Source organism: Tubulanus polymorphus, chromosome 4 (assembly GCF_964204645.1).
Source record: "Tubulanus polymorphus chromosome 4, tnTubPoly1.2, whole genome shotgun sequence".
In the NCBI taxonomy this organism is placed as follows: Eukaryota; Metazoa; Nemertea; class Palaeonemertea; order Tubulaniformes; family Tubulanidae; genus Tubulanus; species Tubulanus polymorphus.
In genome coordinates, this window is record NC_134028.1 from 8895531 (window position 1) to 8967619 (window position 72089).

A 72089-nucleotide genomic window follows, 5' to 3' on the forward strand; every position below is an offset into this window, starting at 1 on the left:
TTGCAATAAACAGCCTGCCGCTAAAAACCATGCCCACCTAAATGTGTCCATTGAAAACTACTTCTGCAAAAGTGTACGTATATGATTTGTCAAAAACGGACGACATGTCAAAAAGGACAGTCGACACGAGCTCTCATTTTTGTTCAATGTCATAACACAATTTTTGATTGGTCACATACATGGCAATCTACTGTCGGTTCACCCTGTCCCATTATTAGGCCCCCGGACTGATGCACTTCAGGACTAGTAGACCCCCGGATTAGTACGCTCCCCTTTCATTACTAGCTAGCCTTAACCTTGCCTGTGTAAAACGCATAACCTTACCCTTACCCTAACCAGAGGCCTCTGGACCCTCTAGAACATAACCTCCCGGATCGTCTAGAGACCCTAGCCCTGGCTAAAAAGGCCCCATTTCCTTTATCGAAACGTCGAAATATTGGAGTTAGAAAAGATCGATCTCCATTAAAAAAACACATATTGGCAGCAAGATTGTTAGTTGGTTGTACGTACGATTGCGATTACATTTGTACCGGTACGCATTCAAAATACCATATAGAGTTTTTGCTAGGTATGACCTACGAGCAATTATCAAACTGCTCGTAGGTATGACGTTCTATAGTATAGGCCGACCGACCCGTTCGCCGAACTAACCGGGCGAACTAAATCCTGCACCTGAAATCGTGCGAAATTCTCGAAGCAACACAAGTCTGCGGCCACATCATAGTGAATAACGATGCGGTAGAGAAAATACCAGACGATCCGCCTTTAAATTGAGGACGATGACGATTAGGCTGCAATGCAGTAAACGGATCAACCGCCCAGGTATATATCTCTGGGTCCAATTCCACAGTTATATAAAACCCAAGCGCCGAACCTTTATGGAATGAATATGGAACTGGGTCCTGTATACTGGGTAACAATATGAAACTGGAATGTACCAGTGGTGTGGTGGAAAAAAACACGAAAAAATACCATCGTTAACTTACTTATCATGTTGGCGATGCTCAACGTTGTAGATGATCAATTAAAACGGCACCTGCAATGATTTAAAAACGTAAATATAAACATAAATTGAAAAAAATATTGACATAATCATATTAAATCGAATTATCGAAAAAGATTCGAACTCAAAAATCAACTTCAGTTGATGATCAATCCTTCGAACCCAGCGCACATACTCACGACGTGTTTGGCAGAAATGACTTCAAATGTGTTCATCCCCATCCGATTGCCTTAATTTAAATGATGCCAGCCACATCGATAACTAACTACCCTCCAGATCTCAACGAATATTCTGTTTGTTCAGGCGCTGTGTGTGAAATTTGAATCGTCACTCAGCCACTTAACAGAAATATTTCAACAATTCAAAAGCAGCTGGCAAAACTTGAAATGAACAGAAATCATATTTTTTTCCGATTTAGATGTCCAAGATTCGAGCCTAGTACGAATAGTGACAGTACACCCTCGGAAGGAGCTCGTGCATCAACCAACAAACGATGGTATAAGAATTGATTGTGACTAATGGGAAGACTGTAAAATCATCATAATCGATCAAAGGTATTTTTACTGGTTGTGGTGGGGCATACAGTATTCACTTCGTCGTCCATCCGCCAAGGCCACATGAAACAACTTTGTAATTTCATGTCCGGGCTCTAACTCATACGCGGTTATTCAACTTCGCAAATTTGATGGAATACGTTTATCTTAAGTCCGTGGTAACTAATTAGATTTCGGGTCCTGTAACTCAAAGATCAAGGTCACTCGAATCTGTTTCATATTTTTCATTCCTAGTCTTTGTATCGTAGACAGTTGAAGGTGACTTGGTGACGTTTGATGGATGGATTAAAGATCAAGGTCACAGAAAGCCATTTTCATCTCTGGGCTTTAATTCATAAGTGTTTTATATGGTGGCTGATAAGGGCCATAGCGAAAAATTTCTGGTATGCAAATCGGGGCGCCAGAACGTCAGAACGCCAAAACGAAAAAAAAACGTCCAATTTTCTCTGAAAGTTCGTTTTGGCGCGCTAAAACAAAGAAAATTCCGTTTTGGCGCCCCCACCAAAACAACGAAAAACGTCGAAATTTCTCTAAAAATCCGTTTTGGCCCCCCAAAACAAAGAATATTCCGTTTTGGCGCTCCCGCCAAAACGAACTTTCATCCACGTAAAATAATTCTATATATGCAAATTACACACAGGATCAACGCGCCAAATTAAAAAATAATTTCACTGTGGTTGAATGCTTGTTAGGGGCGCCAAAACGGAAATAACTGCGCAAAACGAAATAATCTTTGTTTTGGCGCGCTAGAACGAACTTTCAGAGAAAATTCAGAAAAAATACGTTTTTTTTCGTTTTAGCGTTCTGGCGTTCCGGCGCCCTCATTTACATCAGCCACCATAGTTTTAAGATAACTTGGTGGAATTTTATGGATGGGTTACCCTAGAGCTAACCAATTAGATTTTAGATGCTGGATCAAGGTTAGCGGGAGGTTTTTTAATTTCCATTTCCAGGCTAATAAATGGTTAAAGATAATTTGGTGTGATATGATTGATGGGCTTCCTAGAGGGGACAATGGATAACTGATAAGATTTAGGTCCAGTCGGTCAAAGGTCAAGATTACCGAAGCTATCTTGTTTTTTTAATTTCTTAAACGGTTAGAAATAAATGACGAGATTTGAGGCATGGGTTGCCGGACGGACTGTGGATTAGATTTTTGGTCCTATAGGCTCAAGGTCACAAATAACAAATACATAGTTTAACAACTGTAAAATGGTACCGTATTTTGAGGATGCGAATATCTGTTTCGTCACGAATCGGCTAAAAATGAAAATAAGCACCCGATGTCCATAATCAGCCACTACACACAGTATGGCAATTAAAAATATATTGGAAATGTGAATCGGCATCAGTTTTCATTCGGATGTTTGCTAATGAGTGTGTGTTGTTGAGCATTTCCAGAAGTCTGTACAAAAACTGGGCTCTTCCGTAAAGTATTGATTGCAAATGTCAATGTCAGCATGTGGATCGAATTGGATCAAATTCGATGAGGTAAAGAATATAAAAGAGAATATATCATTGATTTTGTGAAATTTAAGCTCTCATCTTAGATAGTATATAAAAGTAACCTACGGTAGCGCTTTAGATTTACGCAATCTTTGAAGTGGCCTCTAGAAACCATGTTGGTCCTCTGAATAACTGAACTATTATAAGAGAATTTGATGTGATGATAAAAAATAAAGGCAGAACGAAAATTTGGATGCCAACCGGAATAAGAAAATCAGGTCAGATAATTTATAGTTACATCCGAAAAACTGGTCGGAAAAATGCATCGACCTTGTCGGTAGCAGGATTGAAACCGGTACATTCTCTGCAGTGATTATCAAAATGAAAAATCTAGCGAATCTCGGTGTCTATATCAAACGAGATGTGAACGAGATTGAAGAGCACAACTGCCGTACGTTTATAGATATTGCTACTATAAACCCCAAACTATTGCCGAATACAAGCGCCATTGTAAATTCATAGATTCGACAACTGATCAGCGAAGTCATCAAGAGAACAAACTGTAAAACTGGCATCAGTGTATAACTGATGGAAAATGTAAAATCACTGAGACACAAAATGATAGCATAGTTAGCATCATAGGATAAACTGCGGAATCTATGACATATAAATATGGGAGCGTCCAAAAATTACGTACCTCTAATTGGGGGAGGGGGTTACTGAATTTTGGTACAAAGTGGTACATGAGGGTGGGGGTCAGCAAAAAAGGTACGTACTTTGAGGGAGGGGGTATTAATCTATCTTGGTACGTACTTTATGCACCCCAAAATCAAATGAAAATAGCCGATACTGGTGTTTTATCGGCTTTTAGTGACTTTTTCAAGTGATTTGTAGTAGACTTCAACTGGGAATTCCCCATACCAGGTACCCGTATCGATCTTACACAGGCTTGTTGGAATCAGGTATTTTTGTTTTCTATATTTTGTTTTGATTTGTTCTTTGCATCAATATAATTGGAGGAGGGTCATGGGTACGTAATATATAAGCATAACTAAATTACAGTAAATGCTCATACATCATATCTCCTCGGCAGGTTGAAATTAATGTTTGCACCAGTTCAATTTCTAACTGACCACTATAATCCCCCAGAATCATGTCGGTCAACAGGTTCAGAGATTAGTAATACCTTCCCATCACTATCACCTAATTACCCCAGATTTAATTTAATTAAATATGGGGTAATTAAAACAGAATTAATATCCGATTTTTTCTTGGGGCTTTTAAAGTCCGAAGTGTTCCTTACACCACGCATGCATCTAAGCGAGATCTTCGACGAAGGCCTGAACGTGCGTTTCATACCAGAAGATATGATCGGGAGATCAATGAATGTGGGAGATCAGTTTTGCGTTGCCAAAAATGGCCTACACACAGGAAGATCTACTGGGAATAATCAGAATAAACAACCGGACTCTTTTGCTAGGCGCTCAGGAGTCATCTATTAGAACCGCGCGTAAAAGCAATTTTCGGAGATCATTGGCCATCATGCATAAAAATCAGATATCAAACCGATGAAATGATAGAAATCTCGAGTACGAAAACAAATAAGAAGAATATACATGTATATAAAATGTGTTAGTGTACGTTGAAGATTAATTTATTACATTTAATTAAGCTGTACAAAATATTTCAATAATATTTGGTATACACTGGTAGCTAATAACTTGAACTATAAGTAACTAGTTTGAAAGTGGAAAGCTACACGAGTGTCATTTGTAGGTTTTACATACAGCATTACGAGGTCTTGAACCCTCCTTTCTCAGTACTTGTCGACTCAAGTAAACCGCTCAAGTCGGATGATATTCAGGTGTCTTATTTCCCCTATCCTCAACTCGGTAATCAAAAATCTACGTGCATATTACAGTTGTTCCAACGCCACTGAGTAGGGCAGAGTCAACCCCAACTGTATAACTCGTGCAAATAAAGTGCTAGGGCTCATTGATGCAGCTACTGACCTGCTGTCTACACACACCCCATCGGATGTTCGACAGACATTCATCCAAAACGTGTTCCTCCAGGCATCGCCACTCCCTGTGGCAGTACCTAAGTCATTTCTTTAAATTGATTAGGGTGTCATTTATGAACAATCAATTCTAGGGAGACATTCGCCATTTATGAAAAATGCGTTCGTCCAGACTTCACCATTCAAACGTGGTAATCGTCATCAGGTACAGACGGCAGATTGACAGCTGTATAACCGAGCTTTAGCCCTTGAAATTCTCCGGAAATCGATACCTATATTCAGGGATCATAATCATTATTCAGATTGCGTTATTACATCAGATTCTCAGTTCTCAACACCAGAACTGATAGATACTCAATGTACTACAAGCATTATCACAGTTTTTGCTTTGAGCTGATCTGACAGATTTTTCAGCTGTACGCGAGAGGTTTGAGTTTCGAGTGAGGTTTCGCTCTTGATTTTGTGTAACGTCGCGAATCGTAGCGATCCTGAAAATAAATCAATATCAAAATTACGCACGCGTACATCATTCTACCTGTATGCTAGGTGTCGCTAGTGTGCAGTAGGTCATCTATGCCATTTCTTCAACAACGAAGTTCTCTTAAATTAAGTGAATTATGATTGGAAAATATTTGTACCCAAAATATCTTAGCTATGTGAAGGATTTGGGGATTTATTGAGAACTAGGAACTTACTTTCCGCATACCATACAGCTGACTGGGATAGGCGCTGGCAGAAGGTCCCCTATTCACTATTTCCCACATTAAACGATTACTAATTAAATCGCTACTATCGCTACTACTCGAACAAGGCACAGGATCATCCCTCGACCAACGGAAAACTTTAATATTCGCTTTTAAAATCTAAACCAGGCTGGGTATAGAGCCTGGTATATGGTGTGTGAAAGAAAGCATTGTGTATAGAAGTGACTCTAAAAGAATCTTGAATTTTTGAAACATATACCGACTAATACATAACAACTTATTAGTATATCAGGCATTCTATCCATTATTTAGAATGAAAGATGTGTGGAAAAAGTGTGTGAAACGTAAACAATTTCTGAAAACGAAAATATCCAGTTTGTCCTTCGTGGAACTATCCATATTCAGGAGAATATTCTGTAAACGATATCATCAAGTTATGCACATCGAACTGTGCATTTGTTTTTTCACGAAAATAAAAAACAACATTCCATGATTGTAGCTAAATGCTGTTCCACTATGTTTCTCACGGAACGGTGCGGTATAATATTGTGTAGATACCAAGCAGTGTGCTACTGGAACTCTCCGAAATAAAATTCTCTCATACTTAACCTTTCATCATCTCGCATTGAATGATTTTTTTACTTTGGTCGGAACTAAAACAATACAAAAACTCATCATCAGTGTGTATGCGATCAATTCTACTTGTTTATAGACACCTCGCGTGTCGTTACAAAATACTGTAAAACTTGCTTTAAAAGTCGTCACAGTCGGGATCATCATTATGTCGATGACTTATCCACTTGTGGCGACTTACACTTAGTAAATTAAAGTGAAGAATATAAAATAGAGATGACTCGATTAGGTGTGTAATGTAATGACTTTCGATGAACACTTCGAAGCAAGTTTGACTGTACATGTACTCTGTGAAAATTCATTATGTTGGTGAATTGACACAAGACTAAAAAACAGATCCGACTTATGACATAATAGTTGTAAGATTAGCCCAGTCCTTCACCCAAAAGCTTGTTTTCCCAACTTGTCCAAGTAAAGCAAGGTACATGCACATGTCTAATCGTCATAAACCTTTGTTTCTTTGTTGAGAAGACAATCTACACACTAGAGAATAATGACCCAGTTGGCGCCAAATGACCAAACTCACTGATGATGCCAATAATTTACACATCATTCCTGGATTTTTAAGCATTAAAGAATAACCAACACCAGTCTTCCGTACACACTAAGCACTACACTAACAATAAGACAGTCACCTTTACTAAATAAAAGTTTACTTCTGTGTGTCTAACTCGGTATTGGTTGGATCGAACAGGGTCCGCTTTTTCACAAAAATGTTTCGACATTTTTGAACGGGTCGCCATTGATTTTTTTAATTCCTCAAACCGTCATAAACTAGAACTCTTTCGTGAAACTGTCAAGCCTGCTTCAGGTGGATCTGATGGGAACGATTTATGTATGAGATTAGTGAAATCTGACTTAAAATATATTACCAATTGTTGCTTGATTAATTCAGGGGTTTTGTATCGAAACGAATGAGCAGATACTGAACATTGGGACCAGAGAATGGGCAATGACTTATCCGACTTACTTATACGACTTAAGTATGGATATTCATAGACTTCATTGAATGAAATATCAAGTCAGAATTACCATATGACAAATGATAAAATCCAACATTCTGATCCAACTTAGCAGACTGTACATGTACAAAAAAGTTTTGTCACATGTTTCAAATGAGATGACCAGATCACAACGGTACCGAGTTGAGACGTCTCAGGCCATGTATAGCTACAGTTTTACCATAAACTGATTATTGAAAACCAGCACCCAGTCTAGTGATTATTGTTTACCTGTTTACACAAACAAATAGCGGCAGGTGCCCAACTTTTACTGACCTAAATTACAGCGAGAAACATGTGCATGTAACAGACATAACAGAGAAGAATGCATGTTCAACAGGATCAGGAATTTCTGAAAATCAGAGGCAGCTATGTGACTGCCGCACAGTGGAACCTCGTTACAGCGGAACTTGATGGACCAGAAAATCTGTTCGTTATAACTGATGGTGCGTTATATCCAGTAACAAAATTAATCTAATTGTGTTAATTGGGACAAAATTCTATATTTGTTATGTCTGATGAATCATTGTATCCGAGTTTGTTATAACAAGGTTCCGCTGAAGTAACCTCAAAATCAGTGTTCATTGATCAAAAGGTACATTCTTCAAAAATGACACAATTTTGTCAGAAATTATGAAAAGGAGTCAAAAGTTGACTGCCGGACTTTCTTATCAATTAGCTTCGAAGTTATTTGGTAAGACCCTGAGATCTTGCCCTGGTTATCATGAACGACTGCACCCAAAATTCCTCAAACTGTTTACCACGCCTAATTAGACAACAAAACAGGAGAGGGAATACGTGATTAAATGGAGGGAAAATGTAGACAGTCAAAGCCAGTGGGAAGAAGTTAGGAAGGCTATTTGAACATAGAATAGAATTTGAGTAACAGTTTGCCAGGAATCTACGTGGTTACCTCAAATAAAGTACGATGGGTAGGGCGTAGGTACCATTAGAGTTGAGGTCGGGTAATACGACGCAGGTGCAGCAGGTATCGTGGGTACAGGTGTGCGCATCGGGACAAACATGGTAGGCTGGTGCAAAATACATATATCAAATCATTAGCAGGAATTAGGTCTGTAAACTGATTAACCTCACAACAACACCAGGGGCCAGTTGCACAGTCATGACTTAAGTCCACAAGTGGTCTTAAATCTTAAGACTGGTCTTAAGTTGATAGATTGGCTATAGAACTAAGTTGGTCTTAGACTGGTCTTAAGTCAAAGCCATGACTATGCAACCGGCCCCAGGTTATAACATCTGAAACCAATGTGAGGTTCAAAGGATAGCCTAACCTCTGAAGTCCTCTCTGTGCCACGGAACAATTTCAATAATTGAGCTCAACCTTATTTGATAATCAAATGGAAAGTGCTTGCCCCGCTTAATTTGGCACCAATGAAATCAATCGATTTAATGCACCGAATTACGAGAAATTTAGATTGAACATATTCATGCACATTCATCTATAGTGACCGATCCAGATTAAGCGGGTTTAACTTAGGTAGGTTTCAAACGGTATACTTCATTCCATTCCAGATAACTCTTCTGGAGCATTCGAAAATGCAATCTACCAATTCCAAAATAGTATCTGCAAACCTGATAGAAGCAGCGGTTGTTATAGTGAGTTTGTAATATGGAGTTGCTATTCTTCAACAACTGGAATATGTTCAATCGAAACCTGCCTTCACAACAATAATTTTGAGAATCAAAGGACATGATTTGATTCGTTCGATCGAATCTTACCGCATAATCGTTTAATGCAGCATTAGTTTGACTTCGGTTGAACCCATGTTCGGATTCCGATAATTTTACCATCAGGTCATTTTTCTCTTTACCCCACTTCCGCGCATTCTCAGCCAACTGTAACATATATAGAGAAACATTTAACGAAGCCGGAGTGACAGTTAATCAGGAGACCCACTCGGTTCCTCAATAGAGACCCTCATTTTTGTGCCCTCATTTTTATTTCAAAGGCTTTTTTGAAAGTGCACAATTTGGTTGAAAAAATCTAGATATGGGCCATTTCTGTAAAACATAGGCACAGTGATGTCGAACATGTTGGAAACTGACAAATTGGCCCAGCGAAAATGTCCTTCCCTTAACAATTTGCCCTAAAATTAGTTTTACAAACAACCTCAGTTCCCGGGTCAGCCCGAATAAATTCGTCAAATCGTTAAATAATCTTCATATAAATGAACAATCAAGAGAGTATAACATTTTTGATTTTCTTAGCAATGACTTTCTTCATATTTCTTTTCACATCATCGAACAAATCAACCTTTCGGATTCTTACTTGTTTCTCTAACGACATTATTCTTCCTTCAGCTTTATCCAACATTTGATACAATTCCAGTTTTTCTTGATCATCTCCACCTCCACCTCCTTTCTTCTTATCCTTCTGCAAAAATCATCGACGTATGAATTTGCGACGTATGAAAATGACAATTTTTGTTTTATTTGTTTCCCAACCGGAAAATTTATAATATATACCTTAGAAATTTCCAATTCTCCTCGTAACCTGGCATTCTCAGCTAACAATGCGGCCTGCGTTTCATCTTTCTTTTGTTCTGAAAATTCAATAATGATTTTCTCCATATTTTTAGAGGATCTGGGGCCAGTTGCTCAAAAGTTGGTTAAGAGTTAACCAGTTGATAGTTGACATAGTGACAATTGAAATTTCATTGTTACTATGGTATTTGTCCACCGATTATCTTTAACCAACTTTTTAACAACTGGCCCCTGGTATTTCATTTTTCTTTTATATTGTGGGATTTTAACTTATAAATGCAAGGAAATATTTTGTACAGGAAATGGAAGCTCATTGTTTGAACTTACTGCCAGTTTTGAGTTTATCACTGAGCATCGTTTCCATTTTAACGATGACATTTTCCTGATTTTTCATCGTTTCTTTCAGTTTTTTCTCGCGTTGTACGATTTCCTGAAGCCGTTGCACCAGCTGCTGCTGCGTCTTGTGAGCGTTACTCAACTTTATATATTCCTTTTCTTGTTCGTTTTTCTAAAACGAAGAATTATTATTGCAGTGATTAATATTTGAATAAGTAGGAATTTGCAAATGAAACATCAGAGTTTCCACCAGATAGCGTGTTGAGCACTTAGTCATACGTTGTCAAAATAAGTCAATTTTCACTCAACTTAGCATGGATTTTAAGGCTCCAGAATCAATAAATCATCACAGAACCCAACAAATATAAATTTGAATTAATTTACCTAACAGTGATTGGTAGTTTTCATAAAGAATTGATATATTCATGAGAAAAGTTCGTTCAAATTTGATAGCAATGTACACAAGAAATTAACTACAGAATACTGAGTTACTACTCGTGAACCTGGCTGATCCATGATTGCCATGAGTGGAAGCCTCAATTTACCAAATTACCTTAATTAGTTCATTTTGTAGATGTTGAACTCTGTCTTTGTAATGCGATAAATCTCCAGTTTGATGCTGCAATGACTGTTTCAATGCGACTAAAATATAAATCCATCCAAATACTATGTTAAATCTTTTATCAAGTTATTTCATCTTCAGATATGAATTCATCTAATGAAAAAAAAAACAACTCGTTTTTAAATCTAAAAACCAGTTCCACACGAGATTCAGATAATATGCATAGTATACTACAAGGTCCAATATTATGACCACCAAGTTTTGAAGAGGTGAGAGAGGTCGGGGAGAGCCGTCAATGATCCAGCTTAAATTCTGGGGCAATTCATTTGAAAAAAAACCCTGAACCTTCTAGTTGCTATTATGGTTAATTCTAAATGAATGAAAAGATTTTGCGTAATTGCCAATTCAGTGTTCCTGCACTTGAACAATCTACCGAATTCCATGACTTTACTTCCTTATTTTTCTGATATTTTCTCCAAAACTCCAAACTCCAAAATTCCAGGACTTTCTAGATTTCTAGGGAATTTAAACCCTGCCCTGCACAACTAACAGTTGTGCAAGGCACATATCATTATCATTATCAAGGCAAAGATCATTACACCAAAAATTCATGATTTTCACAGAGAGCTGAAATTCCCTGGCACTGAATGACTTGGACGAATATTTCTAAATTCCCCGACTTTATTTTCACCGACTGCAGGTGTGATCATACCGTATCTCGAGACTAATTCAGGTTTAGTTAATCCATCGAGCTCAGAGGAATCTAGCATGTAACGCGTGGAATCGCTGTAATGATTTATATCGCGACGTAATGTACTGTTAGCGCCCTCCAGATCTCGCACCGTTTGCCGTAGTTGGATGATGTCCTGCCCCATTTTCTGGACAGCTAAACGATATCGGTCCAGTTCCTTCATTTGATGGTCCAACAGGTTATACTGCGTGTGATTCAAATCCTGTGGCCTGAAATACATCAATAACATCTTTCACAGTGTGGCCACTTTTGATCTTAAAGTAGGGATTTTCCCTGTTATTTATTTGGCTGGTAAATTTCGTTTGATTTTTTGATTGATTGAGTGTCCCTTACAGACCCACCACACCTGCCGGGAGCGAAACAGGGGATTTGATTTTGAAATCGGCAATCGAAGTACAAATATAGTTGGGTGATCGGCGGTCGAGTTAACAGAATATTTTTATAAATCGAAGTACATAATTGGAAATTCGGGTCCAGTTCATTCAAACAATCTTCCATTCAGTCTGAACCGGCAAGCGATTGATTGGGGTGAATTTTTTCTTGGCTGCCTAATTTAATACATCGAGATTTTTGAAAGGTTGGATATTAAAAGGTTGAAGATCATTTTGTCCATTTTTATATTTTTTTGTTCGTTTTCCACGTGCCACTTTCACCTAACTTGCTTTTCCCCGAATATTCCCTGACATGCACGTTGTTTTTCCTGACTTGATCTGCTTGGATCTAATCAATTAACACAGTCAAATACGTAAGACATAAGACGATTATAAGGATAAGTTTGATTATACAAGTGATCTACTTTCAAATACTTCGTCATCCATAGCCGCACCATTCTCGCTTGCCAGGGTTGTTTGCCTCCCAAACAAAACCTGGCCACTCTACTACACGATCCACGATTTCTTGGGTGGACAGGCTGCCGCTCAGCGGCCTCCAGTCTTCATATACATTAGCAAATCAAATGCGTTCTATTTCACTGACAAATTCGCTCTAGCAAAACAATGATACATTATAGCCCCACTAACCATGCATCTGAATTTGCTGATTTGGAACAAAATGATTTAAATCATTATGATAAACTTCTAACAATCAATTATCAGTTAACCTGTGCTAAATAGACATTAGGAACCAAATAAATCTTTATCCAATTCTATAGAACCCAAATGTACCATAAAACTGAAATGGGGTCTGAAGTGCTTCTAGTAGTTTAAGCAATTTTAATCTTTTTTGAGAGCTTAGGGCATTGCTAGGTATAATTTTACTTCAAAAGTGCTTATACACTAAAGCAGATAAACAGTCGTGCAGAAGAAACAATATGATCTTAGTCTGGCCACTGCGATCAATCTTAATAAGGCCGTGACTATTCATCATTAACAAGTATTATAGACTAGTATTCATTCGACTCAACTTAGTTTTTTTTGTACCAGGGAGCAAACCTTAGTAGTCGATAAAGAACTATTTACGCATGTACAGTTTGGTAGATAGATTGAATAGAACCTAATAAAAAGAAGTAATATAAGGCTAGGTTCTTAGTTCATTGACGATGAATAGTCGAGCTGAAAATAGGCGGATTTTCACGAGAATATCATGAGAAAGCTAATACCGTCTTCGTCACTAGCTGATTAATATGAATTTATACAGCACAGACATATCAAAATTTTGATGGGTGTTTAAAGTATTTTAAAATTCTGAAGCAACAATTATCAAGTACGCTAACTACCTTGGGCCAGTTTTATAGACTGATTTAACCTAGGGTTAAAAAGATGAACAAGTCTTTCGGTACATTTCATGCCATCCCCTACCCATCGTTCTAAATCTGTTATTGTCATCCCAACTCCTCAATCATGTATGGTGAGAAGCCTGAGACATAGTGACATTTTATCTTCAATCTTGATTTCAAATGATTACAACAAAATTGGCGATTTTAATCGAAAAACAAAAATTCTATCACAAAGGTGGAATGATTTGTATTTTCGAGTAACCAGTAAGTGACAATTCGGATTGAAATGATTCCAGTTAGAAGTAATCTGTTATTGTATTAGATATCTATTCCACATTCCACAGGGGTTACTTTTGCTATGGGGCCAGTTGCACGGTCATGGCTTACATTTAAGATGAGTTTAAGACCATAGCTCTATAGCCAACCAAACAACACGATCTAAGGCCTCTTTTGAACAGTCAGGACAATGTAACTGGGCCCCGACGCTTCGGAGCAGAGATTTACTGAGAGATTTAAGCTACGTTGAAGAAATACATGAAATTTAACTAACTCTCACCAAAAATAATACTGGCGGTACAAAATGATAGAACTTACATTTATGAATATTTGTTGGTCTGGTCAATGAAATATTTCATAATTATTCTTAAAAAGCCTTTAATGACAGATATATAATGTAATACTGAAAAATACTAACTTTTGTTTAGATTTTTTGTCTTTTGGTTTTTCGGCAGCTCCTGGTGGATCCATAAATATGTACTGGTACTCAGGTAGAATGGTGTCCATTGCGTCGTGTCTCGGCAATTCCCGGTCTAAATCTTGATTCGGCTGAAAAATCATTATAATAATTTCACTACAAAATCTAGGCGATTCTTACAAAAAAATATGCCTAAATCTATGTTCCCGTATTAATGAACCAAGCATTTTCAATATTTGTTTCATTCATTTCCTTTGAAGTTTCGAATCTTGACTATAATCATTTAACAAGGGAGACACTAACAAAAATATTGGAAAAAATGAATAACGCACAATGAAAATTGCGGGTTGCACTAGTTTCCAGATTTAAAGATTGGTAAATTACAAATTGTATCTATCCAGTAAAACCCAGTTTAATCTAGGTTTTGATTTAATCATTTATGACCCGCTAAGAGCGTTTGACTATAAATAATAAGGTGTCATTTGAAATGAAGTAAGCTCGGAGGGCTTAATGGGGCATAATTTCCCTGATTTTAGTTTCGGGATGCTTTGAAAAATACATGAAATGTGATTTGCACAAGAATTCCTCACTGGTTTGAAGTTAGTTACAGCAGGATACTATGCAATTGAGAATTAACTCGCAATTGTGTAACACGGGGCCTGATGCTAGGGGGAGGGGGGTTAAATCCTATTCTTATTATGATAGGTTCCTGTGTAATAATTAATCTACCAAATTCCATGACTTTCCATGACCTTTCTTCCCAATTACACATCTTTCTAGATTTCTAGAAATTTCCACTTGTGCCAGAAGAGCTATAAGAGCCAACGAACAGATACTCAAGAGGCCAGAAAACATGAAAATATAATAGCACCTAGACTAGAGCTGAAATTCCCGGATTTTCAAAAACCTGGAACACTATTCCTTAATTCCCTTTCCAGGATTTTCACTGGCCACGGGAACACGTTAGATAGGCCTACCTTCATAGGTCCTTTATCCAGATAGGAATACAGATATTTAGTTTCGGATTTATAATACGGACGATAAGCGCTGCTACTAGCTTCGCTATCCGGTGAGCCCCGTTGTCTACGAGGACTCGGATCGCTAGAATAATCGGTCTGTTTCGACAGACTTCGACTCGGATTCGGGTGATCGCTCGGGAAACGAGTATGCTTCGAGGCGGCTTTCTTTTTCGCGTAATACGACGGCCCCGCGCTCGGCGTATCACGCATTCTATGTTTCGCCATAAAAATCCTAACCGCAAACTAAATTCGAACTTAAAACTCTGAACCGTAGCAATATTTCTAAATATCAAACAGTTTACTATATTCCTCAAGTAAATGATTCCTTGAAAATAGTTGAGAAATTCTGCGCACTGTAGCCGTCAAATTCGATGAAAAAATTTCTTAGATCCAGATTGTTATCAGAAATGATGTTTACCGTTACCACCGTCGAGGAGCTATCTATCAAACATATATAAGACTTAAGTGTCAAACGATAAATGTCGAGAAATTCGACTTTCCTTGTGATGTTAATAATGAGAAAATTCCGTCAGAGTTTGACATAAATAAATGAATTGCGAGGAAATTAGAGGATGATTTTCCCACATTATTCATAATATTCACACGACATTGTTCTATATAAACTGTACGAACACTTAACAGCGCTAAATAAATCAAATATCTATGAAGGAAATTATTTCGACTATGTGGGAATTCTTAACTGTCAGATACTTGCATGAATTGACTAAAGAAATTTGACTATGGCATAAAATGCGCACGATTTCATAGCGAGTTCACTCTTTACAGATAACACACGAATTTTTAATTCTGAATGTCAGACTTTCTGATATATTGAAAACCTACCTCAGTTGTATACGGTCTGTAGTACATAGTAGCCATCTTGAAAACGTTTATGAATGCAGAATTATCGCCTCAAAGTTCTTATTTTACACTTTTCTTCACCAAAACGTCATTAGTAATCCGGGTTAATAAGTTTACTAACACCGTTTATATTTTCTTCAAATATTCCTTAATAGTTCCAAGTGTGAAAGCTTTCAGTCGCGCTAATTCTTACATATCGCTAGTTTAACAGATCCCTTTCCATTATACGCAAAATCCTTCATCTATTCTCTTCAATTTTAAATTTTCCCTAAATATTCCTGATTCTTGTTATTTTCGATTGCGTGAAATGTGCGCGAATAATTATTATTTCTCAGAAATATTTACGCAATAAACTTGTTGTAAACTTCGGGAAAAGTTTTATGCCTATAGCTGTTATATATCAAGAATTTCTTAGTTCTTCAATAGATTGACCTAATTGCAGGAATGTTTGACTTGAGCATGTCGTATATAAACATAATTCAAGTATTATGCCTCCCATAGCCTTCAGTACTGTTTATACTGCGTAACCCGGGGAAACAAGTCACATTCACCGATTGTCACCGGCTCACAATAGACAAGATTAATATCCTGCCCAGAGCATTATTAGTGAATTAACTTAATTGATAAACAACAGCAATGTTTACATTAATAGTTTATCATAATGTAAAGTATCAATGCATATTTGAACGGTCTAATTAGTGGTTCAGCTGTAGCTTTGAGCTTGGAGTAATAATCATACTGTTAGAATGTTTATTCCAAGTTTGAGGGACAGGCATATATTTCAGGTAATTGACCAGTCATCAGGCAAATAGGATAACAGGTAGAAATCCCCCCAAATTTGATTTCAAAGCAAAATATAATAAAATATTACAATATCATTACCTTGAAAAACTTGAACAGTTTTCAAAAATTTCAAATTTTCTGTGGTGTTTTTTCACAATATTCACCTTTGATAATCTGTGAATTTTACCAAGTTACGTGCATGAAAAGGGACTTTTCTTGTTGACATTTTTCTGTGACTTATAGCAAAACATGCTGCATACAAATGATATTATCGTAGGTTTGAAAATTTCTATCAAGAAATCTAGTTTATAAGTAATAGTGAAATATCTATGTACCCTAAATGTCATTGTATAAAGTACTGTCTATATCATTTAGGTTGTATACTTAAGTTTGATAGAAAACAAAACTTGGGGGATTTTCACCGTGTGGGATTTTTACCTATATTCTGCAGATGGATATGGTTGCAGGTAAAAATCCCCAAATATTTACAATAGGTAAAAATCCCCACCAAAATATTTCTCCAATTCTATTCATTTGCAATAAAACTGCAATATATTTGAATCTTGCAATGAACTCTTTTTTGCGATAAATTCTTAAATGAATTATACGAATTAAATGAACTGTTAGAATTAACTGAATTAATGAATTTTCTATTTGTAACATTTTAAAATTTGAACTAGATCATTTTCAAAATGATATTTAAGAGGTTATAAGCTAAATCTTGTGGTGTGGGGTGCTGTTTTATTGGTAACAGGTAAAAATCCCCCCGGTAAATATCCCCCCTAGGTAATAATCCCCCCGGTAAAAATCCCCCTAGGTAAAAATCCCCCCCTTGGTAAAAATCCCCCCATAATTGATTTCACTAAAATTTTCAACAGCTATAATGTTTAAAAAAATATAGATTTGAAATTTTATTGCACTTTATTGCTTTATTAAACTCTAGTATAGTAATTCCATCCATTAAGGCTGGCTTATGTCGACAAGCAACGCGACGCCTACCGACGCAACTGGGTTTATCGCCGATTAGCGGCAACTAGCGGCCTATGCCAGTTGCTCCTCAATCGGTTCGACATAAGCCGGCTTGCGACGGCAACGCGACGCCTACGGATGCCTACTGACTCGTCGCAAGCCGTATCCGGCTAGTTGCCCATGTTCTACTCCGGCCTACGGTAGGTGGGCAGTTGCTCATCTGCGACGCGACGGAACTGAGCGCAGGGGTTCCAGCCAATGAGAGACCTTAATACATAGTACAAATTATCAACGCTAGTTAGCGTCATTCGTAATTTGTCATAAACTTTCAAATTCAAGTAGTTCAAAACGTAAACCAAACCTTCAGCACGGCAGAGGACTGGACCGAAGATCTAGAAACGAAATTGGTAGAATTATGGTGTGAGCGGCCATCTTTATAGATGTCGCTAGCAAAATACTTATTCTAGGGGTACGAGTCAGTTGATTGAATTCGGTCATTTAAACTAGCCTACTTGCTAATTAAAGAGTGGCCACTGTTGAAAATGAATAATTATTACTGAGTTATTTAGTCACTGAGCCAACCCATTTGATTTACAGTTATTAACTTCTTTGATTTTATGGGCACCGGAGTGATTACCCCTAAGATAATTTAAGGCATTTGAAATTATTAAACAATAGAAATGACTGTTCTAATCCCTTGGTTAGTTTGGGTTTTTGGCACAGTAGCATATATAAAGTAATCCCGCGACAGAATAGCTACACATTTCTCAGAAAATTCTAAACGTCTAACATGGAAATTATCAGCAGCAATAAGGGTGGTCAGAAACTTTGTCTTGAAGGATACACGTACGTTGTGAAGAAAAAGTTGGCGAATACTGTTTATTGGGAGTGTACTAAAAGGAGACAAGATGGATGTATGGCGCGATTAAAAACTACCATCGACAATACTGTTTCACAAGTTACTGTTGATCATAATCATCTCGGCAGTGATACAGTTGTTTTGATAGCAAAAACCAGATCGTTGATAAAGCAACGGGCGAAAAGAACTGATGACAGGCCAGCAAATATATTTGCTGATGCAGTCCGAGAATTGAATGAATTAAGTAGGGCCAGGGGGGATTTTTACCAGGGGGGATTTTTACCTAGGGGGGATTTTTACCTTGTGGGATTTTTACCGGGGGGATTTTTACCTACATTCTGTTTTATACATTGTAGGTGGAGAAATGCCCTGAAAGATATTGCCATTGTATTTTCAGAAGGGTGTGCTCCTTGTGCTCCTATCTGTCATGGGTTCGAGATTTCATTTTCCTATTTAAGGAAAGAGATCCTAGATGTAACCTTCGCTCCCGCAAACCTTGAAATCACGACACCAGGGACGGTTTTACAGACGGACCTAACAATACATAAGTTCCCAGAACCGGGTATTTTATGGCTTAAACTGCGAAGCCTAAGAAATCTTGTCTTAGGGTTCCTGCACTAAATAATTTACAATATTCCATGACTTTTCATGACCATTCTTCCCAATTTTCCACATTATTTACTGACATGAAACCCTAGAATTGAATGACTTTTCAGATTATAAAGGAATTTCAACTCATACGAGATGATCGTCAGTGCCAAGAAAAAGACACTCAATATAGACTAGAAAATATAGAGAGAATTATCTTCTTATGAGAAGTTAATAACTGTAAATCAAATGGGTTGGCTCCGTGACTAAATAACTCAGTAATAATTATTCATTTTCAACAGTGGCCACTCTTTAATTAGCAAGTAGGCTAGTTTAAATGACCGAATTCAATCAACTGACTCGTACCCCTAGAATAAGTATTTTGCTAGCGACATCTATAAAGATGGCCGCTCACACCATAATTCTACCAATTTCGTTTCTAGATCTTCGGTCCAGTCCTCTGCCGTGCTGAAGGTTTGGTTTACGTTTTGAACTACTTGAATTTGAAGGTTTATGACAAATTACGAATGACGCTAACTAGCGTTGATAATTTGTACTATGTATTAAGGTCTCTCATTGGCTGGAACCCCTGCGCTCAGTTCCGTCGCGTCGCAGATGAGCTTATGTCGGCTGCGATACGAATATATATGAAAATATCATTACACCAGATATTCTAAAACCCACTGACTTTAGCACAAAAATTCTCTCGCCTTCTTAGGCATGGAAAACTACGTACTTTCAAAATCCCTGACTTTTCAGGATTTTTACTGATCACTACAACCCCGAGTCCCCCAAATCTAAATAAACTTACATCATATCCTCGTTTAAGTTTGTATTGTACGAATAGATTATTTCTTCCTCTTGCGCCGTTGTCGCTGTCCTCGTCAGCACTTAGATTCTCCTCTAGTATATCATCACTCAGTAGACGCGGTAAAGAATCTATCTGTTCATTCGTCGCTTCAGCCATACAAGTGGGTCTCTACATAAATAATATATAGCATGTTTAAAATAACATTTACAGAATATTTCACAAAAAAGGCGAAACTTTTATATTAACATAATAAGAGTTGATCTAACTTGACATAACGATAACTATTAACTATGTACTATGGTCGCCAGTTGCACAGATGTGGCAAGACTAGGCTAAGGCCCATGGTTCCCACAGTTATATGAATTAAAGATTCCCAAGTATTTCATGGGTGATTTTTCAATTTCCCTAAATGGAAATGAACAGATATCATCATACTACAGTCAACATTTTAGTGGTGACTGGGTGATTAACCCTTTCAGTGCTGCCTAAATAATACCCTATGGTGCTGAAGATAATTTGAAAATTCTGAAAAATTCCACCCTAGTGTGTTGAATAACGGAAATAGCACTATAGTGTGTCTACACCCTGGCGCGGTATATCGTTAGTCACTAATATTTCACTATGTTTGACAGGTGCTGCCATCTTTCAAGTGAGATAATTAGTAATTACTAATTAAATCAATACACTGCAGTGCGGTGTAGTAGCAAAATCCATCACTGATTCGTACACCGCACTGCGGTGTAGACGCACTGAAAGGGTTAAAAGGTGATTCCTGAGGGAAATCGCTGAAGAAAGTTGCCCTTGGCAAATGCAATACGCGAAATGTAAATGAATTTCCCAAATAATTCCTGATTTGAGGAAAATCTTTCAAATTCCCAAATATTTCCAAACCGGGAATTATTATTTCAAAATTCCCAAGTTTTTCTCAATTTCCCTGTTCTGCGGGAACCATGAAGACCAAACTAGTTCTAATCAAACAACATTAGACCAGCCTATAAAAATTTAGTCATGATTACTACTGGACTTAGGGGCCAGTTACCCAAAAGTTGGTTAAAGTAAACCATCAATACGCATGTAGTTACCACGGTATTAATGCATTCGTAATATTCACTGTCACAAAATAACTTTTGAACAACAGGCTTCATAGGAATAGTAAAGTATGAAAGATGTGAAAAACTGAGCCTTAAAAAGTATCGAAATAGAGATACTGAAATAGAAATAAAAGAAGTTTCAGGATTCTAATTTTCTATGAGTACAGGTTTCTGAAACCGTCATACGTAAGGAGAGTACCAATAATAGATAAATTCTAATCAGGAATTCTATAGAAAATCTACAATTAACAAAATCTAACAAAATTTTCTTCGCTACTAAGAGATTCTAAAATTCATATTAACTGACATGATGACATGGAAATTAAAGCCATCTACCTGTATTCAACTAAAGTACTTAAGTTTTTTACATAGCTTAGCGAAATCGGATAGTTTCCATAAGAGTCAATATACCTCATTTTCAAACTTTACATCAAAAAATATTCCTCAGAAAAACAACAACTACCTACTTGCCGAATTTATGACAGAACTGATGTATCTATTCACCTTTTTTCGATCTTTTGATTTATTGGGTCTTCAAATATAAGAGATTTTGAAAGTCTTATAAACCTGGGAAAAAATTTGAATCAAAGAGCACCCGAGATAAATATCTGTTTTTCTTGAATCCAGGCTTTATTCATGAAAGCGTTTGCTAATACATTGTTCGTACAGTAAACCCGACATAATCCAGATCTTCAATTTATCCGGACATGATGATCCATGGTACAGCTCTGCAAAAATTCTGGATTTAGTGGGGTCTACTGTTGTTGTAAAACTGAAACTATCTAATTCTTAATATAATAAATCTCTCCCCAGCTGCCCTAAAGCTGAAGGATATTTTCATTTGTTGTTAATTTCCTTCGTGAAGACCTATAGTCATCGGAGTCATATAAACTCGTCTGCTATTGTGAGGAACATTTTTTGTAATAAGAAACTCGCATCTCCAGAAATCTTCCTGAAAAATCAATCGCAACGAAAATTCTATTCAGATTGCTGTATGAAGATAGACCGGACTGGTTTAACCTTACTCGAGTTATTATTTTCCAAAAGCAGAAAATCCGAACTATTCCACGCACACAGAATGAATAAGGTAGGAGTAAAATATTTTGATATTGCTCAAAACATATTCCTCAAAATATTTTATGCAATTGATTTGAATTGCTTAACAACTAACTACCTCCAACCGATGTACCAATGTATTGAAAATTACCTTCTCCCAAAATTCGGCTTTCACTCTCATAGGGATATGCCATTACATATATTCATAGAACATATTTCATGCACTGTATTCACGCAATTACTGCGATTAAACCAAAAGGTACTGATTTGAATTGAAAAACACCTTTTTCTGACAGACTGCCCATAGAACTGGTTCCCTTGATTACTCACCTCGGTAGTTATAAGTTTTATCGAGCATCCGACACTAGGTATGTGTCCCGATGTTGTCTCAAATTTAGTGCCCTGAAATACGAAAAAATGCTTATATTAATACTAGAATCATTTTGCGGGATATTAAGCATTTTTTATAACACTCCCTCAGTAACTGATGGTAATTTAAACCATCTTAAGTGCCATTGGCCACAGATATTTTGTATGGATGATGATGAGGCCAGCTCTATTATAGTAATACGTAGCAGCTTCAATATACATAGCTGGAGCAGGGTGGCCATTTTCTTGTTGATTTTAAAATGTTACAATCTATTCAGTTTTCAGGGGATAACATACATGTTTTGATAATGAAATGAGTAGTGTCAAGTAGATCCAAAATCCCCGAGTTTCAAGGTTTTTGCCAAAATTTGTCACATTCCCTGATTTCATTCTAGATTTTCTGATTCCTTGAGTTTTCTAGGACTACAGTGAACGCGCACCAGAAAACTTGATTTTGATTTGTTTTGTATTTTCTAACCTGAATGGGTAAACTTTCCAGTTTGAATCCATTTCGTCCGGATGATGTTATCAATTGTTTATAGATTTCCTCATCTAAGCTCAGAATAGAATAACCGACTGGATTCCTTACGCTCCACACGATATCTGTCATTACTATTGAAATGGAGAGAAATATTTGAACATGATTATAATCTGTGATACGTAAAACTGGGAACCAACAGCTGGTGTGACAAGCGGTAAAAGAGGGTCGTCAAAATTAAGTTCATTATATCAATCAACTTAGAACATAGGGACAGGTTTTGATTGAACATGTTCTGGGTTTAGGAATAGCAATTCCGGATTACCAACTGGATTATCTGCTGGCCTTCTATTATCACAAATCACGCAATTGCGCAACTGTTAGAATGTATTCTGGTCGAAATTGAACGCGAATTCCCGAACCCGAAGAGAGCAATCAAAACCTGCCAGATTTTTTTGGCCCCAGAATCCATACATGTCACTAAACAGGACCCATCAAATATACATCAAATTCATTTGCCAACTAAGTGATCAATAGAATTCTACTGATAATTGATTTAGTCAAGAGAAATGTTCATTTGATTTAAACTGAAATGTAGATGAAATTGAACGCGGAAGACCGAGTAATGACTAATAACACCCGAGGGATCCTTGCTTGCCATAAACGGGAATCCTTGAATGGTTGCCCATTCTGCAGAAGAGGGACACGTACCAGTGCTAGCGCTGTAGTATTCGATAATCAGGGCGGCGGACGGAGTAAACAACGTCGCTTTATCTCGTTTGTGAGTGAAAAGAAACGGATGATTCCAGACTGGTTGTACTTCAGGTCGACCTGGCATTGTTATCTATGATGAGAAAAAAGATGGAACTAACAAAACCCATACAAGCAAAATACTGAAGTAGCTGGTGTGTTGGGTAAATTTGCGGCTACAATGCTTTGTATTGCTTCATTTTTTTTCAAGAGAAAGATGACCAAAGATTGCTCAAAATCAGGGAATCGGCTTAAATACAAGACCAGCCTTAGCTCATCTTGGTTCTATAGCCAATATGACAAATTAAGACAAGTCCTAAGATTAAAGACAACTTCAGGGCTTAATACAGTGACGACTTTGTAACAGGCCCTGGAATAAAACTCGTCACTTATTTTTCTAGGTCTGAGTTAACTCATACTATTAACTGTGAAACTGGGCCCTAAAACTGATTATATAGACCATTGGCCTAATTAACCACTGTGTCTAGTTTGACACTCAGGATTGATATTCGTATGATAACTATAAAGGAACTACTGGTAATTAGGGATCTCAGAAAATTTCTGCTATCAGAAAAGTTCCTTGTCTGGATACAAAACATATCCTTCACTTGGGTGAAATAAAGTCGACTGAGCCAGAATGCTCCATCCCATTGCCAGTGGTTGAAATCTTAAATACCTGCGGGTAACCTTGAGAATGTTGTTCGGGTACGTTGAAAGCAGACGGATGCGGTGAAGGAAATGTCACTGTCGTCAGTCCGATTCCGGCTAGTTTTTTACCATCGCCGAGCATATCCAACTCGTAATTATAACAATCCGGAACAACCCTGGCAACACCGATCAGTGGTCCGGAGGGATTTATGAAAGGTCGTTGAACTTGTCGAAGCATAAATTCCAGCGCGACGTAGTTAGGACATTCCAGATCTCGCGGTAACGAGGATGTTTTTCGTATTATGGTACAGTAAAGTCGTATTCCGTTAGGAATCCCTTTTGCTGGCTACAAAAATTTACATATTCAAACTTTTTAGAATGCAACGGAATATTTGGTCCAAAGAATATTTCATCTTCAGCAATTTACTTACCATGATAAGTTCTAAGTGGTATTGATGAAATGGGATCAAGTAATTTAACGGTATTTTATAATTTACCAACGACTCTTTTGATGACTGATCAGCAACTGTTAAAACGAGCACTAAAAACAAACAAAGGCATTCAGCTGATACTAGTTTAAACCAAATATCAAGACAATACATGAAAGCATGTTGGAAACTTCCCAAACTAACTTTTTTTTAATGCACAAGATGAAAAGTGAATGCAATAAGTTGTGATTATCTTAATATTCTTACCTTCATCTTTTCCTTTTATATCTTCCACTTCTAACGTCACCATCTCCTCCCAGGTTGGTGAGTAGGTTGGACGTTTAGCAGAATGTGTCACCGCTGGACTTTTCTTCGAAAAATCTTCATCCGTTTTAGTTTTTCTACAAATAACCCAAAACACCAAACTCTTTGTCCGTTTTAGTTTTTCTACACATATGTATGAAATTGTTTCATGAAATTTCTTTTCAAACTTATGAAATTTGGTTTCAGTCTACAGATTAGGCCCGAGCTAATAGTAGAGTTTATTCAATTCATGAGGTGCAAGAAAAGGGGGACTCAATGGCTAATTTTATGGTGCATTGTACTTCAAAAACCTCTTCAATAATTCAGGGAAATGAACTAGAAATTAGGAACAAAGTGCAGGAACAAACAACCTCATTCAAACTGTGAGACACAACAACCATGGAGAGAGCAAGACACCAGAAACCAGAATAAAATTGCAAACAAAATCTTACCACTCCAAAACAATGACACTAACAACAGAAAGAACAAACTGAATATCTTTTGAAAAAACACAAAAAATATATGAAAAGCACAAAAGGGAAACTATCTAATCACACAGTTTTAAGTATAGAAATTCTCAATTACCAAATAAATATAAATACGATTGAACTAAATAGAAAACAAGTTTTCATCTAGTGAAATAGATGTACCTTTTCGCATAATTTTTCTTCGATAGATTCCTTATAGTCCTTAAATGTGGCGAGTATCGGAAGACAAAATTTTATTCGTTTGACATTTTTGTAACCTTAGATTATTAGAGGGTTCCTTGTAGTAAGTTCACAATATCCGTGATGAAACAATAAATGTAAAATCCCACAATTGTTGAGAGAATGAAAAGTTTGAAATACTTCAGCTATTTATTTGACATATCATTTTAGACAGAAGAAGGGTGGTAGCAACCACCCAAAATATTTCTAGTTATCAAATTAACTTTTTGAGCGATTTTACATTAAAAAGTTTAAATGTTCTCCTGGGAAATTTCATTGTAATATGAAAGATTGATTTGTTTATCCAGGCCAAGGTACTCTGTAGCATCTTACTTATTTCGCTTTATCAACAAATCTCAGTGGAAAATCAAGGATAAGAGACTCTCTAGACTTACGCGATTGCAAATGGAATCGGTGTTTTCCCGTTTGTCACTGGAGGTAAACTCGTCGCTCCATGGAATATAACTACAATATCTTCCGCTCCGGGACGAGACACGTGACGTAACATTCCATCACCAGGCGGCGGTGTCAACATTACAGACAGCGGCGGAGAATCAACAGTCTGAAAGATGCAATAAAGTGCTTGCTCAAAACTTGTTACAACAGTGAAACATTTACACATGCGCCACAGGTTAAGTTAAACATATGTTTTGATGAAAATTATTTTCTAGTATATTGCTATTTACGTTTACAGTAAACTACAGGGATACATCGAATTCATGCTAATGTATTTCTGCCCTGAACATTTGATTTCTTCAGCGATGTCTTATCATATGTCATACTCAATGAGCGTAAGGTCCTTATGACCATAGGCCTATTACCCCTTTTAAGGTTTGCACATAAATCATAGAAAGGAATGGGTGTATATCATTTTATGTACATAAATATAAGGTATGATACACACTTATAGCATATACTGGCTATAATGGATAAAGATATCTGGTCCTGACATGCATCCATTAAGTCTACTGTATTATTCTATGGTACTCACTGTTCTCGGAGTACTCCGACTGGGAGGAACGGTAGACGGAGGTAAGTCTATGGTAGACGGAGGTTTAGGGGGTGGAGGTGGCGGTGGAGGGGTCACAACGATTGGAGAGGGCTCCGGCTCTGGTTCTGGTGTTTCATCTTTTGCATAAATATCCTCTTTCAAGGACGCTGAAAACAAATAATCAATAAATGATAAGTTTTCTAAATATGTATAATCTTGGTTGAACTTACAATGAATTTATAGACAAATTCATTATTGGTAAAGCTAAAACCTAAAGAGTTCAATCTATAAATGAACTCAAATTAAATTCAACCTATGAATTAACTTGACTTAAATTAATGAGACTAATCTATAGAAGAATGCATAATGATTTTAACATATAGATATACCCTGTTTAATCTATAGGTAACCTTTTTAACATGGAGATAAACTTATGAGTTTAACCTATATAGAAACACATGAGTTAAGTAGAGAAACTCTTCATTAGTTTAATCTAAAGAAACTCATTGTGAGTTTAATCCATGAAAACCCATGTGCAAATAAATTCATCTTGATAAATATCCTGATCATTTTTACATCAGATCATAGAACTAGAAATATAAATAGGAGATGAATGAATAAGTTACCTGTAAATTTGATACGTCCACAGTGCATATTGATATCCTCAGTACTAACAGTACGTAAAAGAGTCATTATATCAGTATAGTGATACAGATCATCACCGCGGTCGACCGTTAAATCAATACGCGGTGCGTTCGTCCGTGGATAGATGGCAAACTTGGCTTCGCCGACGAGTTTAGCCGGAGCACCACCAGTTGACTGCACTTCGAATGCCTGGACCAGCAGATAAACATCATGTACGTTATCATTTTTACAATATCCTAAAAACAAAAGATTACTAAGGATTACTAAGTGATTCGTTTAAAGAAAATGGAAGTTACTAGATTTATCAAAAACATATCAACTGTTCGAAAATACAATACATGTACAAAATACCAGACATTATACTGTTAAGATTTGATTAAAAACGGTTTAGCAATGAGTTGTCTCATTCAAGGAATTAAACTGGCTCCAATTAAGTTTGAATCAGTTGCATTCAAATCAATACAAAAATATTAAGTTTAAATTATTCATTGAGTCTGGCCAATCAAATGCATACGAACCTCGTGGCAAACTGAAAATGAATTTATGATTTTTGAACTCGTAGAAATGTTCGTCTTCATCTTGAGAAATTTGATCGGTTTGCGCTTCATATTGAGCGACCGGTTCCCCGTCATTGACCGCGACAGTAATTGCGCTGTGATCGGTATTGAAACTACTTTGAATCGATATCTTCAAGTGAAATTGTCCCATGTAGTTGAACTGTATGTTGTGCATGTCGAATGCAAACAGCAACACTTTCTTTTCCATCGCCATCTTCAAATTCTACAAACGGATAGAAATTCAATCAACTGTTCGCATAAAGATTACGTATATTTTATCCGAGAATGAATTCAGGTAAAATTTGTGGAAAATACTGAACAAAAGATTTTCTATAGAAGTTCAACTTCATCACAGTAACATTTTCCAAATTATATCATAATTTCCAGATAACAAGAGAAAATTTATACGTGCTAGCAAATGGTAGGAACTTATCTAACATGAATGAAACTGAATTTCAAATACATTGGCTTCTATGGAAACTTGATGAATTTTTCAGTTGTCCGGCCATTTTAGAATTGAAGCACTAGATTTTGATGTACTTAGGTGATCAGTGAAGTTTCTACGACGTAACTAGAGGAACATTTCGATAACTTCGACTCAGAGCTAAGTGGTTTACTAAGAACTATATACACCCTTAAAAGGGATAGCTGACAAAAATTGTTTACAAACAAGTACTAACTTTATAATTTCACGAAAAACCAGATTATCAAATTGTTTAACAGTTAGGTCAAGTGAAATGGGAAATTCAATAGAAAAATCGATGTCATATCATTCCTAACTCACCCCATCAGAATTAGATTAGCAACACATAGCAAGATAGAAAAGGCTGCGTAGGTATTGGTGAAATACGCTACCACTGAAATCTTACCTTTGTTTACCGTAATCCTGAAACTAACTAGACATTCATTGATTTCACGTCAATCAAGTGACCATAGTAACAATTAATAATTACTGCAGTGACATCTGTAACCCTACAGGACAGAAATTCTGATCTTATGGAGATCAATTACTGCATGTACTAGACACACATACATAAACACAGTCAATAGAATATCTACAGTAAAGATTCCAATAAAAAAACTGGCACAAGTAAAGGTATTGAATAGAGAGCAGTTTAGAACTGGCAGGAACTCTCAATAGAAATAATTCTCATAGCTTATAGTGACAGTGATTTGAATCAACACGGCAACTGTGAACGCGCATTATATTGTGAAATATTTCCACTTATTTGCGAAAATGATTTACTAACTCTGCTACATAATTCGATCATAAGAAAAAGCGAATAGGGTAATGAAAAACTCACTTGATTCACTTAACAATTAAGAACGTCCTTTATCATACTTCATTAATGACTCTTGTTATTATGACTCTATGTTATTGATCAAATTATCATATTAAATCATCATTTTAATCCAGATCTTGATTTAAAATCAACGAAATTTAATGAAATAAATAAGGCTTTCTACCTGATATCTTGTCGTCTAAGAAATACTGTATTTTTGTTTTAACTTAAGATGATAAACTATATATGGTCAATATTCAAGGGTAAATAGATGCATGTCCAATCTCTTATCTTATCTTTATAGACTTTTCTTTATAGATTAGCTATTTTGCCAATTGTGTGACTCGTTTGTTTTAGAAAAAGTCTTTTTTACATTGTCTCATGTGATCTAAAGCGCGGAGATTATTCTAAAGTTCTACGCTATATAAATTAATTATTTTCATTATTACTATTGTCCAGGTCAAAATTTTCTATATCAGGAATAAGGTATTTCAGGTTTCATCAAAGAATTGTTTTTGTCCCTGGACTGAGTTATGTGATCATCAGAAACATTACATCATTACATCAGAAACAATCTAACCACAGCCTACAGCCTTTTCAAAAGCCTCATACGCCCCATCATTGGATACTGTAGTGAGATATGGGACTCCGCCTATATATCACTAAAATAGACCAATCTAACTTTTACGATATTTGTAACTCTCTACCCTGCGAAAAATGGTTCATCAAATTTGGCAAATATCTACTCCCGGTAAAGAAACGCTCTGTTAATGCTGCTGTTCGTGGTGATCTGGGACAGTAACTTGTAACCTTCTTGCCACTTATGGTCAATTACTGGCTGCGCATCTGTAAAATAGACAGTTCGACTGTGGTATATAAAACGTATCTTGAAAACCTAACGTCTATGCACTCAACCTAGAACTGGTGCACAAGTCTCCACTCACTTCTGGAATGCCTCGTCCTCTCAGGTGTTTGGTGCAATCAAGGGTCAAACCATCCCAAAAAGATAATTAATCTACTGCAGTCTAAAATAAAAGCCCTTTATTCTTCCATTTGGCTCGAAGAAATTAACGACTCAAACAAAAACCCAAAACTCCGATCCTACAAACTATTTAAGTCACGCTTCATTATAGAAAATTATGTTGTTGCTAACAACTTCACAAATCGCCGCGAATTCTCCAAATTACGCCTTGGGTCCCACCATCTCCGTATTGAAACTGGACGACATCACAAACCTCCAATACCGGTTCCCGATAGGATCTGTCAATTTTGCTCAGATCAATCTGTTGACGATGAACTGCATTTTCTGATCGACTGTTCATACTCCGACAGTGCCAGGTCGGATATTTACACGTATTTGGACACTTTTACCGATTTCAGGACCCTGACTCACTATGATAAATTCGCTTTTCTGATGTCTTACAATAACAACGATCCCGAAATCTCTACAATTGTGTGCGATTTGGTTGATAAATTGGTTAAGCTAAGACTCGACCCCGTTTTGTAGTAATTCCTCAGCTTTGAGACTGAGGGCGCCTTTCTAATTATTTCTTGTATAAGCTTTTGTTTTTTATGATACATGTATTATGTACTCTTATTATGTTATTCTTAATTGTTTTGTCCTGTAAATTTATTGCATGTCTTATCCTATGTATAAATGTTATATACGGCGCAATAAATATAAGTTCAAGTTCGAGTTCAAGTTATGTGGATTTACATGTAATTTGATGCTGGACAGTTCCCAAAATGTATCAGTTAGCCTCTTTAACCCTTAGTGCGCTGAAACCGAAAAATGTCGGGGATCCATTTTTAAAATAGGTGCTGGCTCCGACGAATTTCGGGAAATCAGGACCGCAAGTTCAGCACTAGATAGTACTGCCGCCTCGTGTTAGAAATAAGAACTATTATTAGATTATCGATCTGCACTGTCATAGCTTTCATTACAACTATCGTAGTATACTATAATACGCAACATGGCGGCGCGCAGGCCTTCTCGAATCCAAGTGGCTGACGTGATTGATCAAATTTTGGATAGTGACGATAGTGACAATGCCGTGTCAGATAACAGCGATTCAGAATATTTTCAAGATGAGAGTATGGTGCTGGATGAATCAGAGGGACAGTCGGATGATTCTGAACCGGACAACTCAAATGATGGCCAGTCAGATGATGGAATAAATCTTCCCCCACCGAAATCTTCCCCCACCCCCTAATAATGACTCAAAATTTGATGATGGTGACTGGTTGTGTGTCTCAAGCGAAGATGATCTAACATATCCGCAACAGAAACCATTTGTCGGACACCCAGGTACAAAGGTGAGCAATGCTAAAGTAAAAATTAGATTTATATGGTGTTTACAGGGTGGGTTATTTTCAAACAAAAATTTTCCGACAAATTTCGGGAGATCACACACGTGAATAAATTCATTTTATTTTGCATAAAAATTCCCTAGATTTTTATGGAAAATGAAGGATTTATACAATTTCATTTCTGATTTGCTTATTCAGGCCCTTGACCACATAAAATTTTATCTTTTCCAGTTACCGGCTATGCTGCGAAGAGAGCCAATCGACTTTTTCAACCTATTCTGGTCAGATGCTATTATCAATCGCATGGTCAGAACACTGATACTGTGACTCATGACAAAATTGCGAGAATGAACTTGAAACCGAATTCAAGATTGAAAAAGTGGAAAACCCCAACAAAGGATGACATAAGAACGCTGATGGGTATGTGTATAAATATGGGTGTCATCAGACTTCCACGTTTGTCAGATTATTTTTCAAGTAACTTCCGAATAAACATACCATTCTTCCACTCATCTTTGAGCCGTGATGAGTTCTATTTACTGTTCTGGAACTTTCATGTTGCTGAACTGCTGCCACATGGGCAAAACATTCCTTCCAAATCGTACAAGATAAAGTGGGTGATCGACCATATAAATGCTCAAAGTCAAGCCCTTTACGAAATGGGCGAGGCCATTGCTGTTGACGAGACAATGGTAAAATTCAAAGGCTGTGTGTCATTCCGCCAGTATTGCCCTAAAAATCCTATAAAGTGGGGACTCAAGCTCTTCAAATTAGCTGATAGCAACTCATCTTATATGTGGCAGCAAAACTTGTATGTAGGGAAGGACGATAATGGCGGTCCGGATCCAGGCGAATACGGTAAATCTGGTCAACATGTACTTGACTTGGTACCACCGCTAGCTCACTGTGGACACTGGTTATTTGCTGATCGTTACTTTTGGTCTGTCGATTTAGCCGAGAGACTGATTGAGCTGGGTTTTAATTTGACTGGAACAATTATGCCTTATATAAAAGGCCTGCCAAAAATTTTGAAAACCAGTAAAGGCATGAAAGTTGGAGATTTTGTGGCTTTTCGAAAGGATGATATATTGGTTGTTCAGTGGAAGGACAAAAGAGTTATCACCATGATAACCAATGGCCACAGATCACGTTGACTGCCACTCAAAAAATTTTTTTTCTCAACATTGCCAATTTCACCAATCAACGAAAAGTAGGCGGAAACCACATACATTGATTTTTATTGCATTTAATGCATGTATTACACCTATTATATGGTGAAAACAGAGTTGAATCGAGTCTTGTAGTTGGCAGTGGGGGTAAACGTTTTATACCAGTTGCCAGCTACGAGACTCGTTCCCCCTCCCCTAAACCCAGATGTTCCAGCAGCATTTCACTATCTTGCATGTGTTCCCCCATCAGATAGAAAGCAATACCCAACAAAGCCATGTCGCATTTGCAGAAGAGATGGTAACCGCAAAGAAACACGTTACGTTTGTGATGTCTGTCCTGGAAAACCAGCATTATGTGTAACCCCTTGTTTCAGGAGATACCATGTACAAAACTAAAGAAATGCCATGACAACAATGCTATAATTTCTATCGTACTATGTTTATTATCGATTCACAGTGAGGTGAATCATTTCTTTCCACTTAGGAAAGGTATTTGATGCCTTATAAACTTTGATGTGAAAATAATCACGTAATATAATTTGATTTTTTAGATGTTCATAAATAAATAAAGAATTGATAAAAAAAGTTAGTTATTGATTTTTTAAAAATTACTTGTTTATCTGAGTTGCCAGACTTCGATTTATGTTGTTATCCACATTGCCAAACAGAAAAAAAATGAATTCATTCACTCCGGGCTTACTACGAGATATCTCGTAGTGGCAAGGAGCGGTACACCTGCTACTACGAGATATCTCGTAGATGGCAGTCAACGTGTTAATGCAATTTCCAGGCACCTAAGACACAAAAATGACATTCTGCAACAATTCTTTAAGAGAAAAGAGAAACAATTTTTTCGCACTTTTTTAAAAAAGGCGCACAGAATTTACGACAGGAGCACGTGCTCCGCGTGCTCCCGTCTAGATCCGCCCCGTACAGCTACACATATAATTGATAATTCAGTCAACAGATGGCAGCACGTCATAGACAATTGTACACATGTTTCTTTCAAGTTGTGCTTGTCCTACACGAAAGCCGAGATAGCTGAATAAAGGTAGGTTAAACTATTTATTTAGTGCAGTAATACCGGTGGCATGTAAAACAGTAGTTGTAGTAGTAAATAAAAAAATACAAAGATTACAGAGGTGCAATCATAATGATTATTCATGCAGTATGTTATGAGCTATGAGCGTGATCAACAAGATGATGATGAAGAATCAGCTCCAGTATCTCATGGAAATCAGGACAGTCGAGTGATGCTGATTCAACTGCATCGGATTCTGATGACGAAGTCCCACTTAATAACCTTTGATATGAATTCACAGACAACAGATTTGTGCCTCCAGCAGATATCGAATTTCGGGGAAATCAGCAGCCCCATGTGGCAAATCCTGGTAAAACACCATACATGTACTTCAAACATATTGTTACAAATGATATCATTGCATTGTTAGTCAATGAATCAAACCGATACTCTCTGGAAAAATATGGTAGATCAATCGAATAATCCAACGATGAACTTGAAAGTTTCATGGGTGTATTTTTCATCATGGGGCTAGTCCACATGCTTAGTATGGTATCCTATTGGGAATGTGGCACACGGTATCTTGCAGTAGCTGACAATATGAGTCGTCAGCACTTTCAGAAAATTGCACGATACTTGCAAATCGTTGCCGAAAATACTGTGTCTAATGAAGAAAAGTAAAACGATCGTATCTGGAAAATGCGGCCATGGTTAGCTCATCTTTGGGACAGACTCGCTCTCGCTGAAGCTGAGGAATATCACAGCGTAGACGAAATCATGGTCGCCTTCAAGGGCCGGTCTCTACTTCGACAATATCTTCCCAAAAAACCAAAAAAGTTTGTGTTTCAGGCTGTATCTATGATTTTGATGTCTATCAGGGGAAAGGAACTGGAAGGAATCACCAACATTGCACAGCCGTCGAAAAACTGTAGTAGGGGGGCAATGTTGTGGTGCAGCTATGTTCAAAACTTGAATCTGCTCTGAACTACTAAGTGTTTGCAGACAATTTTTTCTCGAATTTTGAAGTGGTCAATCAGCTGAAGAAGAGGAAAATTTGGTACATCGGAACTGTTCGTTCTGATTGAAATCAGATAAAGCCATGAAGCAAAGTGAAAGAGGGAGCTACCACTGCATTGTTGAGAAGAATGGAAACAACGCACTTGTGAAGTGGCAAGATAATAAAGCTGTCACATAGATTTCAAGCTTCATTGCAATTGGCCCAGTTTCAACAGTGTGGTGGTATGACCGCAGTAAGAAAGAGCATGTCAATGTGTACAGACCAGAGTGTGTTGCCACCTACAATAAATTCATGGGTGGCGTGGATCTTGGTGATATGATGTGCAGCCTCAGCAAGTTTCGGATGCGAAGCAAAAGATGGTATATGTACATATGGTACCATACTCTGACAATGGCTGTGACAAATGCATGGTTTCTTTATCACAGAGATATAGATATACTAGAGGAGAGACACATGCCGAAGAAGTTGTTCCAGGCACAAGTGGCAGATGCACTGTGCAAGGCGGATAAAAAACCACGTGGCAGACCCCGAACCGCTGTTGGCCCGGAAAACAGTTGCTGTGTCGGTGGATTTAGCTTCATTAAGTGTACAAAATGCAACATCCACTTGTGCCTTACCAAATCAAACAACTGTTACACTGAATATCATGGATAAAAAGTTATTTCTGTATCAGATATACATAGGTATAAAATAAACTGCCTAGAATCATAAATAATGTGATTGTAATTTGTTTTTTTACAAAATTTTACCCCCTTAGACCATTGTAGCACTCCCGCTACAATTTGGAAATTAGGGGCCAATGTGATTTTTGACCTATCAGTTACTCTTTTTGTACCTCCAGAACCAACATATCAAAAGGCCATATTTTTCCTGCTGCTTGATCTAGGTGTGGTAGAGATAGGGTGAAAGTGCCCACTCTGGGATGGGAAAGGTGCCATCACACACTCTCCTTTGACAAGTTTCCTAGATTGATCTGAGCTGTAAAGGGTTTAATTCCACTCTGGGACCAGTTCCACAGGTGAAGTGGTTTTGGGTATGACGATTAACTGCCCTCTTTTTGACTCGTTTTTTAATAACTTTATCACAAAATTTTATATGATTTTATTGTTTTATAGCTAATCCACAGTGTGTGTATTTTTTACTCTGGACCCAGTTTTGCAGTTCGTCAAACTTGGTTAAGTGTTTATGTGTTTTCAATGTGCTACATGTTATTCTTTATATAAATTTTTGTAACTCCGGAATGGTACTAGTTCGGGGAGGGCTGCGGGGTTGGGGTTAGTTTAGGGTTCTTCCTTGATTACCTTCTTTAGCTCATCATCTGTACTGGTGGCGCTTACTCCCCTAGCCAATGTACCCCAACGGTTGTTTATTTATCTTTACATTTATAATCAAATATCGAGAACCACGATTAAACTACAAAACGGTCCAGTGTAATTCAGTGTCGAGAACCGGAATCAAACGATGAACCAGACCAGTGTAATTTAGTGTCGAGAACCACAATGAAACTATGAACCGGACCAGTGTAATTCAGTGTCGAGAACCACAATCAAACAATGAACCAGACCAGTGTAATTAATTCAGTGTCCAGAACCGCAATCAAAAGATGAAACAGACTAGTGTAATTCAGTGTCGAGAACCACAATCAAGCGATGAACCAACAAACGTAATTCGGTGTCAAGGACTGTAATTAAACGATGAACCGCCCGATGTCATTTAGTGTCGAGAAACACAATCAAACAATGAACTGGACCGGCGAAATTCTGTGGCATAATTAAAGGATTAACCCACCTATGTAATTCAGTGTCAAGAACCGGGATTAAACCATGAACCGGACCAATGAAATTCCGTATGGGGAACCACTATTAAACGACGAACCGACCGATGTAATTCAGAGTAAAAAACCGCCATTAAACGATGAACCGGACCTATGTAATTCAATGTCGAGAATCACTGATAAACAATATACTGGACCAATGTAATTTAGTATGGAGAACCACTATCAAACGACGAACCGGCCTGCGTTATTCAGTGTCAAGAACCACGATTATGGGATGATCTGGAGTTGTAATTGTGTTGAGCATTTGCATAGTGGATTGAGTGGAAATAGTTTAAAGGAGTTGAAACTGTTGTGACTATCGTTTGTTCGCATCCAACAGAATCAACAAAGACATATCATATCATTCCTGTAGGCAAATGACCAAAGTGTTTCATAGCTAATCCACAGTGTGCGTATTTTTTACTCTGGACCCAGTTTTGCAGTTCGTCAAACTTGGTTACGTGTTTTTGTGTTTTCAATGTGCTACATGTTATTTTTCATATAAATTTTTGTAACTCCGGAATGATACTAGTTCAACGCGGGGAGGGCTGCGGGGTTGGGGTTAGTTTAGGGTTCCTCCTTGATTACCTTCTTTACCTCGTCATCTGCACTGGTGGCGCTTACTCCTCTAGCCAATGTACCCCAAGGGTTGTTTATTTATCTTTACATTTATAATCAAGTATTGAGAACCACAATTAAACTATAAAATGGACCAGTGTAATTCAGTGTCGAGACCCGGAATCAAACGATGAACCGGACCAGTGTAATTCAGTGTCGAGAACCACAATGAAACTATGAACCCGACCAGTGTAATTCAGTGTCCAGAACCGCAATGAAACGATGAAACAGACTAGTGTAATTCAGTGTCGAGAACCATAATCAACCGATGAACTGGAAAAACTTAATTCGGTGTCAAGGACCGTAATTAAACGATGAACCGCCCGATGTCATTCAGTGTCGAGAAACACAATCAAACAATGAACTGGACGAGCAAAATTAGGTGGCAAGGACCATAATTAAAGGATGAACCGACCTATGTAATTCAGTGTCAAGAACCGCGATTAAACCATGAACCGGACCAATGAAATTCCATATGGGGAACCACTATTTAACGACGAACTGACCGATGTAATTCAGAGTAAAAAAAAACGCCATTAAACGATGAACAAGACCTATGTAATTCAATGTCGAGAATCACTGATAAACAATATACTTGATCAATGTAATTTAGTACATAGAACCACTATCAAACGACGAACCGGCCAGCGTAATTCAGTGTCAAGAACCACGATTATAGGATGATCTGGTGTTGTAATTGTGTTGAGCATTTGCGTAGTGGATTGAGTGGAAATAGTTTAAAGGAGTTGAAACTGTTAAAGTATTATTGGTGACTATCGTTCATTCGCCTCCAACAGAATCAACAAAGACATATCATATCACTCCTGTAGGCAAATGACCAAAGTGTTTCATAGCTAATCAACAGTGTGTGTATTTTTTACTCTGGACCCAGTTTTGCAGTTCGTCAAACTTGGTTACGTGTTTTTGTGTTTTCAATGTGCTACATGTTATTTTTCATATAAATTTTTGTAACTCCGGAATGATACTAGTTCAACGCGGGGAGGGCTGCGGGGTTGGGGTTAGTTTAGGGTTCCTCCTTGATAACCTTCTTTACCTCGTCATCTGCACTGGTGGCACTTACTCCTCTAGCCAATGTACCCCAAGGGTTGTTTATTTATCTTTACATTTATAATCAAGTATTGAGAACCACAATTAAACTATAAAACGGACCAGTGTAATTCAGTGTCGAGACCCGGAATCAAACGATGAACCGGACCAGTGTAATTCAGTGTTGAGAACCACAATGAAACTATGAACCCGACCAGTGTAATTCAGTTTCCAGAACCGCAATCAAACGATGAAACAGACTAGTGTAATTCAGTGTCGAGAACCATAATCAACCGATGAACCGGAAAAACGTAATTCGGTGTCAAGGTACGTAATTAAACGATGAACCGCTCGATGTCATTTAGTGTCGAGAAACACAATCAAACAATGAACTGGACGAGCAAAATTAGGTGGCAAGGACCATAATTAAAGGATGAACCGACCTATGTAATTCAGTGTCAAGAACCGCGATTAAACCATGAACCGGACCAATGAAATTCCATATGGGGAACCACTATTTAACGACGAACTGACCGATGTAATTCAGAGTAAAAAAAACCGCCATTAAACGATGAACCGGACCTATGTAATTCAATGTCGAGAATCACTGATAAACAATATACTTGATCAATGTAATTTAGTACGGAGAACCACTATCAAACGACGAACCGGCCAGCGTAATTCAGTGTCAAGAACCAGGATTATAGGATGATCTGGAGTTGTAATTGTGTTGAGCATTTGCGTAGTGGATTGAGTGGAAATAGTTTAAAGGAGTTGAAACTGTTAAAGTATTATTGGTGACTATCGTTCATTCGCCTCCAACAGAATCAACAAAGACATATCATATCACTCCTGTAGGCAAATGACCAAAGTGTTTCATAGCTAATCAACAGTGTGTGTATTTTTTACTCTGGACCCAGTTTTGCAGTTCGTCAAACTTGGTTACCTGTTTTTGTGTTTTCAATGTGCTACATGTTATTTTTCATATAAATTTTTGTAACTCCGGAATGATACTAGTTCAACGCGGGGAGGGCTGCGGGTTTGGGTTAGTTTAGGGTTCCTCCTTGATAACCTTCTTTACCTCGTCATCTGCACTGGTGGCGCTTACTCCTCTAGCCAATGTACCCCAAGGGTTGTTTATTTATCTTTACATTTATAATCAAGTATTGAGAACCACAATTAAACTATAAAACGGACCAGTGTAATTCGGTGTCGAGACCCGGAATCAAACGATGAACCGGACCAGTGTAATTCAGTGTTGAGAACCACAATGAAACTATGAACCCGACCAGTGTAATTCAGTGTCCAGAACCGCAATCTAACGATGAAACAGACTAGTGTAATTCAGTGTCGAGAACCATAATCAACCGATGAACCGGAAAAACGTAATTCGGTGTCAAGGACCGTAATTAGACGATGAACCGCTCGATGTCATTTAGTGTCGAGAAACACAATCAAACAATGAACTGGACGAGCAAAATTAGGTGGCAAGGACCATAATTAAAGGATGAACCGACCTATGTAATTCAGTGTCAAGAACCGCGATTAAACCATGAACCGGACCAATGAAATTCCATATGAGGAACCACTATTTAACGACGAACTGACCGATGTAATTCAGAGTAAAAAAAACCGCCATTAAACGATGAACCGGACCTATGTAATTCAATGTCGAGAATCACTGATAAACAATATACTTGACCAATGTAATTTAGTACGGAGAACCACTATCAAAGGACGAACAAGCCAGCGTAATTCAGTGTCAAGAACCACGATTATAGGATGATCTGGAGTTGTAATTGTGTTGAGCATTTGCGTAGTGGATTGAGTGGAAATAGTTTAAAGGAGTTGAAACTGTTAAAGTATTATTGGTGACTATCGTTCGTTCGCCTCCAACAGAATCAACAAAGACTTATCATATCACTCCTGTAGGCAAATGACCAAAGTGTTTCATAGCTAATCAACAGTGTGTGTATTTTTTACTCTGGACCCAGTTTTGCAGTTCGTCAAAGTTGTTTACGTATTTTTGTGTTTTCAATGTGCTACATGTTATTTTTTATATAATTTTTTGTAACTCCGGAATGGAACTAGTTCAACGCGGGGAGGGCTGCGGGTTTGGGTTAGTTTAGGGTTCCTCCTTGATTACCTTCTTTAGCTCATCATCTGTACTGGTGGCGCTTACTCCCCTAGCCAATGTACCCCAAGGGTTGTTTATTTATCTTTACATTTATAATCAAGTATCGAGAACCACGATTAAACTATAAAACGGACCAGTGTAATTCAGTGTCGAGAACCGGAATCAAACGATGAACCAGACCAGTGTAATTTAGTGTCGAGAACCACAATGAAACTATGAACCCGACCAGTGTAATTCAGTGTCGAGAACCACAATCAAAGGATGAAACAGACTAGTGTAATTCAGTGTCGAGAACCACAATCAACCGATGAACCGGACAAACGTAATTCGGTGTCAAGGACTGTAATTAAATGGTGAACCGTCCGATGTCAGTGTCGAGAAACACATTCAAACAATGGACTGGACCAGCGAAATTCTGTGGCAAGGACCATAATTAAAGGATGAACCGACCTATGTAATTCAGTGTCAAGAACTGCGATTAAACCATGAACCGGACCAATGAAATTCCGTATGGGGAACCACTATTAAAAAACCGCCATTAAACGAGAATCGGACCTATGTAATTCAATGTCGAGAATCACTGATAAACGATATACTGGACCAATGTAATTCAGTATGGAGAACCACTATCAAATGACGAACCGGCCAGCGTAATTCAGTGTCAAGAACCACGATTATAGGATGATCTGGAGTTGTAATTGTGTTGAGCATTTGTGCAGTGGATTGAGTGGAAATAGTTTAAAGGAGTTTAAAGAAGACATATCATATCACTCCTGTAGGCAAATGACCAAAGTGTATTATATGTATATAATTCTGAAAAAAGGTACTACTGGTTTAACCGATGTTGAACATAATCAAAATGTGTATTCTGATATAATGTATGTATAAGTTGATATAATGTATGTATAAGTTGATATAATATATGTATAAGAATTTCAATTTTGTATTACGTGGTAAATCAAGTTTATGTAAATAATTTAATACGTTAAGGGGAGGGGAGATGTTGATAGATGTTTATGGATGCTTCAACTTCAGTTACTATGTGCCACATCTGGTAAACATATATTTATGTCTTGTTCTCATGAGAATAAAATCATCATCAGTCTAGTACCAACTCTCGCCTTGTTTGGTTGCTATTAAAGGCCCACTGGAAGTATAAAAGCCCAATGTCAGAGGATGCCATATCATGTGCTGAGCTCCAGCTTAGGTACATATTTTCCTTGTTTTCTCTAAAACTAGGTTCATTTTCACCATTGTTTTTGTCAGATAGATAAATGAATGTTGTGGGAGGCGTTATCCAATGTAATTTATACCTCAAATGCAACCAATCAGCAAAAAATTTGAATTTTGAAGTTGGATTTACTGATATTTTGAACCACTGATTGACATAAAGCTCCTTCCACTAGAGTTGGTTTCCGGTGCTGAGCCATACTTCATCAGTTGTTGTTATCAGTGTCTTGATAAACAAACCTGTCATCGCCTCAAGTGGTTCTCCATATGATGTAATGTGATCTATCAGGCAAATATGATAATAAAGATTAAACTTTTTTTTAGCAATAATGATCAAAATGCTTTAGATATATCTTTCATTTTGTGAGCTTTTTAACGGTACCAAATATGATATGAATATCTGGATACTAGCCTATAAAATGATCCATACAGCATTCCATAGAAAAAGTCGTGACATACCTTGAAACTATTTTATTCAATATCTAATCCAATTCATTTAAACTACTAGAACAGAAATAATTTCCAAACTGTAATAATAAGATAATTTACTTCCACTTGTGTCCCATATATGGTTGATCAGCTAAATTTGGATACCATGCCATACCATGATGATACACATTTCAGCACACAGTCCGGTAACATATCTCTCCGTACTAAACAGCAATTTTATGATTTTCTAAAGCATCCAGTTTTTTCGCCTTGTATCAATTGCCTGCAACTGCATCCCGGTGGAACAACATGGTCCAGAACTTTCTATACGCGATTTTTCTCGGGCGATGATTTGATTCATTGGGGACTCCGGGCTCACATTCCCACCACATTTGTCGATGACTTTCGTCAGTTTCACACAGCCGACAATAAGTTTTCACATTCTATGGCAGACTGGTCTTGCATGATGAGAAAGTTTGTATATTCATCATCACCGCATTCCTTTGCGGAGGATGGTAGTTCATCAATATCCCAGCAGTTGAAATTGATGAAATGACGTATGGATTCTTCCTGCACTGGTGTCGCCATTATAGCAAACTTACGCTTCTGTGAGCGATTTCCATTATTTTCTGTCTCCATATAATCATTTTCTTCGCTGGATCCTGTCATTATATGAATTTACGTTAGAACTTGAGCAATAAACTAACTTAGAAGGAGCAGTTATCATACGCACTGACTATATGTGACCCGTGCTGGCCAAATGAGTCGGAAGTCGCAGATATACATTCTGCAGTACAGTCGATTTAACTTGAATGGCTTGAAATTTTCGAAATTTTTATTTTCACAGAATTGCATTATTTAATAAGTTTTCCATCGGAAACACCAATCAAAACTCGTAAAATATTATTTGAAATACACTTAAATCGACTTTTAAATAGTGTCTTCATTAAATCTTTCTTAAACCAAAGCAAATTTTGTCCAAAAACCGCTATTTTCATTCGCAAAAATTTCAATCTTGCCATGGGAATACCCCAACGAAATAAATATCTACTGAAAGCTCTCGTTATCTAGTTTCTAATAATGATGCAAAGAAATTCCAAATGACATCACTGTCAGCCAATCAGAAGCGAGAATCGGGGGGATATCCCATAAACATCTACGCTTTGTTGCTATGAAGAGGTCACCGGACGCGAATACTGCGTTCTGATTGGCCGAGCGCTCGCTTCCGTTGTAAACAGTAAGCCAATTTTACTTCCGTGTTTGAATCCTCGTGTTTATACTGAACAATTGCGCTATTAAAATGGTTTTTTTTCGCTGTTTATCATCAAGTTACGTTATCAAAAGGTCAACATCTGTCAAATCATTGTTTACAGTGACGTTTTTATTCATTATGGCGCTTTCAAAGCTACAAAATAACGACGCAATCGCCCGTCAATTGAATGAACTTTCTAGAATTAATTTGCGTGGTACTACCGGCGTGTCAGATGAACAGTTGTCGAATTTAGTAAGTGATTATTTCATTTTTGGCTCAGATGATGAGTGTTCCTCTGATGAAGAGGATGATGAGGGAGAGGAGGAAGTGTTGAACTATGATTTTTTAGCTGATGATAGTGATGATAGGACTAATGTTTTGACGGCATCTCTTCATGAAGATAATTATCCTGTATCTGACGACGACAGTGACAGCAGCAGCACTGATGATGAAATAATTCCTCTCAACCCCGTCAATGAGGTTGCCGCAATTATTAAAAAAATGTACAGACTCCTGATTCTGTGTTCAATAACGAGGAAGAACGCATCAAAACATTTTCGTGTAATTCTAAAAGCAACAGGTGTTCGTTAGCAAATGGCGAGCCATGTTATGGCAAACTAGACAATAACTTTGTACGGACAATGCGCATGAACATGATAAGTTTGAACGATTATGAAAAGGACTTAATTTTACTGGGGAAATTGAGCACCACAATGAATCTATCAGAAATGACGGCCAAATCCAAGCGCAAGGAGCAGTCCAAACGTAAACAGCAGCGAACTGTCTATCTAGTGGAAGGGAAACGGCTATGCAGAGAATCCTTCAAATTTCTTCATAGGTAGGTTATTATTATTATTATCTTGTTAATCATGATGTTAAAATGTAGGCGAGAACCGATAGGCCTAAGACTAAGTTTAGGCCTACTAATTTTCTCAATTTTCAAATAAAGCTGTGCCTTGGGAATGGGAAGCCAGTAATTGATGCTAGTAATGGTTGACCGTTGTTAGAATTCAGATTCTCTAATCCGTGAATACCACTGGCTCTGGACTAAGAATGGACTAAATTTTTTGAGAGAGTGCATGAATTGAATTAGCGACGCCATTTAGGCCTAAATAGGATTTCAATGTTTTTCATGATTTAATTTGCTTTGTTTCTTTTTTCAGCATCAGCCAAAACAAACTGACGGCAGTGATAAAGTTTTACAAAGAAAACAGGCTCATTCCACGGATAAAAAAAACTATCAGCCGGCACAAGTCTAATCCGCACTACCTGAAATATGACATTCAGCGAGTAGTCTAGTTTATCGTCAATTTCGCAGAGGCACACGCTTTAGTTCTTCCTGGTAGAGTTCCCGGATTTAAGAGATTCGACATCAAATTATTGCCATCGACAGAAACCAAGGCATCTGTTTGGAGAAAGTATAAAGCGGCTATGGAAGTTTTGGATAAGTGTATCAAAATAAATTTCCATTATATTAGCAAACAGACTGTCCATACAAACTGTATTCATTGTCACAGATTGCCATTAGCAACCGAAATTTTCCCATTGATGGTCAGATCTGGTCAAGCCGTGACACTAGAATTATTTATGATTGTAGGCTACATGTATTAGTTGCGCTGTGCATAATGGTTATTATAAAAATATACTCTTTTTCAGTGGTTCTGATGCAACCTTTTTATTATTTTAAGCATTATTTACTTATCACAACTATATGTTTGTAGGGCAACGTGCGGTGAGTGCTCACTCGTTCAGGAGATTATGGAGAAATCTTGTACCCTTCATTGTGAGAACACGTACTATGACAGATTTGTGCTGGGTCTGTCATAAAAACAACACAGCAGTGTACCATAGTGCTAACCTAGCAGAAAATCAAAAAACGCAGCGAATTAAAGAACAAGAACAGCACCTCCTTACAGTCTCTAAGGAGCGATCAGTGTACCAGGGCTTGGTCGAGGATGCCAAACGTGCAGTTGAGGATAAAAATTGGGATCTGGGACAGCATGCGCCCTCCTCAAAAAATGTGTCGATGCACTATTCTTTTGACTACGCCCAACAAGTACATTATCCGTCGGACCCAATGCAGCCAGGGCCCATGTATTTTCTTGTACCAAGGAAGTGTGGTTTGTTTGGAACTTGCTGTGAAGCTTTCCCCAAACAAGTCAACTTTCTCATCGATGAATCTGTTTGTGTCAGCAAAGGTTCTAATGCAGTGATCTCATATGTTGATTATTTCTTCCGTCACTATGGTTTAGGAGAGACCAGTGTTCATTTGAATTGCGACAATTGTTCCGGGCAAAACAAAAACAATTATGTTGTGTGGTACTTCTTGTGGAGAGTAATGTGTGGTCTTCATTTCCATGTTGAGCTGCATTTTCTGATTACGGGCCATACGAAGTTCGCCCCTGATTGGTGTTTTGGTTTAGTGAAACAGCGATATCGGCGCGGACATTGGTATCCAGCCTTGGGGACATGGCACAGGTTGTGGAGGAAAGTACCCTTACAGGTGTGAACATTGCACAGCTAGTTGGTAATGAAGATGGCTCCGTGATAGTGCCTCTTCATAATTGGCAGGAGAAACTGGCGCCTTTCTTCAAGAAGATGACAGGAATCAAAAAGTACCATCACTTCAGGTTTGTAAAAATATCTTTGAAAATTGAAAAGAACCTTTGTTGTTGGAAATAATTTCATATACACATTAAACTGTTGGATTCTATATACTTTCTTCATATATAAATAAAGAGTTGGACCATAGAACACTAATACATGTAAATATCTATCTTGGAAAAATCTGATAAAAATTTTTCGGATGAATTTTTTATCACTGCATAATGGTTTAATGATTAACTAATGACAAGAATTCCTTACAGCTGACGATGCATTTAAACCTTTCCATGTTGTATGGTACAAACTGTCATATTCTTTTTTGCAGGTTTGGTGCTGAGTCTCCGGGTACTGTATTTGTCCGTGAGTATTCCGATTCACAAGAAATTGCTGTCAATCTTCTCAAGAAAGTGAATGTTCATCCTTCCTTGGACTTACCTGCAGTTATACCACCACCAGGACTGGAAAATGCTAGGCAGACATACTTGTATCAAAAGATAAGGGAGTTTTGCACAGTTGAAACCCGTGACATTACGTGTCCTAGACCAGATGACATTGTGCTTCCAGTGAATGAGGACTCAGATGAGGATATTACACCCCCCTCAAAAAAGGGCTAGAGTTCAGTAAAGTGGCCTTTAGTGCATGGTGTGGATAATTAGACAATGTGTGTATAGTTAAACTGCATTTATAGTGCTACAAAAACTTGTAAACTGTTTGTTAAATCATGCTCAGGTCAGGTGTAACACGTGGTAATTCGGCCTGATAAGTACCTGATAAGACCTGACAAGTACCTCAAAATAATATTAGTTTGTAGAAAAAGTTTTTTATCTATGCATTTATAACTTTTGGATGTTTTATAATATAGTGTTTAATAACTCAGCCAAATTTCATGTATTTTGGAGGATGGTTGCTAAGGAAATTTTTTGGACAAAAGTCGCCGGCTTTTAACCTTGATTTTCTCCACTTTTGGTAAGTTTTATCACAATATTTTCCGAAACTGGAAATCTAATAACTTTTTCATTTTTCATCCAATCTTAATAATCTATACACCATTGGAAAGTTCATAAAAAGTACTTTAGAATATGTATGTATCACTTATATTGAGTTTTGGCCCAAGTGACTCATTTGGCCAGCACCGGTCACATATGCACCCACACTGAAATTAAAGGCCAGTGACATAGCAACAGCACATAATACTCAAAGTTCCCTAAATAGCATTTTACAATGAGTCCATGGCCGAGTCCATAGTTTTTCTAACTGAAATTTAGGGATAGTGGATTTTGTGCCTATTCAGTCTTTTACGTTCACTCAAAGCAAAGACAACTGACATTTCAATTTCTGTGACCTGTTTTATCAAAATGTAGAATATTGGGGATTCTGCAAAAAGAAGGCGATCGAAAAGTTTCAAACTCGAAATATCTGGAGATGATACCGTGAAAAAGAACATTTTAGAGAAAAACAAGAATGTTGAAGCAAATGATTAGATTAGCCAGTAATGCTACAGTAATGGAAAATATGTTGGATTACTGGCTTGCACACAATTCGCCAGATACTGTCAACATTGATGTAGCAAACTGTGTGAACACAGACAAGTGTGACGTCGATCACATGGATTACTCACTTCAGGGATGATATACATAGCCTATCAACGTCTTACGGAAGGCAGTGGTATCGGCAAAATTTCGAAAGATTGAAAAAAATTCAAAGTAGTTATGTAGATGCCGCGCAAGAAGAACATGATAAAAGTATTGAAAACGCTCTTTTAGAAGAGATCGCAATATATGAGAACCCAGGCACCATCAATATAATGACTGACGCACGGCACGGGTGGCACAAAAATGCCAAAGACAGCAGTGTTGTGGCAGTTGTTGGTAAAAAAAGTAACAAAGTTTTACGCTATGAACATGTCACCAAATCGGATGATCTAGTGTCGCAGCGTCATGAGCGTTGAGCTACAGAGCGTATTTACGAGTACATTAGATCAACAAAAGACAACGAAGGTTTGAAGATCGGAATTCATAGCCATGATAATGGTGCATCAGTTAATAAATTCATGAGAGATCAAGGGGCTACGAACCAAAATGATACGTGTCACAAAATAAAAAATGCCTTGAGGGATTGAAAAAGTGTCAGCCGGTGCTCAGAAAAACCATGGAACTTGGCACGAGCAACTCCAAGATAAGTCCAAAGCAATTGGAACACACATGCAGTGAGATATCAGAAATTGTAAACAGGATCCAAATAAACTGCCCATGGGCAAAGTGTGGTTTACCTTGAAAGCTAGAGGTTGTTTGGAGTAAGGGCATTGCTTGAAAAATCTTTTTAAATCGTGACTTCAAAGTTCTAGAAGTTTATATTGTATTTTATTTTTCTTAAAGAATTATTTTGTAGTCAAATAAGACCAAAGATAAACATTTGTTTATGGGCCAAAATTTCGTAGGGTACAGGAAGGCGCGGCATTGGAAACTATTTTATATTTTCAAAAAAATATTTTTCACAATATGAAAAGATATTCAAATAAAATTCATATGATATCTAAACAAGCTAAAACACCGGGGCGTAGTATTAGATCGTTTTAAACCCTGGAATTTACCACTACAATATTCAGACCTCGACCTATACCTATAGTTTGATGCTTAGTATTTTCAGGTCACAAGAAATTACAATTAATTACAAATTACAAACAGAAAACACAGTGCTCATCTTCTGCTACGATGATTATTCAAGCCTGTTATCATACCAAACGTGCACGCGCCAAGCAGCGTTACGGCATCACCATATAGTAGTGTGTATGAGCGTGTTTGTGTTTGCAAGTCTTATGTTAGCGCCCCTCGCAACACGTGGAGGCCTAATGTAGTGAACGTTCGCTTCACTTCGATCTCTATCAACACAATCACCGGGTATTAAAATGAAACAATACCTATGGCGCTGTGAAATAATTATATTTCTCCCCAGCAATGAGCATTTAAGATTCGCCCATATACGGCACCTACTCCAATGAAACGTTCGCCATTAATGGCTTTCCCATAATTATTTTAGTAGTGCCGGAATTCCCCGTATATCCCAAAAACAGCCAATCACATTCGCTCGTAGAGACGACGCCCCCAATCGAGGTCATTGCAATTTTATACGCTAGAGCTAAGAATATTCCCGCCAAAAACAGTTTTTCGTTGAATTTTAACTCACCATGTCATGTTGACCATGTCATGTTGACCATGTCATCGACGGAGGTTCGTCATGTCTTCAATTGCATTATACGTCGTTTAACCCGAGAACCAATGAAAAAAATGCTCACATAAAAAAAACGTACCGCGATTTTACATGAATTGACTCAATGCCAAGCTCATACTGCTGACAAAGGTAAACCAAAAACTCAAGAGACAACTTGGATAATCTCGTAGTTCATTATAAAAATGAACATCAAAACTGAAGTACAGAATCGCGCTGCACGACAGATCCGTATTACCAACCATCAATGGTAGTCATTATGTCAACAGTGGCGGAAAATCTGTTGAGAAATGTTTTCCGTAGTACTTATTTGTACAAACATCCAGAATGCTTCATCTACTGAAGGGACTCGTTTTATGTCGAATCCTTCAACAATGTGATGAACTTGTTTCAGGACAAACGCATATCATTCAGCGATGAACAATACAACATGAGAGCAAATTTTGCTGTTTGCCACTAGAATGAAAACGTTGACCGAGGTTACACCAGTATCAGAATTCGGCCAGGAGACAGTAAAAACTGTAAAAAACAGAAGAAAAGAGTTGCACATTTAACTATCGGAGAAATATATGGAATCTTTACATAGACAAACTATTCTCGGATTATGATTATTGGAATTAGTGTTAATAAAAATGGTTGAAACTTGATTACGGTAATTCTATTCTTTAATTCTCGTAGTCTGATATTAACGTGAGCAATTTAAATTGGCTGTGACAGTTTATTAGCCTGAGCTCAAATGGAAGTATAAACAAACACTACAGCATCACACTGCCTCCAGCTGTAGTGGGAAGTGCCGACTGTGCAGAATCCCAAGTGCTTACCACCCAGTTATCTACTGCTCATACCAATGGGCCTTTAAGGACGAAACAAGGCCAAAGATCTGGCAACTATGCGTTTTAGACTTTTGATCTTTTGATTGAGGAACTGACATACCTCAACCGGTAGTGGTTACATTTTGCCACCAAACAGGGTCTTTATTAAATGCTTTAACAAATTCAAGAAAATTAAGAAGTATTCATCGGGTTATACAAGTTGTTGCCTCTGGCTTCTTGTGGTGGAAAAGTGTACAGGGAAAATTAGTTGCATGAATAAGACAATAAATTTTCAGTAGATTATTGTTTGTGTTTGTGAACTGTGAAAATTATAAACTTTCGAGAAACAAACAGGCCAGAACCCCAACCGGAACTGAAGTCGACGAAAACTCCCGTGTGTCTGTCAGCAGAATTGTGTCGTCAGCATACATTAAAATCATTATGAGAGAAATCCCACAATAACAAAGCCAAGATTGAAAAATTCTACATCAGAATGATTGTATTTGAGATGCGACGTTTCAGCCATCATCAGGCGTACTGAGAACAAAATCAAATAACAGGATATTCATACAAAAATATGAATAATCTTATTTGTTAGCCAAAACATCGCTCCTCAAATACAATCATTCTGATATAGAATTTTTCAATCTTGGCTTTGTTATTGTGGGATTTCTCTCATAATGATTTTAATGTATGCTGACGACACAATTCTGCTGACAGACACACGGGAGGTTAAAAATCAACGTGGAGAAATCCAAAGTTGCAATTTTCTGGAAGTCCGAACGGTTAACAAAACCAATTTTTTATTCAAATGGAGAAACAATCGAATGTGTCACGGGTTATTGTATCTTGGGTACAGTATTATCATCAAATGGATTCTAAGAGAAGAAAAGAGAAGACTTGAACAAGTCTTAAGGCTATGTACTGCTACAAAAAGGGTAAACTATTTGACCTATCCTTCCACTTTTTGAGTCAACTATTTGATACAATGATTCTTCTAAAAGCATTGTATGGTGCAGAAATCTGGGCTCATGAATCCATCTCTATTTTGGAAAGGCTGCAACTTGATTCCAACAAGTTCTGTTGGGATTCAATAAATATGTTCCCTTAGATCATCATCAGCATCCTAAAGTGGACTTTTATATTTCACAGGTTTTTAATTTCATTGAGCATCCTGTAGTTGTGTCCCCTATTTCTATTTTTAAGATCAGCATTTTATACATTTAGTAATAGCAATTTATCTTTAAGCATCAATGCTTCACGTCATATACATACGCCAGTACATAAGTTTTCACCATTGACTTTTAATTAATTGGGAGTGCATTTCAGCTGACATGAGTAGACTTTGCTTTGTGGTTTTATTGTCTTCTCTGAAGTCGAATGGTCAATTCTACTACAGGGGTAACATTGAGCTGTTAGCCATAGTTATTTCCGCCATTTGGGCGAGTTTGTGTCGGGGAACAGAGGTAGTCTCCCCTCCCTCATGGCCGATTGGAGTATTTCCGATATAGATATTGCTGCCTCCATTTTAATTGGTATCGGTGGTGCCACAATAGATAAATTTCATGACATGGGTATTACTTCATCCATAAAGATACATATGCCGCATATTGTCATTTTACAGGTTGGGGGGAATTTGGATAACCGATTTTTAACTCCGGCATTCATTGGTATGAAAATTTTTCAATATGCCACCCATGTCACCAAAGTTACAGGTGCTATTGTGTATATTTGTGACCCCATAAGGAGGTTAAAATGGCGAAATATCATCAAAATTGAGAAGAGGGTTCACCAGGCAGGGGAATTCTTAACAGACATTGAACGCTTGGTATTGCGCTACAAACTATGTCTTGAAAAGAGAAACGCACATCGCAAGGAACCATTAATTCCTCACGAAATGCCTGATCGTCCATGGGCTGAGGTGGCATGCGATTTATTTCATTTCAGACAACGGGATTATCTCATCTGCGTTGACTTCTACTCCAGAAGTTGCATTACTGCCAGATGAACAGAGTAAATCAACGACTAACGCATTGAAGTCAATCTATGCTCGTCATGGAATACCAGACATTACCTGAAGTGATAATGGACCGCAGTTTACTAGTAGAGACTTTCAGAACTTTGCCAGAGACTGGGGCTTTGTTCATGATACTAGCAGTCCAACATTTCCACAATCAAATGGACAAGCTGAGCGTTTTGTACAAACAGTTGAAAACATGTTAACAAAAGCTGAGGAGTCTGGTGGAGACATCTACCTCGCTCTTATGGCATACAGAGATACACCTCTTGAGGGTGTGGGTAAAAGCCCATCGGAGTTATTGATGGGTAGACGTCTGAAAACCAGACTGCCAGTTGCCAAAGTTATCCTAAAACCATCCAATTCTAATAGCGATCGCTTGCGTCTTCAGTCAAGGCAACAGTTGAACAAGAAATATTATGATAGAGCAGCTAAATCACTGCCTACACTGAGGCCAGGTGAAATAGTGAGGTACAAAAAGTCTACCAAAGACACTTGGCAACTGGCAGGAGTAATAGCAGTTGCTGATAATTATGAAAGATCATATTTTATTGATGTTAATGGTAAACAATTGCATCATAATCGTAGACACTTACTCTGCCTATACTGCCGGTATTAGTTCAAGGACTACCAGAAGTTGAACCTCCTCAACCGCCAGAATCTCCTGTAGTTTGCCTCCCTGACCCTTCTGAAACTCCTCAGGTTGTTAAGGATTCTAATGTTTCCACAAGGTCCGGTCTATTTGTGAAAAAACCAAGTTACTTGGGGGATTATGTTACTTAATAACTGATAGTTTATTTACATCGCAAATCATTATGATAATGACTTACATTAACTACAGTATCGATTTGCATTATTACATATTGATCTACTCATTTTGTGCATGTTAGAAATTCTGTGCAGGTTGGAAATTTTGTGCATGTTAGACGTTTTGAGCATGTTAGAGATTTGTGCATGTTAGATTAGAAACTTGTCCATGTTATATTAGAACACAAATGGTTTTCTGTCTTATTGAGCCGTGTGGTCTCTGGAGGAGTTACTGGATCAGGATACAATAATCCCAAAAAAGGCTAGGACCTCAACATGACTGTCTCACGACCAGGCTTGCTCAATTTGATAAGAATCTTGGTCAGTGTCATGATCAGCCTCCAACAGGAATCTGAAGAGGTGGATAACCAAGTCTGAGGGATTGTTCATCCCATTGTCTGGAGGTTTTATGGCGTATTGCATTTCACGTGCAACATTTTACTCCAATTTTCAATACTATCAAAATGCATTTAGAAGTCATCGCTAAGTTACCAGATGAAGACAATACCAAAACCATCCTAGAGGCTTGCTAAATGGCAACAGGAGAAAACTTCAAAAAATTTATCAATGGCTCTGCGTGCAAAGAGTTAAGAGACAGGAACTTAGTCGACCTGAAAGCAATAGATGGTGACATGAAAGATCTGCATGATAATTGCATTGATATTATTATTCAGAGCTTGAAGTATTAGTTTCCAGATGGGAGAATTGTCTTCAGTTAATGCACTTAACCCATAACAGATCGGGGGGCTGGGGTAAAGGATTTCAATTAATGGCTGCATTCATGAACCAGACAGCGATGGATCCAGCTTTGTCTGGCTTTTTAGCTCATTCAGATATGTAAGAATGGTCCAGGGTCTGAAAAATGCACCAGAAAAATATCAGAGGCCAACAGAGTTGTGCCTTGCGGCATGCTTTAGCTCCTCTTGATGATTTGATCGTTTACTATCATACTGTCGCTGAACATTTAGAAAACACCTCCAGAACGTCAGAACAAAAATAACAACTGTTTTTTGAATTTACATGTGGGTGAAACAAATCCAGACTGAAAAACCAACCAACGCCTATCTACTTGTATTTGTGAATACTGTTTAAAACATAGCTTAGATAAGTGTCAGTCTTTTAAAAGATTGGTTGCATATATCTTCTTACATATACCTTCCACCAGCCATACTGAAAATCTTTGAAACAATTTCATTCTCTCATGGATATAATACACGTAACAAAAATAACTCGACATTTAACTGGCTTGTTTCATAAATCCTTCCTTGGAAAAAACTCTGATTAAAAACCGGTAGAACTGACTTGTGTTTGCAGGCAGCAGAAACCGTTTCAGCATCATATTTTGGGGAAATTGCTACCAAAAAATAAACACTTCGGCTGATGCCCGAGACTCGCCGCGCATCTCTGGGAGGTCAGGAGAGCCTGTTCGTGGAAGCAGCACCAACAAAGCCTCATTAACAATTGGGGAGGTGCCAGCATACAAATGAATGCCCCCACTGTGTCTCCTTGATAGACCTATAAAAATGGAAAACTGCGAATCTCGATGATTGCCAAGTTAGATGAATGGGTGCTTAGTTATTCGGGGAAGCATATGAGGTGATCATACTTCACTGCGGAACAAAGAACTCAAGAGAGCGCAACTACCTGGAACAAATGCCACGAAATGCATTCAGTTAAGTGGATATATATTGCAATTAAAATGATCCAGCACCACATGGTGAAGCACTACATGGTCTCATACTTAGTTGGGATTAGGATTTCAATATTTAAGTGTAGGATCTTAACAAGTGTGCCAAAAGTTTTATACGTGACTCACCAGTGTTCAGCAAAACTATTCAGAGACAGCATACACTGTGGAAGGCTCCGCAATTATTACCTTGAACACAATTGACTTTTCTATTCTGATGTTGCTCAGGACACTTGTGAAATAATTATCTTAAGCCACGACGAAAATCTCCGAGAAATCACCAAGTGTGCGGTCACTGGCAACCATTGTCAGGATCGGCAGCAAATCGCGTAGTGTGCAGCTACTAGCGACGAATCAGCGCCAAGGTAGAAATCATGTGCATTCACAAAATGGCAGCCCCGACAGACGAACAAGAATCGGCATGGGATATACCGAAAGAGGACAAATTGGTGGAAATGTGGTCGGAAAGCCATGTTTGTTCGACGTGTCCTGTGATTCTTATAGGGACCATGTAAAAAAAGCTAAGGCGTAACACGACATAGCTTTCGCGCTGGATATGACCAGTATTTATTCCACTTTTCCGCTATCAAGTTAAATTCAAATTCACTTCATTCAGCCAATTTCTTGAAGGAAGTGGTTATTTAGCCGGATCCGGTTACTGACGTTTATAAGATATTTTGCCCGATCCATATATTATGCAACAATAAAATCATTCTATTGGGTTTCGATAGGGTTACTAGTGTCAAGAGGGTGAGAAGAGGGTCCAGAGGGTTCCGTTTCACAACTAAGGAAGGGGTTAGGGTAAGGTGTGGCTATATGTAGTTAAAACATTCAGGTGGTTTTAAGCGAGCTCGGTGGTCTAGTGGTATGATGCTGCACTAGTAATTTACTGGCCTGGGTTCGAGTCTCGCTCTATCCGCTCTATTTTCTCTATGTTCTCCACACTTCCTTCGAATTTTCTAAGTCGTACACCTCTCTGCGCGCGGGGTCAATTAGCCAATTAGAGACAATATCCGGCAAAATATCGTTCAGAAGTCGGTGACCGGATCTGGCAAAATAACCACTTCCTTTTTTGAAACGATATAAAACAGTTTTACGATTTTTGATATTTTTCAGTTGAACAGGTTCAAAAACACTTGATGAGCCTACAAACCCAGTACACCAAGGACAAGAATCCGGCAGCAAGTGGCAGTAGTGCCACTAAAAAGTCAAGGAAAGCTGCATGGCTTTTGGAGAAACTCCAATTTCTCCAACCACACATTGGAATGCGAACTACAATTTCCAATTTGGAGGTTAGTATGAAGTACTAAGATAAAGAAATAAGTTCACTCAATCTCATGGGATTTTATTTGATTTTATCTTCAAAGAATATTATAATATGTATGTAACAATAATCATCTCTTACAAAATATTGCACTATATTGAATATTGAACTATATTTATTCTTTATTTTTCATACAGTGACTGATACAGGATCTATAACATTGATTGATCTATTTTTCTATAATTGCGTCCAGCCAAGAAACCGATCCTGCATCTGATAGGAAATAACTTTTCAGGGCTTCCCACTGTTGTTTTGCTGATACTGACAAATTTCTATTATGGTTTGGTTGTTAACCGACTAAACCATCAGAATTTCTACAACTTCCAAGAATAACATTGTGATTATCATCCTCGGTGTCAATTAAACTTCCACTTGCGCTCACAAAGACTTGGTTATCGAAACATAGGCCAATGTGGTTATCAATTCAAATGTTTTGATTTCCAATGACGATAAAGCCCTAGCTTGCTAATTTCTCAACTACCTAGTTGATGTAATTACTTTCATATGTAAGATGTAAATTAAAATTATGTGAAACTGGACCCTTACAATTAGTTCGATGTTTAATTGATGTTTCTCTTGTTCTAGCATGGAATAAATTTTCCGCCTAAAAAATTGTACGATTGACACGTTTGACACCGATGCCACCAAGAACCATGAAGCCACTAGTGGTTGGGCAACCCAAGACCCTGCGGAGAAAGTTTTGGCAGATGCGATGCGCCAGGTTGCCCAGTCCGGAGATCAAACCCGAAACATTTGTTAGGCCAGTATACACTTCAATTGGTAAGTTTAAGGGTATGAAATTTCAGTGGATACTCTCTAATGCTCTTGGCTTTGCAGTAAACCTCTACGTCATGGATGAATGTGAGAAGCAAAAACCACATCCCAAGAAAGACCACAAGACCCATGCTGACAACAAGAAAGCCCTCTTCAAATACATGAGGCTGTTTCCCGAAGCCAAGGAATGGATTGAGAGGAGGAGAGCTTTCCATCAAGAGCGTGTGAAACCTACGATTTCAAGACAAGTTTTCAATATACAGTCAGATTGATTGATATCAGGGTTGTTTTGTGCTTGTACTATTTATGAAAATTTCTTATCTTCACAGAAGCTTGTTAGACTCAACCAGCCGGGAGCCAACCAACTGTGACCACTAGGAGTCGGCCAACTGCTACAACCAGGAATCAACCAAGTTCAGCGACTACAACTGAGAACGTCTCGATGCCATCTGATGATGATGATGATCTACTGACAAGTGTCATCACTCTTGAAGTGCAGTTATCTGGTGATATATCTTAATTCTACTGATATTTCTATTGTAGATTCAATTTATACATCATGATGACAATCAAATGAATTCTGGGCACATACCTTTCAAATTGTACTTCCTCAACACATCAATTTGGCTCACTTTTCTCAGTGTCACGGATCTAGTCGCACATGCCAACTATGCAACTCTACGTAATCTCATTTTTCCAGTGAGTCACTCTTATTCCTCATTTATAGCTATTTAGATGGTTACATTACGGTTTTCTATCATTCTGTTTTTTGTTTTATTTTTTCAGTGAAATTGAACCGGACTTTATGGTGATTTAAAATTCTTATTCTATAAACCTCAATCAGGAATGAGATAGTAAATTCATATTCTATTTTTCTCTATCTAGCCTTTCAGACAACACGGACTACAGCAACAACGTCTACGACTACTACAACACCGACTACGACAACTACAACACAGACTAAATCAACTGCGATCGATAACGACCACCGCTTGCTTTTACCAGAATGGCGCAAAGCTCTGTCCGAATATGAACAGAACTGGATCACCAAAACCCTCTTCATGAAGACCAAGAGTGGGAAGCTGGAGATGGATTTTAGCCGCGTCAATCAGCTTTGGTGGAATCCTCCACAGCCATTCGGTAGTGGTTACATTTTGCCACCAAACAGGGTCTTTATTAAATGCTTTAACAAATTCAAGAAAATTAAGAAGTATTCATCGGGTTATACAAGTTGTTGCCTCTGGCTTCTTGTGGTGGAAAAGTGTACAGGGAAAATTAGTTGCATGAATAAGACAATAAATTTTCAGTAGATTATTGTTTGTGTTTGTGAACTGTGAAAATTATAAACTTTCGAGAAACAAACAGGCCAGAACCCCAACCGGAACTGAAGTCGACGAAAACTCCCGTGTGTCTGTCAGCAGAATTGTGTCGTCAGCATACATTAAAATCATTATGAGAGAAATCCCACAATAACAAAGCCAAGATTGAAAAATTCTACATCAGAATGATTGTATTTGAGATGCGACGTTTCAGCCATCATCAGGCGTACTGAGAACAAAATCAAATAACAGGATATTCATACAAAAATATGAATAATCTTATTTGTTAGCCAAAACATCGCTCCTCAAATACAATCATTCTGATATAGAATTTTTCAATCTTGGCTTTGTTATTGTGGGATTTCTCTCATAATGATTTTAATGTATGCTGACGACACAATTCTGCTGACAGACACACGGGAGGTTAAAAATCAACGTGGAGAAATCCAAAGTTGCAATTTTCTGGAAGTCCGAACGGTTAACAAAACCAATTTTTTATTCAAATGGAGAAACAATCGAATGTGTCACGGGTTATTGTATCTTGGGTACAGTATTATCATCAAATGGATTCTAAGAGAAGAAAAGAGAAGACTTGAACAAGTCTTAAGGCTATGTACTGCTACAAAAAGGGTAAACTATTTGACCTATCCTTCCACTTTTTGAGTCAACTATTTGATACAATGATTCTTCTAAAAGCATTGTATGGTGCAGAAATCTGGGCTCATGAATCCATCTCTATTTTGGAAAGGCTGCAACTTGATTCCAACAAGTTCTGTTGGGATTCAATAAATATGTTCCCTTAGATCATCATCAGCATCCTAAAGTGGACTTTTATATTTCACAGGTTTTTAATTTCATTGAGCATCCTGTAGTTGTGTCCCCTATTTCTATTTTTAAGATCAGCATTTTATACATTTAGTAATAGCAATTTATCTTTAAGCATCAATGCTTCACGTCATATACATACGCCAGTACATAAGTTTTCACCATTGACTTTTAATTAATTGGGAGTGCATTTCAGCTGACATGAGTAGACTTTGCTTTGTGGTTTTATTGTCTTCTCTGAAGTCGAATGGTCAATTCTACTACAGGGGTAACATTGAGCTGTTAGCCATAGTTATTTCCGCCATTTGGGCGAGTTTGTGTCGGGGAACAGAGGTAGTCTCCCCTCCCTCATGGCCGATTGGAGTATTTCCGATATAGATATTGCTGCCTCCATTTTAATTGGTATCGGTGGTGCCACAATAGATAAATTTCATGACATGGGTATTACTTCATCCATAAAGATACATATGCCGCATATTGTCATTTTACAGGTTGGGGGGAATTTGGATAACCGATTTTTAACTCCGGCATTCATTGGTATGAAAATTTTTCAATATGCCACCCATGTCACCAAAGTTACAGGTGCTATTGTGTATATTTGTGACCCCATAAGGAGGTTAAAATGGCGAAATATCATCAAAATTGAGAAGAGGGTTCACCAGGCAGGGGAATTCTTAACAGACATTGAACGCTTGGTATTGCGCTACAAACTATGTCTTGAAAAGAGAAACGCACATCGCAAGGAACCATTAATTCCTCACGAAATGCCTGATCGTCCATGGGCTGAGGTGGCATGCGATTTATTTCATTTCAGACAACGGGATTATCTCATCTGCGTTGACTTCTACTCCAGAAGTTGCATTACTGCCAGATGAACAGAGTAAATCAACGACTAACGCATTGAAGTCAATCTATGCTCGTCATGGAATACCAGACATTACCTGAAGTGATAATGGACCGCAGTTTACTAGTAGAGACTTTCAGAACTTTGCCAGAGACTGGGGCTTTGTTCATGATACTAGCAGTCCAACATTTCCACAATCAAATGGACAAGCTGAGCGTTTTGTACAAACAGTTGAAAACATGTTAACAAAAGCTGAGGAGTCTGGTGGAGACATCTACCTCGCTCTTATGGCATACAGAGATACACCTCTTGAGGGTGTGGGTAAAAGCCCATCGGAGTTATTGATGGGTAGACGTCTGAAAACCAGACTGCCAGTTGCCAAAGTTATCCTAAAACCATCCAATTCTAATAGCGATCGCTTGCGTCTTCAGTCAAGGCAACAGTTGAACAAGAAATATTATGATAGAGCAGCTAAATCACTGCCTACACTGAGGCCAGGTGAAATAGTGAGGTACAAAAAGTCTACCAAAGACACTTGGCAACTGGCAGGAGTAATAGCAGTTGCTGATAATTATGAAAGATCATATTTTATTGATGTTAATGGTAAACAATTGCATCATAATCGTAGACACTTACTCTGCCTATACTGCCGGTATTAGTTCAAGGACTACCAGAAGTTGAACCTCCTCAACCGCCAGAATCTCCTGTAGTTTGCCTCCCTGACCCTTCTGAAACTCCTCAGGTTGTTAAGGATTCTAATGTTTCCACAAGGTCCGGTCTATTTGTGAAAAAACCAAGTTACTTGGGGGATTATGTTACTTAATAACTGATAGTTTATTTACATCGCAAATCATTATGATAATGACTTACATTAACTACAGTATCGATTTGCATTATTACATATTGATCTACTCATTTTGTGCATGTTAGAAATTCTGTGCAGGTTGGAAATTTTGTGCATGTTAGACGTTTTGAGCATGTTAGAGATTTGTGCATGTTAGATTAGAAACTTGTCCATGTTATATTAGAACACAAATGGTTTTCTGTCTTATTGAGCCGTGTGGTCTCTGGAGGAGTTACTGGATCAGGATACAATAATCCCAAAAAAGGCTAGGACCTCAACATGACTGTCTCACGACCAGGCTTGCTCAATTTGATAAGAATCTTGGTCAGTGTCATGATCAGCCTCCAACAGGAATCTGAAGAGGTGGATAACCAAGTCTGAGGGATTGTTCATCCCATTGTCTGGAGGTTTTATGGCGTATTGCATTTCACGTGCAACATTTTACTCCAATTTTCAATACTATCAAAATGCATTTAGAAGTCATCGCTAAGTTACCAGATGAAGACAATACCAAAACCATCCTAGAGGCTTGCTAAATGGCAACAGGAGAAAACTTCAAAAAATTTATCAATGGCTCTGCGTGCAAAGAGTTAAGAGACAGGAACTTAGTCGACCTGAAAGCAATAGATGGTGACATGAAAGATCTGCATGATAATTGCATTGATATTATTATTCAGAGCTTGAAGTATTAGTTTCCAGATGGGAGAATTGTCTTCAGTTAATGCACTTAACCCATAACAGATCGGGGGGCTGGGGTAAAGGATTTCAATTAATGGCTGCATTCATGAACCAGACAGCGATGGATCCAGCTTTGTCTGGCTTTTTAGCTCATTCAGATATGTAAGAATGGTCCAGGGTCTGAAAAATGCACCAGAAAAATATCAGAGGCCAACAGAGTTGTGCCTTGCGGCATGCTTTAGCTCCTCTTGATGATTTGATCGTTTACTATCATACTGTCGCTGAACATTTAGAAAACACCTCCAGAACGTCAGAACAAAAATAACAACTGTTTTTTGAATTTACATGTGGGTGAAACAAATCCAGACTGAAAAACCAACCAACGCCTATCTACTTGTATTTGTGAATACTGTTTAAAACATAGCTTAGATAAGTGTCAGTCTTTTAAAAGATTGGTTGCATATATCTTCTTACATATACCTTCCACCAGCCATACTGAAAATCTTTGAAACAATTTCATTCTCTCATGGATATAATACACGTAACAAAAATAACTCGACATTTAACTGGCTTGTTTCATAAATCCTTCCTTGGAAAAAACTCTGATTAAAAACCGGTAGAACTGACTTGTGTTTGCAGGCAGCAGAAACCGTTTCAGCATCATATTTTGGGGAAATTGCTACCAAAAAATAAACACTTCGGCTGATGCCCGAGACTCGCCGCGCATCTCTGGGAGGTCAGGAGAGCCTGTTCGTGGAAGCAGCACCAACAAAGCCTCATTAACAATTGGGGAGGTGCCAGCATACAAATGAATGCCCCCACTGTGTCTCCTTGATAGACCTATAAAAATGGAAAACTGCGAATCTCGATGATTGCCAAGTTAGATGAATGGGTGCTTAGTTATTCGGGGAAGCATATGAGGTGATCATACTTCACTGCGGAACAAAGAACTCAAGAGAGCGCAACTACCTGGAACAAATGCCACGAAATGCATTCAGTTAAGTGGATATATATTGCAATTAAAATGATCCAGCACTACATGGTGAAGCACTACATGGTCTCATACTTAGTTGGGATTAGGATTTCAATATTTAAGTGTAGGATCTTAACAAGTGTGCCAAAAGTTTTATACGTGACTCACCAGTGTTCAGCAAAACTATTCAGAGACAGCATACACTGTGGAAGGCTCCGCAATTATTACCTTGAACACAATTGACTTTTCTATTCTGATGTTGCTCAGGACACTTGTGAAATAATTATCTTAAGCCACGACGAAAATCTCCGAGAAATCACCAAGTGTGCGGTCACTGGCAACCATTGTCAGGATCGGCAGCAAATCGCGTAGTGTGCAGCTACTAGCGACGAATCAGCGCCAAGGTAGAAATCATGTGCATTCACAAAATGGCAGCCCCGACAGACGAACAAGAATCGGCATGGGATATACCGAAAGAGGACAAATTGGTGGAAATGTGGTCGGAAAGCCATGTTTGTTCGACGTGTCCTGTGATTCTTATAGGGACCATGTAAAAAAAGCTAAGGCGTAACACGACATAGCTTTCGCGCTGGATATGACCAGTATTTATTCCACTTTTCCGCTATCAAGTTAAATTCAAATTCACTTCATTCAGCCAATTTCTTGAAGGAAGTGGTTATTTAGCCGGATCCGGTTACTGACGTTTATAAGATATTTTGCCCGATCCATATATTATGCAACAATAAAATCATTCTATTGGGTTTCGATAGGGTTACTAGTGTCAAGAGGGTGAGAAGAGGGTCCAGAGGGTTCCGTTTCACAACTAAGGAAGGGGTTAGGGTAAGGTGTGGCTATATGTAGTTAAAACATTCAGGTGGTTTTAAGCGAGCTCGGTGGTCTAGTGGTATGATGCTGCACTAGTAATTTACTGGCCTGGGTTCGAGTCTCGCTCTATCCGCTCTATTTTCTCTATGTTCTCCACACTTCCTTCGAATTTTCTAAGTCGTACACCTCTCTGCGCGCGGGGTCAATTAGCCAATTAGAGACAATATCCGGCAAAATATCGTTCAGAAGTCGGTGACCGGATCTGGCAAAATAACCACTTCCTTTTTTGAAACGATATAAAACAGTTTTACGATTTTTGATATTTTTCAGTTGAACAGGTTCAAAAACACTTGATGAGCCTACAAACCCAGTACACCAAGGACAAGAATCCGGCAGCAAGTGGCAGTAGTGCCACTAAAAAGTCAAGGAAAGCTGCATGGCTTTTGGAGAAACTCCAATTTCTCCAACCACACATTGGAATGCGAACTACAATTTCCAATTTGGAGGTTAGTATGAAGTACTAAGATAAAGAAATAAGTTCACTCAATCTCATGGGATTTTATTTGATTTTATCTTCAAAGAATATTATAATATGTATGTAACAATAATCATCTCTTACAAAATATTGCACTATATTGAATATTGAACTATATTTATTCTTTATTTTTCATACAGTGACTGATACAGGATCTATAACATTGATTGATCTATTTTTCTATAATTGCGTCCAGCCAAGAAACCGATCCTGCATCTGATAGGAAATAACTTTTCAGGGCTTCCCACTGTTGTTTTGCTGATACTGACAAATTTCTATTATGGTTTGGTTGTTAACCGACTAAACCATCAGAATTTCTACAACTTCCAAGAATAACATTGTGATTATCATCCTCGGTGTCAATTAAACTTCCACTTGCGCTCACAAAGACTTGGTTATCGAAACATAGGCCAATGTGGTTATCAATTCAAATGTTTTGATTTCCAATGACGATAAAGCCCTAGCTTGCTAATTTCTCAACTACCTAGTTGATGTAATTACTTTCATATGTAAGATGTAAATTAAAATTATGTGAAACTGGACCCTTACAATTAGTTCGATGTTTAATTGATGTTTCTCTTGTTCTAGCATGGAATAAATTTTCCGCCTAAAAAATTGTACGATTGACACGTTTGACACCGATGCCACCAAGAACCATGAAGCCACTAGTGGTTGGGCAACCCAAGACCCTGCGGAGAAAGTTTTGGCAGATGCGATGCGCCAGGTTGCCCAGTCCGGAGATCAAACCCGAAACATTTGTTAGGCCAGTATACACTTCAATTGGTAAGTTTAAGGGTATGAAATTTCAGTGGATACTCTCTAATGCTCTTGGCTTTGCAGTAAACCTCTACGTCATGGATGAATGTGAGAAGCAAAAACCACATCCCAAGAAAGACCACAAGACCCATGCTGACAACAAGAAAGCCCTCTTCAAATACATGAGGCTGTTTCCCGAAGCCAAGGAATGGATTGAGAGGAGGAGAGCTTTCCATCAAGAGCGTGTGAAACCTACGATTTCAAGACAAGTTTTCAATATACAGTCAGATTGATTGATATCAGGGTTGTTTTGTGCTTGTACTATTTATGAAAATTTCTTATCTTCACAGAAGCTTGTTAGACTCAACCAGCCGGGAGCCAACCAACTGTGACCACTAGGAGTCGGCCAACTGCTACAACCAGGAATCAACCAAGTTCAGCGACTACAACTGAGAACGTCTCGATGCCATCTGATGATGATGATGATCTACTGACAAGTGTCATCACTCTTGAAGTGCAGTTATCTGGTGATATATCTTAATTCTACTGATATTTCTATTGTAGATTCAATTTATACATCATGATGACAATCAAATGAATTCTGGGCACATACCTTTCAAATTGTACTTCCTCAACACATCAATTTGGCTCACTTTTCTCAGTGTCACGGATCTAGTCGCACATGCCAACTATGCAACTCTACGTAATCTCATTTTTCCAGTGAGTCACTCTTATTCCTCATTTATAGCTATTTAGATGGTTACATTACGGTTTTCTATCATTCTGTTTTTTGTTTTATTTTTTCAGTGAAATTGAACCGGACTTTATGGTGATTTAAAATTCTTATTCTATAAACCTCAATCAGGAATGAGATAGTAAATTCATATTCTATTTTTCTCTATCTAGCCTTTCAGACAACACGGACTACAGCAACAACGTCTACGACTACTACAACACCGACTACGACAACTACAACACAGACTAAATCAACTGCGATCGATAACGACCACCGCTTGCTTTTACCAGAATGGCGCAAAGCTCTGTCCGAATATGAACAGAACTGGATCACCAAAACCCTCTTCATGAAGACCAAGAGTGGGAAGCTGGAGATGGATTTTAGCCGCGTCAATCAGCTTTGGTGGAATCCTCCACAGCCATTCGGTAGTGGTTACATTTTGCCACCAAACAGGGTCTTTATTAAATGCTTTAACAAATTCAAGAAAATTAAGAAGTATTCATCGGGTTATACAAGTTGTTGCCTCTGGCTTCTTGTGGTGGAAAAGTGTACAGGGAAAATTAGTTGCATGAATAAGACAATAAATTTTCAGTAGATTATTGTTTGTGTTTGTGAACTGTGAAAATTATAAACTTTCGAGAAACAAACAGGCCAGAACCCCAACCGGAACTGAAGTCGACGAAAACTCCCGTGTGTCTGTCAGCAGAATTGTGTCGTCAGCATACATTAAAATCATTATGAGAGAAATCCCACAATAACAAAGCCAAGATTGAAAAATTCTACATCAGAATGATTGTATTTGAGATGCGACGTTTCAGCCATCATCAGGCGTACTGAGAACAAAATCAAATAACAGGATATTCATACAAAAATATGAATAATCTTATTTGTTAGCCAAAACATCGCTCCTCAAATACAATCATTCTGATATAGAATTTTTCAATCTTGGCTTTGTTATTGTGGGATTTCTCTCATAATGATTTTAATGTATGCTGACGACACAATTCTGCTGACAGACACACGGGAGGTTAAAAATCAACGTGGAGAAATCCAAAGTTGCAATTTTCTGGAAGTCCGAACGGTTAACAAAACCAATTTTTTATTCAAATGGAGAAACAATCGAATGTGTCACGGGTTATTGTATCTTGGGTACAGTATTATCATCAAATGGATTCTAAGAGAAGAAAAGAGAAGACTTGAACAAGTCTTAAGGCTATGTACTGCTACAAAAAGGGTAAACTATTTGACCTATCCTTCCACTTTTTGAGTCAACTATTTGATACAATGATTCTTCTAAAAGCATTGTATGGTGCAGAAATCTGGGCTCATGAATCCATCTCTATTTTGGAAAGGCTGCAACTTGATTCCAACAAGTTCTGTTGGGATTCAATAAATATGTTCCCTTAGATCATCATCAGCATCCTAAAGTGGACTTTTATATTTCACAGGTTTTTAATTTCATTGAGCATCCTGTAGTTGTGTCCCCTATTTCTATTTTTAAGATCAGCATTTTATACATTTAGTAATAGCAATTTATCTTTAAGCATCAATGCTTCACGTCATATACATACGCCAGTACATAAGTTTTCACCATTGACTTTTAATTAATTGGGAGTGCATTTCAGCTGACATGAGTAGACTTTGCTTTGTGGTTTTATTGTCTTCTCTGAAGTCGAATGGTCAATTCTACTACAGGGGTAACATTGAGCTGTTAGCCATAGTTATTTCCGCCATTTGGGCGAGTTTGTGTCGGGGAACAGAGGTAGTCTCCCCTACCTCATGGCCGATTGGAGTATTTCCGATATAGATATTGCTGCCTCCATTTTAATTGGTATCGGTGGTGCCACAATAGATAAATTTCATGACATGGGTATTACTTCATCCATAAAGATACATATGCCGCATATTGTCATTTTACAGGTTGGGGGGAATTTGGATAACCGATTTTTAACTCCGGCATTCATTGGTATGAAAATTTTTCAATATGCCACCCATGTCACCAAAGTTACAGGTGCTATTGTGTATATTTGTGACCCCATAAGGAGGTTAAAATGGCGAAATATCATCAAAATTGAGAAGAGGGTTCACCAGGCAGGGGAATTCTTAACAGACATTGAACGCTTGGTATTGCGCTACAAACTATGTCTTGAAAAGAGAAACGCACATCGCAAGGAACCATTAATTCCTCACGAAATGCCTGATCGTCCATGGGCTGAGGTGGCATGCGATTTATTTCATTTCAGACAACGGGATTATCTCATCTGCGTTGACTTCTACTCCAGAAGTTGCATTACTGCCAGATGAACAGAGTAAATCAACGACTAACGCATTGAAGTCAATCTATGCTCGTCATGGAATACCAGACATTACCTGAAGTGATAATGGACCGCAGTTTACTAGTAGAGACTTTCAGAACTTTGCCAGAGACTGGGGCTTTGTTCATGATACTAGCAGTCCAACATTTCCACAATCAAATGGACAAGCTGAGCGTTTTGTACAAACAGTTGAAAACATGTTAACAAAAGCTGAGGAGTCTGGTGGAGACATCTACCTCGCTCTTATGGCATACAGAGATACACCTCTTGAGGGTGTGGGTAAAAGCCCATCGGAGTTATTGATGGGTAGACGTCTGAAAACCAGACTGCCAGTTGCCAAAGTTATCCTAAAACCATCCAATTCTAATAGCGATCGCTTGCGTCTTCAGTCAAGGCAACAGTTGAACAAGAAATATTATGATAGAGCAGCTAAATCACTGCCTACACTGAGGCCAGGTGAAATAGTGAGGTACAAAAAGTCTACCAAAGACACTTGGCAACTGGCAGGAGTAATAGCAGTTGCTGATAATTATGAAAGATCATATTTTATTGATGTTAATGGTAAACAATTGCATCATAATCGTAGACACTTACTCTGCCTATACTGCCGGTATTAGTTCAAGGACTACCAGAAGTTGAACCTCCTCAACCGCCAGAATCTCCTGTAGTTTGCCTCCCTGACCCTTCTGAAACTCCTCAGGTTGTTAAGGATTCTAATGTTTCCACAAGGTCCGGTCTATTTGTGAAAAAACCAAGTTACTTGGGGGATTATGTTACTTAATAACTGATAGTTTATTTACATCGCAAATCATTATGATAATGACTTACATTAACTACAGTATCGATTTGCATTATTACATATTGATCTACTCATTTTGTGCATGTTAGAAATTCTGTGCAGGTTGGAAATTTTGTGCATGTTAGACGTTTTGAGCATGTTAGAGATTTGTGCATGTTAGATTAGAAACTTGTCCATGTTATATTAGAACACAAATGGTTTTCTGTCTTATTGAGCCGTGTGGTCTCTGGAGGAGTTACTGGATCAGGATACAATAATCCCAAAAAAGGCTAGGACCTCAACATGACTGTCTCACGACCAGGCTTGCTCAATTTGATAAGAATCTTGGTCAGTGTCATGATCAGCCTCCAACAGGAATCTGAAGAGGTGGATAACCAAGTCTGAGGGATTGTTCATCCCATTGTCTGGAGGTTTTATGGCGTATTGCATTTCACGTGCAACATTTTACTCCAATTTTCAATACTATCAAAATGCATTTAGAAGTCATCGCTAAGTTACCAGATGAAGACAATACCAAAACCATCCTAGAGGCTTGCTAAATGGCAACAGGAGAAAACTTCAAAAAATTTATCAATGGCTCTGCGTGCAAAGAGTTAAGAGACAGGAACTTAGTCGACCTGAAAGCAATAGATGGTGACATGAAAGATCTGCATGATAATTGCATTGATATTATTATTCAGAGCTTGAAGTATTAGTTTCCAGATGGGAGAATTGTCTTCAGTTAATGCACTTAACCCATAACAGATCGGGGGGCTGGGGTAAAGGATTTCAATTAATGGCTGCATTCATGAACCAGACAGCGATGGATCCAGCTTTGTCTGGCTTTTTAGCTCATTCAGATATGTAAGAATGGTCCAGGGTCTGAAAAATGCACCAGAAAAATATCAGAGGCCAACAGAGTTGTGCCTTGCGGCATGCTTTAGCTCCTCTTGATGATTTGATCGTTTACTATCATACTGTCGCTGAACATTTAGAAAACACCTCCAGAACGTCAGAACAAAAATAACAACTGTTTTTTGAATTTACATGTGGGTGAAACAAATCCAGACTGAAAAACCAACCAACGCCTATCTACTTGTATTTGTGAATACTGTTTAAAACATAGCTTAGATAAGTGTCAGTCTTTTAAAAGATTGGTTGCATATATCTTCTTACATATACCTTCCACCAGCCATACTGAAAATCTTTGAAACAATTTCATTCTCTCATGGATATAATACACGTAACAAAAATAACTCGACATTTAACTGGCTTGTTTCATAAATCCTTCCTTGGAAAAAACTCTGATTAAAAACCGGTAGAACTGACTTGTGTTTGCAGGCAGCAGAAACCGTTTCAGCATCATATTTTGGGGAAATTGCTACCAAAAAATAAACACTTCGGCTGATGCCCGAGACTCGCCGCGCATCTCTGGGAGGTCAGGAGAGCCTGTTCGTGGAAGCAGCACCAACAAAGCCTCATTAACAATTGGGGAGGTGCCAGCATACAAATGAATGCCCCCACTGTGTCTCCTTGATAGACCTATAAAAATGGAAAACTGCGAATCTCGATGATTGCCAAGTTAGATGAATGGGTGCTTAGTTATTCGGGGAAGCATATGAGGTGATCATACTTCACTGCGGAACAAAGAACTCAAGAGAGCGCAACTACCTGGAACAAATGCCACGAAATGCATTCAGTTAAGTGGATATATATTGCAATTAAAATGATCCAGCACCACATGGTGAAGCACTACATGGTCTCATACTTAGTTGGGATTAGGATTTCAATATTTAAGTGTAGGATCTTAACAAGTGTGCCAAAAGTTTTATACGTGACTCACCAGTGTTCAGCAAAACTATTCAGAGACAGCATACACTGTGGAAGGCTCCGCAATTATTACCTTGAACACAATTGACTTTTCTATTCTGATGTTGCTCAGGACACTTGTGAAATAATTATCTTAAGCCACGACGAAAATCTCCGAGAAATCACCAAGTGTGCGGTCACTGGCAACCATTGTCAGGATCGGCAGCAAATCGCGTAGTGTGCAGCTACTAGCGACGAATCAGCGCCAAGGTAGAAATCATGTGCATTCACAAAATGGCAGCCCCGACAGACGAACAAGAATCGGCATGGGATATACCGAAAGAGGACAAATTGGTGGAAATGTGGTCGGAAAGCCATGTTTGTTCGACGTGTCCTGTGATTCTTATAGGGACCATGTAAAAAAAGCTAAGGCGTAACACGACATAGCTTTCGCGCTGGATATGACCAGTATTTATTCCACTTTTCCGCTATCAAGTTAAATTCAAATTCACTTCATTCAGCCAATTTCTTGAAGGAAGTGGTTATTTAGCCGGATCCGGTTACTGACGTTTATAAGATATTTTGCCCGATCCATATATTATGCAACAATAAAATCATTCTATTGGGTTTCGATAGGGTTACTAGTGTCAAGAGGGTGAGAAGAGGGTCCAGAGGGTTCCGTTTCACAACTAAGGAAGGGGTTAGGGTAAGGTGTGGCTATATGTAGTTAAAACATTCAGGTGGTTTTAAGCGAGCTCGGTGGTCTAGTGGTATGATGCTGCACTAGTAATTTACTGGCCTGGGTTCGAGTCTCGCTCTATCCGCTCTATTTTCTCTATGTTCTCCACACTTCCTTCGAATTTTCTAAGTCGTACACCTCTCTGCGCGCGGGGTCAATTAGCCAATTAGAGACAATATCCGGCAAAATATCGTTCAGAAGTCGGTGACCGGATCTGGCAAAATAACCACTTCCTTTTTTGAAACGATATAAAACAGTTTTACGATTTTTGATATTTTTCAGTTGAACAGGTTCAAAAACACTTGATGAGCCTACAAACCCAGTACACCAAGGACAAGAATCCGGCAGCAAGTGGCAGTAGTGCCACTAAAAAGTCAAGGAAAGCTGCATGGCTTTTGGAGAAACTCCAATTTCTCCAACCACACATTGGAATGCGAACTACAATTTCCAATTTGGAGGTTAGTATGAAGTACTAAGATAAAGAAATAAGTTCACTCAATCTCATGGGATTTTATTTGATTTTATCTTCAAAGAATATTATAATATGTATGTAACAATAATCATCTCTTACAAAATATTGCACTATATTGAATATTGAACTATATTTATTCTTTATTTTTCATACAGTGACTGATACAGGATCTATAACATTGATTGATCTATTTTTCTATAATTGCGTCCAGCCAAGAAACCGATCCTGCATCTGATAGGAAATAACTTTTCAGGGCTTCCCACTGTTGTTTTGCTGATACTGACAAATTTCTATTATGGTTTGGTTGTTAACCGACTAAACCATCAGAATTTCTACAACTTCCAAGAATAACATTGTGATTATCATCCTCGGTGTCAATTAAACTTCCACTTGCGCTCACAAAGACTTGGTTATCGAAACATAGGCCAATGTGGTTATCAATTCAAATGTTTTGATTTCCAATGACGATAAAGCCCTAGCTTGCTAATTTCTCAACTACCTAGTTGATGTAATTACTTTCATATGTAAGATGTAAATTAAAATTATGTGAAACTGGACCCTTACAATTAGTTCGATGTTTAATTGATGTTTCTCTTGTTCTAGCATGGAATAAATTTTCCGCCTAAAAAATTGTACGATTGACACGTTTGACACCGATGCCACCAAGAACCATGAAGCCACTAGTGGTTGGGCAACCCAAGACCCTGCGGAGAAAGTTTTGGCAGATGCGATGCGCCAGGTTGCCCAGTCCGGAGATCAAACCCGAAACATTTGTTAGGCCAGTATACACTTCAATTGGTAAGTTTAAGGGTATGAAATTTCAGTGGATACTCTCTAATGCTCTTGGCTTTGCAGTAAACCTCTACGTCATGGATGAATGTGAGAAGCAAAAACCACATCCCAAGAAAGACCACAAGACCCATGCTGACAACAAGAAAGCCCTCTTCAAATACATGAGGCTGTTTCCCGAAGCCAAGGAATGGATTGAGAGGAGGAGAGCTTTCCATCAAGAGCGTGTGAAACCTACGATTTCAAGACAAGTTTTCAATATACAGTCAGATTGATTGATATCAGGGTTGTTTTGTGCTTGTACTATTTATGAAAATTTCTTATCTTCACAGAAGCTTGTTAGACTCAACCAGCCGGGAGCCAACCAACTGTGACCACTAGGAGTCGGCCAACTGCTACAACCAGGAATCAACCAAGTTCAGCGACTACAACTGAG

General features: G+C 38.1%; 1 protein-coding gene and 1 pseudogene across 2 annotated transcripts; one reads left to right on the forward strand and one right to left on the reverse strand.

The window, feature by feature from the left end:
• Nucleotides 1–4679: 4679 nt before the first annotated feature.
• Nucleotides 4680–28900, reverse strand: LOC141903602 (coiled-coil domain-containing protein 33-like). 2 transcript variants are annotated; one of them, XM_074791791.1, is made up of 21 exons: nt 28706–28900; nt 27798–28059; nt 27261–27515; nt 26635–26801; nt 26039–26205; nt 24901–25034; nt 24637–24746; nt 24234–24551; nt 23519–23651; nt 22808–22941; nt 22291–22362; nt 19814–19981; nt 13924–14054; nt 11477–11724; nt 10756–10844; nt 10194–10374; nt 9849–9925; nt 9652–9756; nt 9102–9218; nt 7593–7637; nt 4680–5511 (listed from the first exon to the last, which is right to left on the reverse strand). In XM_074791791.1, the coding sequence occupies exons 2-21, from the start codon at nt 28048–28050 to the stop codon at nt 5434–5436; spliced, it is 2982 nt and encodes a 993-aa protein (XP_074647892.1). In that variant the 5' UTR covers nt 28051–28059; nt 28706–28900; the 3' UTR covers nt 4680–5433. The 2 variants fall into 2 exon arrangements, with proteins under 2 accessions (XP_074647892.1, XP_074647893.1); XM_074791792.1 differs by lacking the exon at nt 7593–7637.
• A 14886-nt stretch (nt 28901–43786) lies between these two features.
• LOC141904282 (uncharacterized) lies at nt 43787–46384 on the forward strand (annotated as a pseudogene).
• Nucleotides 46385–72089: the final 25705 nt, after the last annotated feature.

Excerpts from the sequence above, each read along its gene's own strand:
- LOC141903602 (XM_074791791.1), bottom strand. The coding sequence starts at position 28,050 with ATGGCGATGGAAAAGAAAGTGTTGCTGTTTGCATTCGACATGCACAAC. Across the intron at positions 22,942-23,518 it reads ATACTACAGCGCTAGCACTG|TAATGACAGATATCGTGTGG; the intron begins GTACGTGTCCCT and ends CCATTTCAATAG. Across the intron at positions 19,982-22,290 it reads TAAAACTTATAACTACCGAG|AGACCCACTTGTATGGCTGA; the intron begins GTGAGTAATCAA and ends TTATTTATGTAG.